The sequence below is a fragment of the Pteronotus mesoamericanus genome, unplaced genomic scaffold, assembly GCF_021234165.1.
Source record: "Pteronotus mesoamericanus isolate MK-2021 breed Mesoamerican mustached bat unplaced genomic scaffold, CSHL_Meso_final contig_35, whole genome shotgun sequence".
NCBI lineage: Eukaryota > Metazoa > Chordata > Mammalia > Chiroptera > Mormoopidae > Pteronotus > Pteronotus mesoamericanus.
The window spans coordinates 3128374-3200462 of record NW_026555139.1 but is presented as its reverse complement, the minus strand read 5'-3'; the positions used below and the strand labels follow the sequence as shown (position 1 = coordinate 3200462).

Sequence of the window (72089 nt, the reverse complement as noted above, 5' to 3'; positions counted from 1 at the left end):
GCCAGGTTGGGGCCCTTGCGGCCCAAGGCTCTGCCTTCCCAAACCAGTCCCAGCCACTGTAGCCTGGCCGAAGTGTGAATAGGGCTCACCTTCCTGGCTTGGCTGCCTGTGCCCTTGTCAGGCAGTAAGCTTAATCATTACCTTGGAAGAATGTCCCCACTACTTTGAGACACTGCTGTGGCTGTGGCCCTAGTGGCAGCCTGAGATCAGGCTGATTAGGGCTGGGCTTGGAGGCAGGCAGCCCAGAGCTGGCAATTAACAGTTTCTGGCTGGGAGGAGGAAGTCTGCCAAGGAGCCAGCCTAGGTTCCTCTTTACTGGGCAGGGCAGAAACAGTCACACGTGGACCTCAGGCTGGTGGAGTCTGGAGAGTTTGTGTCTGGAGGTGACAGTGTGCATGCAGGACCCAATTGGTGCATATATTGGATAGAAAGATGTACCTTTAAATCGCCAGCAGAAACAACTTTTGAAATGAATTCTAAGCTTCTCTTTTTCTGAATATAGGTGGATTAGAAATCTTTCAAGTCTGTGGCAGGTTTGGATTCTGACCAGACATTCTTAGCTCAGACCCATGTGACATGGGGACCTCTCTTTATTCCTGACATGTTTCTGGACATGTGATGTGGGAAATTACTATGATTCTTTGGGACAGAGGTTGCTATGCCAATAATTAACTGGTGACCTTGGAGAAACACAAAAATATTTGTGAGTCTCAGTAACTTGCAGAAAATAAATGAGAGGATTTTGTTAGATCGATGGTTCTTAAGGTATGTTCTGAGAACTGCGCCAAGAAACCCAGCCTCTAAAATTTGGCAGTTGTGGGCTTTCACTAATTCTTAATTTAATAATTTATGTAAGAGATTGAATGATGGCAAGTTTTAGCTTTCCTCCAAAGCATTTTCTGAAATCTACTTCTTTTCTCACTTGAGGTAAACAAAACAACTAAATTAGAAAAAAGAAAAAATAGACCAAATTCTAGTCATAAGGGGAAACTCAGGCATAATCAGTTTTTCTTTCTCTTTTTTTTGGTGAGGATGGATACACTACCATATAATAAATAGATATTTTTTCCTATTAAAATGATTCTAATTTAATCAAGATTTCATAGCATTCCATAAAGACTACCATTGTTTTTCATTTTCCTCTTTGAATGCATTTAAGAACCTCTGTGTTCATGTGACCTTTAAGGCCAAGTTAAAAAATGTATGATTTGAAATTTATTTCTCAGATTACTTGACTGTGTTTAACAGCAGACTGTTTATCAACTCCAAACTTCCCAATTTTCCTCAGATCCTGATACCTGAACCCCATCCCCCAGATATTGTTACCTGGTCTCTGGCCCACACTGTGCTGCACTGAACAGATGGAGCTGCTGGAGGGGGAGGGGATTGTGGGGGGTGGGTGGGAGGTGGGGGGTGGGGTTGGTCAGCAGCCCATGGTTCCATGTCCTGTAGGAACATGTTTTCTCTGGTTGGCCCCACAGTATCCCTTGCTTGGTCCTTGCTGACAGAAGCTGATCTTGTTTGTGTCTGATACCTTCAGGCTCTGAATACAGAAAGCCCTTCTAGGGTTTTGGTGGTGGGTTACGTTCAGCTTGCCCATTCTGGTTCTAGTGTCCCTTTACTAGTGGCTCTGGTTTAGGAATGAGAATATGACCTAATTCTGGTCAAATAGCCTGGAAGACGCACATGTTGATAATTGCTGGGAAAGTATCCCTCACCTTTAACAAGGGGCTGGAAGACATGTGTGTTTCTCCTTTTGGATCCACATGGGCAGCTAACCCCTGATGAGGGTGATGGGGTGGAGGCAAAGGGCATGACCAGCAAGTGGAGTCTGCCCTGTGAGATGAAGAGCAACACAGGGATGTAGTTATGGAGCTGCTTAACTTACCTGTTCATTATTGTTAAGCCAGTTTGCTTAGGTTTTATTACAGCTGAAAGCATTTCTCATGACAAGGTGGGCACTGTCTGAACTGAGTTCTCTCCACAGCCTTTTCCTCACAAAGCTCTTTCCTATGTACTGGGCTCATGTGGAAGGAGGCTGAGGGTTAAGGGCATTCTTACATCCCTGAGGGCACCCCTCCTGCTCTAGGGCTGGTCCCTAAGTGGAAGGAAGAGAGGTGTCTGGGGCTGGTGGTGGAAAGAGAGTAGGGCTTATTGCAAAAGCAAAACATGGAGGAATCCCAGAGAAGGCCCTTTTTGGAGGAAAGACTTGACTGAGACTATGCAAAGGCTATGATTGAGTTCATGACCCCTCTTACTAACATTCAACCGTTTGTGGAGTTCCGTGGGGAAAGAAGACATCTGGCTGGGCAAACAAGTTGCTTAGGCTGCTCAGAATTCAGGGAAAAGATCAGCAGGAATCAAGGACCAGAACCCTTAGAACAGAAGCTGACTGAGAAAGTGGTGAAGCTCCCAGATATGCAAGTCTGAACTTGTAGTCATTAATGGGCCCAAAGAAGAAGAGAATTTCTCTAGCATTTCAGAGAAAACAGTGGATGCCCAGAGAGTTTGTGAAAAGCTGAGAAGGGGGAAGGACAGAGGGAAGAAAAGAGAGCTGTGGATGGCTGTGTGGAACCTTTGTAAAAAGTACAAAAACACACTCTGCATGACAAAAAGGGAGTATCAGATTACAGCAGTGTAGGAAGTAGAATGCTAGGGTCTCTGTGGCTCTGGACAGGGGGGTGATGGGGCTATGACAGAGAGAAAGCACAATTTCAATTTCTATTGTATCCTAAGGAGTCAAACTTACACTAGTGAGTAGAAGTTATGGGGGAAACTGATAGCTCAAAGTAGGGGAAGGTATTCTAACAATTGTTTCCCCATTGATAAGATGGGCTGTGTGGGAGGTCATGAGCTCCTGGGAGCCTGTATGAATATGAGGGTAGGTGGGTGACACTGTGGGCAGTTCTCCAGCATTGATTGGGTGATTCAGACCCGGGAGTCTGTGATTATAGATAGATATGACTTCTGAAAGACTCCAGACAAGTGCTCTGAGAAGTGTCAAGGATACCACCTAGAAAACAAGGGAAGAGAGTTAGAGTTTCTTTCCTAGCTTGCCTCTTCTTCTGGCCCCTGCTTACAGACCCCAAAAATGGGCCAGGGAATGGAGGGGCAGGATTAGTTTGCAGTTAATGGCTCTGTGGCCTGAGACATTCCTTATGCCCTGTCAACCCTAACTTCCTTTTTTGTAAAATAGGTCTAAAGATGTCTTACTGAGTTAGAAGTACTGTTCAAAAGTACCTGTTGAGCAGATGCCAGTAAACACTATAAGTGAACAAAGAAAACTGGCCACATTGTAGCCAAGCCTCGGCAGGTTGTATTGCCACAGGACTCCACCCTCTGAGCCAGCAATACACCAAATGAGGACACAGTCTAGTCCTTAACTCAGGGGAAACCAGGGCAAAGGGAATGCCATTCTTTGGAATGACAGGGCTCACTCTGAGCTATATTTTCCATATTGTTTCACTTCATGGTATACCAACCAGAGTCTCTATGTGTTATAGATATAGGAAGGCAGATTGAGTTTGTAAACCTACAGTAATCCAAGCCATTTGGTAATAAAATGTACTGTCTCCAGGGCTGTGAAAACTAGTGATGATGCCAGTGACAATTATAATAAGTAGTGTTTGTTCAACATTGCATTCCAGGTGCCGTGCAAAGTGCTATATATACACCCTATTCTTAGCATTCACATTTACAGAGGAGGAAGCAGAATCATGTTAGTTTCAGTGCATTTGCTCAAACCCACACAAAACAGAAATGGGGCAATGATGAGTCCAGCAGCCTCAGCTTTGAACCCTCTGCTGTGCCCTCTGGTTTTACAGGTATCTCCATCAGAAAGCCGCCCAGTGACAGGAGACCATTCCAGTAGCTCTGGTGCGCACCATTTGGGGGTTGGGGGAGAACTTTAGGAAGAAACTGGGCATTGGTTTTCTCACAGCTCTTAGATCTGAGGAGGCAGTGGTAGACTTGGGGAAGCCCTCCACTATCTTCAACTGATGGCTGTCCAGGGAGTGCATGCCTCTAGAGGTGTGTTTCACCTGTCCCCTAGCCTTGCCTAGAGTTTCTGTGTGTAGCTATAAATGGATGCTTTACAGATACTCTCTGACATATGGGTTGACAGTAAATTGTGCACCATTATTAGGAGCACAACAATTCCAGATGGCCAGGATGGCTCCGGGGAGATGGAGAAGTCAGAGGAAGATGAAATGTGGGTATATGCTAATCTTCATCTGTTAGGGGTGAGGAAACTTGCATAAAATAGTAGGAAGCTCATGGACATAACTCAAAGCAAATGCTGGGCCCTAGAAACAAATCTTTGGAGCTGGTTTAAGACTTTAACCTCTTCAGTCCCCCTGTCACCTCACCTCACCCCTCATCTTAGTGTCTGCATGTACCAAGTTGAACTTAATCTTTCCGTTCAGTTTTTTTCCTTTTTCCCCTGAGTTTCACATTTTGGTTGCTGGCCTCATTATCACCCTAGTTACCAAAGCAAGAAACATCAAAATTTTGCCAATTCTGTTATAATTGCTTCTCATTTGCCTCTCTGGTCTGTGGCTCCTAGCCTTCTTTAAGTTCAGCTCTCATTATTTCTTACTCTGGTCAATCTCACAGCTGGGTCTCTCAGCCTCCAATTTCATCCTTCTCTAATCAACCCTCCATACTGTGCCCTCGTTGTTTCTGGAGACGGCATATTTTTAAAAGTTACAACCTGCTAAATAATTTCAAAGATTTTCCATTGCCTAAAGAATAAAATCTGAATTCCTTAGTCTAGAATCCCAGGCCTTCTGTAAGCTGTCCTGCTCCATCTCTCCATCTCTCTAGTCGCCTTCTCTTCCCTCTTCTTCTCCAGACTGTCTGGGCCCTCAGCCTCAGCCCCACCAGACACATGCTTGCATGCTGACTTTCTTCATGTTGTTCTCCATTTTGTTTTACTCTTTCCTCACCTTGTTTCATTCTTTTTCAACATCCTCTCCCCCTGAACACCATTATACTCATTATTTGAAGTCCAGGTGAGTAGTACCTCCTTGGCCAGTTGTTTTTGATCTCCACAGTCAGAGTTAATTATCTCTCCTCTTAACCCTCAGCACACATCACATTTTATGCATTTGAATTTTGTAAGTTAGTTTTGACCTTTCTCACCAGTAGGTGAGATTTATGGGCTCAAGGATGGTGCAGCTTAAGCAAATGAAGGAAGCTTGTCCATAAAGATGCTTTTTTAAATATTTAGTTCTTTGGGATTTATTTAGCCAAAGCAGAGGATGTAGGGAAAGCCACATACCCAGCAGAATAATGGGGTTCAGCAGATACATTTTCAGGCAAACTCATTTTTGCCTCTTGTCTCTCTTTCCTTCTTTGAATTCAGCATAATCCACACTTGCTCCCTCACAATGCTTGGGGTAGCCAGAATCTGTACAGGGCCTGTTCTATTTTACTGGCTTGTGTTAACAATTTCCCTGTGAGTATTTAGCTCCTAGGGAGGCAGAGCAGCCCAGGGTCTACCAAGACATTGGTCTGGGTTGGAATAGGGCAGGAGGGGATACTGAGCTATCTGAGTCTGTCCCCCTATACCTCAGATAAGGGCTTGGGCATCTGTCATTTTGCCAGTCTGTTCCAGCAAAGGAAATGGCACAATGCTCTTCAGGACAGGTTACCTGGAGGTGAATTCTAACTTGCTTTTAAAGGTCAGTGTAAGCTTGGACAGGCCTTACTTCTTGGGCATTGGTTTTTCTGTGCTTCTAATGTGGTAGTTGTACCCTTCAGATCCTTCTGAATCACTGAGGCTGTGGTCTTTATAACCTCAATATCCATTTCAATGACTCCACCTTGAAAGGGAAGACTGACAGGGTAAGGGATTGCCATGGCTGGAGGGGCCTGACACAGATACCGCTTGCTTTGCTGAGCAAGCCTATCAAACAGATGGCTCTGCTGGTGCAGCTTGGTCTCCTGAGATGAACTGGTGAGACACAGGTTTACAGTGTGTGGTCACAGGAGGTTTTAAACCCATGAACTTGGCCCTCTTGATGACCTCAGATTTCTGGAAATTGATCTGTAACATTTAGAAGATTAAATCCCAAATGCTCCCAAGAGTGGACTCCAACATGTGGAGGAGAAAATATTTTAGTCACAGGTGCTGGGTTGCCATGGACAGGGTACCCTGTGCTGTTGCCAGGAAGAAGAGGTTTCCTCAGCAATCGATCCAGAAGACCTTCTCTCTGAGGGTCCTGGCTGTGCTCTCTGAGAAAACCATACTTACTTCAGAATGTAAGGGCTGGTGTGAAATTAGGAGGGGAAGCCACAATTTCCCATTTTGTGTCAGTGCTTTAATGATAGTGTCTCTGCAAATTTTAATTTGGGGGTTTAAATTAATTTTCAAAAGATGTTTAAGTCTCTGTCAGCAAAGATGTGAATTTTGTTCATAAATTTTATTGTTATCCAAAGTCATTTGTAACTTTTCTAAGTGCTAAAATCATAGTTTATTTATTTAGTTCTCTTTATTCATCCACCTTCACTCAATTGCCATTTTATGCACAAAATAAGGTTTTCTGATATAACTGAAAAAAGCATTTATTTTTTAAAACACAGGGGCTTCCAGATGTGTGTAGCTATTTAACTAAAAGCATTTGGCTCCTCTCACTAATATGAAGCATGAGAATTTAAAAAGCAGTTTTTCTGTGTTCATAATGTGACAGTTAGACTGAGGACACAAAATAAAGACAGGCAGGGAATTCAAGTGAAAACTGGTAGATGAGTGAAACTGACTTTGCAGAACATGGAAGGTTTGAGCTTCTTACCTGCAGTGGCTTTTTCCTTTGAGTGCTGAATGCTTCACCCTGTAAGCCACTGAGGGGCTCAGCACCCAGGGACACCAAAAACCAAGGAGCAAGGGTCAGGCTTGGGGGTAAAAATGAGGAGGAAAAGTTAAAAGTCTATAAATAAAGCAACTGGACCCTCAAGTCCTTCCCTTACCCCATGGCATGTGGGGGCTCTGTTCTCCCTCTGCACCTTGCCCTTCTTCTGCTCCCTGATCAGTGGAGACCAAAGGTTAATTTTCCAGGTGAACTGAGTGTCAATGTGACAGGCTGTGGGAGACTAGGCAAAGCAGAGGACAGAAGGTAGGACTAAAGTCAGAGTCCTGCTGAATTGTGGACTCTATAGCTCTTTCCTCTGCTCTGACCCTAGAACAGCATCAGGCAGATCTGCATCCCTAGGCAGGCAGCTGGAGGACTCTTTGAGGGGAGTGTGAAAAACCCAGAGAAGACTGAACATGAATTTTTGAGGGACCAAAAAATCTGATGACCCTCTGGTGAGATCCACAAGTTCTAGTAATCTCCACATAACACTTCCAATTTTTTTTTTTGTACCTTGTTCTAGGTAATGCCTTGTTGAGACATCAGGTATTAAAGGAAAGGCTCCAATTTGACAGAGACAGCCCAAAACAGTGAGGAAAAAAGAACCCAGAGGGGAGGTACAGACAATGCAAGACACAGAGGAAACTTAAAAATGACAAACCCTGTATTAACTACCTTGAAAGATATACAAAATGGTGTTACATCTATAAAACAAGTACAGAATAGAATTTAAAAAATGTAATTAAAAATAGTAAGAGCATAAGAATCTTGAAATGAAAAACAAAACTTAAACATAATAAAGCAAACAAAATAAAAACAATAGGACAGTTAGAATCTAAAATCAAGTAGAACAAAAGCCAAAGAAAGGGAAGTAGATGAGAAAAGCTAAGGTACATCTACTAACTTACAGAAGTTTGAGAAAGACAGACACAGGAAGAAAAGATTTTGAATATATAACACAAGAATATTTCCCAGAATGGAAGAAAACAAGTCTCCAGTGTGATTATATTTTAGAAGGATGTGAAGAGAAGTAGGGATGGAAAGGTCAAAAGTTAATGCCAAGAGCTGCTCAGTCAAAAACTGCAACACGAATAAGATTGGCAATTGGGTGAAGGTGGGTGAATTAACAAAACTAAATGAATAAAATATGATAAAGTGAGTATCAGAAGAATTTTTTAGAAGAGTTAGCAATGTTTCCTTGGGGAAAGGAACTCGCAGGAGAAATTTATGAAACAAGACAGCTTTTTGTTGTATTTGTTGCTTTAAGACATTTATTACTTCTTGACTTTTAAGCTCAGTGCATATATTACTTTGACAAAAATAAAAATATATCTTGAAAAAGAATACAAAAGCAAAAATTAAGACAGTGTCCTTTTCCAGATGGAAATATAAGAGGTCTGTCCATAAAATATCCAGTCATATACTATAAAAAATAGACATTTATTGAAGAAGATACAAGATATAAGAAACATTGTACATAAGACAATAACACCTCAGTCCCCCTCAAAGTAGGGACCTTTGGTACTTACATAGTTCTCCCAATTGCTATCAACTGCCTTGTTATATTTTTTTGAGTTGTATCAATGGTCTGAAATCTTTCTCTTTTCAAGGGTCACTTTAGTTTTGGGAAAAGCAAGAAGTCATGGGGTATCAAATATGGCCTGTAGCAGGGCTGAGTGCCCTGGGTGATTTGATGTTTTGCCAAAAAACTCTACATGAGACGTGATGCATGAGCGGGAGCTTTGTCATGATGAAGCTGCCAATGATCAGTTGCCCACAGCTGTGGCCTTCTAAATCATCCAAATGGTTTCCATGAATGAATGTTCAAGCTTAACGCGAAATATGATGCAGATTCGTTGTACTACTTGCTCAGTCATTTTGAATACGACAGCCACACAGTACACACACTCATTCAACAGCATCTACTGTCCCCACTGACTAGTACAGTAAAGTGTCATTGTTTATGCATGCACATTCCAGCCCACTCTCTTTGGCTGCTGGGTTATATCGATTTCACACAAACCATTCTAGTTATATTAACAATGGTTGGACTTTTTCCATACAGACCTCGTATTAGAGCATATCATTCTAGATGTACAGTTGACACTTGAACAATATGGGTTTGAACTGCACAGGTCCACTTATACATGGAGTTTTTTCAATAAATATCATGCATATGTTCCAGGTTCCTGACTGGAGAAGGAAAGTGAAGCAACAGTGGCCAAAAACCCAGCTTCTGGGGCTCCTTGTTTCCTCATGGATAGCTAGGCCATCTTAAATGCTATTCTCTCTGTAGCTGCTAGTCTTCAGACTTCATGTCATGGCTACCAAAATTGGTGGACTGTTTTTCTTCAGCTACAGGAACCTGGAATATCATGTTGTATGCTTGATAAAGACAGGATTAGTAGGTTGTTCAGGGTTCAGCTACTTAATAGCTGTGTGAACCAAGGCAAGTTACTTAATCCCTCTGATCATTTGTAGGTCACTCATATGTTTTTAGTGGGTACAGATTTTAGTCTGTAACACTGAAGTATAAGAATTGCCACATTACTACAAAATAGATAATCTGCTCCAGTTTCTAATGAGTAAGATGGAGGAAAATACATTCGGTCCAACTGGAGGAACTTTTTCTTCACAGGGTTGAATAAGATTCTTACGGGATTTAAATGGCACAAATACTCAGAATGTTACCACAGACGGTGGGAGCACAAGCCAAACTGGTGCTGCACAGGGAATGCTGCTTTGTCAGGATCCAGAGTGCCCTGTGGACTCAAACTGGCTGCTTGGGTTGTGTGGGAGCTATGTCTAGTGTCAGAAGGTGTCTAAGGGCTTTCCTTACAACTAGCTCTCAAAATACTTAAGATTTAACAGTCAGTTCTTACAGGACAACTTGAGTTGACCAGAGCACAAAACTTCCCATGACCCAGCTGGTCTCCGTCTTGATTGAGGGTGTGAAAAAGGACCATTGGTGTATGAGCAAGTTCTGACCAGTAGGTCTTGTCCTACTGGTTTCCTGCTCAGAATCTCATCTCCCAAAAGTGGTCCTGCCTTCAGTTGTCTAATTCCTTCCAGTTCCAATGATGCTTTCCGAGTTTTTGCAGCAGCTGTGCCAGCCGCTTACATGGGCCTTGCACGGCATGCATCCAAGGATATTCTCTGTGTGGAGTTCTGAGTTGCCTGACTACCAATGTGCTTTGCACCCTAATTCCTGCAGAGCATGAAGACAGAAGCTCTGCTCTGTGCCTGTGTGCTAAAGCAGCTTGGGCTTTCTCTGACAGCTCTCTTGCTGCACAGCATTTGTATCTTCTGACTTCACTTAACTGCTTCCTGGGAAGAAACAGGGGGCTTGTTTTTTATTTTTATTAAATATAAGAACAAAAATCAATCAAATGAAATCCAGAGCACATCGGGGTAATGCACACATCAGGATGCACTGTGTTTTGCAAATGCAGGGAGTTGGAAAGGGCAGGTGAGATTATTGAGCATAAAAGAAAGAAGGGAGAAGGAGAGGTCTGTTTGTCCTTCCCCAACCATTTTCTTATGAAGTCAATCTCCTCCAGGATTGCTGTGCTGTTTATAGAGTCAAAACAGATTCCAGAGACCTTCACACCAATCTAAGGAGCTTAAGTAGAATAGATCCTAAAAGTAGAAATCACTTCCTTGTCTCACAAGAGTTTGTGCATACTTGGGAAAACTGCACTCGGATTTGGATCCATATAGAAGTAAGCACTACGGGTAGATTCCAGAGTCTGAAAACCTGAAGGAGAGTTCATCTTGAAATGTCAGGATAGAAAAAGCTATCCATGGAATTGAAATACAAAGCATCACATACTTAATATTCAGTCTTTAATCTATGAGTTATTTTCATTTATGGAAAACAAAGTGCAGATATCTTTGCAAAGCCCCTGGAATCTGATGAAATGTCATTTGAAATCATTCTGTGATTTTTCCATTATGAGAAGTTCAAGGGATTGGTAAGATTTATGACTGGCATTGTACAGATCACAGTAGAAGTTGTCTTTGCAGCCAGTTTTCCTTTATCTCTGATATTCATTTCAAATATGTGGCTTTGAAATGGGGAGGAGCCCGTTCCTGGGAGGGAAAAAACTCCAAAACAATGTAGCTCTTCTTGAAGACTGCCCATAGCAATAATGCCGGTGCAAGCTCAAATATGAAGCATGCTGATTCTAGAGCCAAGATTCTGGATTCTTGGCCCATCCCCTCAGTCCTCTAAAAGTGTCCTTGAACCCCCAGGCATCCTCATACGACCTTGGCAGTCAGCCCAGACATTTTACTGGCCATCTGCATCTTGTCTCTTTCTCTGTCTACCACCTTGAACATCTTTTCATTCTATTAGCTTTTCCCCAACTCACCTTCTATCCTGCCAGGAACCTTATTTGTACCTCTAATGTTGCCATTACCTCACTGTAACCATCATCACCATCATAGCTACTATTATTTCTAAGTACTTGCAAGGGACTAAACACAGGACTGAACAGTTTGAATTGTTTATGTGACTGTGTCCCCCTATCCCTTTTTCTCTGAGCTTCTGAGAGGCAGAGACCATGTTTGATATACCTCATTCCCCTTGATCTAGTGGCTAACACAATGCTGGATTTACAGTAGACATCTTATAAATACTTGTTAAAGGAAGTTGTAAGAATCAATTTTTGACCATGTCCTTCAAAAATCAAACTCATTTTTATTTAGTATTCTAATGAAATGGCTTTAGTCATCTGTCTTTTGCAAGAAGATCCTTTTCTCTTCCCAAGGTCCAACTTCTCATAATAAATACAGCACATCTGCAGGACACTTACTCAGGTCCAGAAGCTCAGCCCAACTTCTCTCTTCCCACTGGGGCTGAGATTGAAGGGCTCTATGGCTGGAACCACATGCTATTTCTTGTGAAGTGTAGTCATGATGATCTTGTTGCTGCTGCTGTGAAGCACCTGCCCCTGCCAAGTGTTTCTGTAAACCACATGAGATCTCTCTCACGTGGCTGAGGGATTAAACTAGGATAATCAAAATGCAATGTATGTATATCATATAAGTAGATGTCTAAGAATGTCATTAATAGGTATTACAAAATGCTGAACTCAAACTTCAATATCAGATTTATATACAGCTGCTTCTGTGCATCCCCAATACGTTGGTGGTTGGTATGGCCTTTTACTTCTTAACTAGAATCAACACTTTATCACTCCTCTTTCATCCCTAAGTAACTTTGCCTTTTTAAAAATTGAGTTTACTTTACAACAGCAATTTTCATTATTTTCTAGAGGAGGATTTGTTTCCATGGTGATGCTGGGCCAAGTGCAGGTAATTTAATTTGACCTACCTAAAGGATGTGTCTGATAGCCTGTCTTGGGACTGATGGGTCTTAAGCAGACATTATACCCCTCCCCATTCTCTATCTCCTTTCTGTGCTTCAGTGCAAAAGAAAGTTGGAGAAAGCAGAAGTGGATGAGGTGAATGAAATGAAGGAACTCATGTGGCTTTTTCCCCTCAATAGATCTCTTGACAAAATATATACATGATTGTTCCCAACAGCATGGAGGGAAGGAGGACGGGAGGGAGGGACAGAGAGACAGAGGGAAAGAGAGGGAGAGAGAGAGAGAGAGAGACTTCCCCATTTCTCTGCTCCCCTTAGAACACAGCTTCTGAGTGAGTGGTCTGCATTTGTTGTCTCTTTGGTATGTGGCATAAAGAGAAAGCTACCCCACCCCTATCACCTTTGGGTTGTAGAAACTGTATAATTATATGCTTGATATAGTCAATGCCCATTGACAAACTGAATACTTTGGCATCTAAGGTTGGGTTTTGTGAGTCACCTATAGCCAACCTTGGTATTTATTTATTTAGTACAATTTAGAATTTATAGAACGCCTATGGTCTGCTTGCCCTGCTAAGTATGGAAGATACAGAGATGGATGACATGCCTTGCTGTGTCCCACGAGTTTCTGGTTTGGGACCTCAGAACTGGGGCATATAGGCAAGGATTGTGACTTAGGGAATTCATTTTATAGAATCCTGTGTAGGATTCAGGGAGAGTAAGTTTAGACCTGTGTTCACATAGCCATCATAACCCTTCCTTAGCCAGTCATCAGCAACTAATTCAATAAGGAATTCAGGATTGGGCTTTAGGGTTAGACAGAATTTCTCCTTTTTAGCCCAAGGGCCCCCCTTCCTATCCAGAAACCTCCATGTAGTTCTTAGGCCCATGATCCATCCTTACTAAGAGGTTAGATGGCTTTTAAAAATTGTTTTAATTGAGGTACAACCAATATATAGTAACATGAAAGAGTTTAAGTTTTCAGTTTGGAGAATTTTGATAACCATATATACTGTGTAACCATCACCAAAAACATAATATAGATCATTTTCATTCTCTAAGAGAGGTTCCTCATACCCCTTTCCAATTAACCACCTAATAACTGTGTTCTTACTTTTGTCTCTCTGGATTAGTTTGGACTATTCCAAATTTAATATAAATAAAACTTTTTAGTCTGGCTTCTTAAAACTTTAAGATTTATCCATTTGGATTTTTATTTATATCATTATGTCAACTAATGGTCATTGGCATCAATTCAACACCAATGGAAATCCCCAATTTTGGGTGTGGTAAAGAAAGAAACTTTATTCATTGCAAACAGCTCAACTGTGATACAGCATGGCTGTTAGGAGACCCTGGGTCCAGGCCCTTCCATCTAGACAGCTCTGCTCTGCTTTTTGATAGTCTGGGCTAGCCTACTCTGCCCTGCACTAGTTTATTGTGCTCTGGTCTGCTCTGCTCTAGTGAGATATATTTAGTGTTTCAGCTCCAGCTTTCTAGCTAGGAACATGCAGTTACAGTCTTCAGTGGAAAGAGAAAGTGTTCTCTCAGAGCCAGAGGGAAGCTGACTTATATAGACAGGAATCTCTGACCCTGGTCTCTGATTTGTTTATCCTCTTGCAAATGAAGACTCCAAATCTTTGCAGTTTGGTTGGTCCAAAAGACACATTCTGTTTGGACAGAATGAGCTGCTCTGATTGGTTGGTGAAGAAGCTGATGGGGTTATACCTGCACAGTTCCAATTGAATGGGGAAAACCTAAGTTCTATTGACTGAAATAGGACTCCAGGAACTTCTTTATAAGGATTGGCTCAGATGGCAGAAACACAGTGCAGGCAGGCAGTTCAGTGCAGAGACAGGTGGTTCAATCCAGGCTTCTCCCTAAAGTGCAATTTTCATGAGAGGTCCTTGTGTAGGAATGGTTGCAAGGATTTTATTTTATTTTTTAAGTATAGTTTATTGATTGTGCTATTACAGTAGTCCCATTTTTTCCTCCCCTTTATCTCCTTCTTCCCTGCATCCCTCCCACCAGCATCCCTCCCCTCTGCCGACCCAGTTCATGTCCATGGGTCATCTATGTGAGTTCTTTGGCTTTTCCATTTCCTCTACTATTCTTAACCTCCCACTGTCTATTTTGTACCTACCATTTATGCTTCTTATTCCCTATACCTTTTCCCTCATTCTCCACCCTCCCCTCCCCACTGATAACCTTCTATGTGATCTCCATTTCTGTGATTCTGTCCCTGTTCTATTTGAGCCCAGTTAGCTAGCAGGATTCCTTCTTAGTAGGTATCTTATTTCTCAGGGACCACAAATTGTTCATTCTTTTTTATTATACCACAATTCCTTTATCTATTCAGCTACTATTTCCAGGTTGTTTTTGGAGAGAAAGAAGAAAAGAGAAAGCTGCTTTGAAAAACTCAAGTAAAGTTTTCTTTTGTAGACATAGGTTTTTATTTCTTGTGGTAAATACTAGGAGTAGAATGGCGAGTCATAGAGTAGATATATGTTTAACTTCATAAAAACTAACAAACAATTCTTTTTAGTGGGTTTGACAATCTACACTCCCATAAGCTGTGAAGGAGAGATGTGGCTGGTTCTGATTTTTAGCAACAGCAATGGGAATGAAATAGAATCAAATGTGTGTGTACAGGTTATTTCTTTTTAAATCCTCTCCCAAGGACATGTTTATTGATTTTAGAGAGGGGAGGAAGGAAAGAAGAGGGAGAGGGAGAGTGAGAGAAACATCAATGTGCGAGAAAAACATCAGTCAGTTGCCTCCTGTGCATGCCCCACCAGGTTTAAACCCTCAACCTAGGCATGTACCCTAACTAGGAATCAAACTAATGACCTTTCAGGTTACCAGATGATGCTTCCACCAAGTGAACCACACTGGTCAGGGCAATGTGTGTAGAGAGTTTTAACTCATGCATGTTTGATACCTTTCACACTCTCCTGAATACGCACAACATACCTGCTAGGAAGGTTGAGGGAGGTCTTGGGATGTTTACAGATCAGGACCCTGATGCTTCAGGAGTGTGAGTGCCTCACTCAATCAACTGGTGATGGGTGGCTGTTGCCAGCATATGTGCCAGCTTGGCTCTGGCTATATGTGATCTTTGCCCCCAGTTCCTGGCAGAGAGGACCTAAAACTCTTGGGAATTTCTGAGTGATGGGAGTGTCTTTTATTACTCATAAGGAACCCATTTAGACCATACCTGAGTTAATACAAATGAGGTAATTCTTTTTTTTAAATGAAAGTGGATTTTTATTTTATCAACAGCCATTCTTTAAACATGAGCATGCATATGTAATACTCTATGCACACATCACAGTTTTTAACATTAGTTAATAAAGGTTAAACACATAACATACATCCTCACAAAAAGGTCAAAATGCAAACTTAAAACTTTAAACAAAAGTCTTACTAATTTAAAAAAATTTTGTGTTGGGTACCATTTATACAACACAGTTAATTTAAACATTTTCATTTGGCTGAATATGAAAAAAGAGACAGTAGAAAATAAAGTCATTGAGGGTTTTTTAAATAGCAGAATAGGCAGTTTTGCCATGCAGGAGAAGCAATATTAAATAGTTTTTTTAAAAATCCACATTTAAAAATATTTGGTTCAAGTCACAGAATTTTTCTCTGTAGAGGCCCCAATGCAATGCACAATTAGCTGCCTTAGATGGCCAGTTTGAAAGGACAATGTCACTTCAGATTATGACTTTACTGTTTTTGGCACAGAAAAAAAATTCTTAAGAACAAGAACTTGATTTAAAAAGAGGGAAGAGGAACAGAGGAAAGGAATAAAAAGCAAGAGTAAATGAGAAAGTAATTGCAATCACTAAAAAACTGCATTCTTGGCCACTGCAGAATACTGTGTCTTCGGTCTACAACAGGTGATCATTCCAGAATTGTTATTGTAGCATGGATATAATTTGCTTTGAGATAGTCTCATCATTCAAATATTTTGTTGTGTACCTGAGAGCATTGAGAAGACCTTCTACACTATTACGAGGCTAGTCCTTTAGAACTTTGATACAACCCTTCATATCAATCTTTGAAGTTTTAGCAAATGCTCCAGTGGATGTACATGGTCATAGAGTATTATGACACCCAACATTACCCTCAAGCGGAATGACTTCTGTATTCCGGTGTTTCCAGCATGACTCTGCATACACTAGTCATTGTGCTTAGACAATCTGTTTTGCTTTTTATTGGTAAATTTTTATTCTCTGATACAAATTTCGTTGTGGTATCACTTAAGGCTTTCAGCATTGGGGTTACCTCAACAAAAAACAAAGACATTCGATTTGCCAATTCATTATTTACTTCACTTTCGCCTTCTGCTGGAACATTATTAATCCTCATCTGACTCAGTGTTCTATAGTAGCTGAAGTCATTCTGTATGGCAGGGTTTTTCATCTTGAGTTCATCAAACCAGATTGTGAAATGAAGGATTTCTGTGAACTGTTTAGAGAGAGCCTGCTCTCACTCTTAGTGCTGGATGGGAGAGTATGGAGTACTTGTCAAGGCTCCCAAAAGACCTCAAAATGCTGCTTCTAACCTCTTAGAAAATACATACAATTTCTTTAATTTGCCTGCTGGTAGGACAACAGCACCTCGTGCCTTCTCTTGTAACTTCTCACCAGCTGGATGCTGGACGGCCTCTTGTATTTCATGGCTGGCTCCTCTTTATGGCTGCAAGTCCTCCAAGATGCTTTCTGTACCTTTTAATACTACATTCACCTGATTATAAATTTCCTTCTTAGACTCTGTAGGCTGGTCATGTTCAGCCAGTGCTAGTGATTCTGTTCTAGTTCCTCTATCCTGTGCTCCAGCCTGCAGGCTCTCAGCTCCGCTCCTCCACTGTCCTGGAGCAGCGGAGGCAGCTCTTCAGTGGTGCTAGGAGAAGCCCCAGGCCTGGAGCAGGGAAGCAGTGGAGGCCATACCAGTAGGCCCTCCGCATCTGCCCCTGTGATGGAGCCATGATGAGCCAGGTGGCAGCAGCAACTGTGGCTCCCTGAATGAAGTAATTCTTAACAGGCCCCTAGATAGCTTCCAGATGGGGGCTGGTTGGCAGAGGAATCAAACAGAGGATTAGAGGATTAGGACTTTCAGCCCTACCTCCTGACTTCCTGAGAGGAGAGAGGGACTGGAGATTGACTTCAGTCACCAGTGACCACAATTTAATAAATTATGTTGCAGGGTAAGTGGAGGCAGTCTGGCTTCCTCACCCAGATGCCTGGGTAACTAGGGGGAGCGGCTTCTCACAACCTTGAAGGAGTTTGATAAAGCAGTTTCCTTATAGACTTGAGTCTGGGTGCGATAAATTGCCCCTTACCCATGAGTAGGCTCATATGCTCTGCTCGTGCTAGGTTACCTCACTTTTTGGCCTGAGGTTAGCTTTGTTCCTTCTAGTATTTAAGGAGGGAGGGAGGGGAGTGAGTGGTGCGCTGATGTAGACATGGGCTTGTGGCCTGTGTGACTCCTCCAAATAAAGGCATGTTGAGCATCTCCATGGCTCTACGCATTTTCTTCCATCTACTTGAGTCTCAAGTGGACCCTCACAGCCTGGGGAGGCTGCAAAACATATATCTACCTCAAAAAAAAAAAAAAAAGAAATTTAGATAAAAACTGTGAAACAGTAAGGCTATCTGAACTTCCAGTTGGTGAGCCCATCTAGGAGAAGGGAAGGTTACTTGACTAAAGAGGGCAAGGAAGCTCTGCACATCCCCTAACTTATACCTTGTCTTAGTCATTTCTTCTATTTGGCAGTTCATTTGTATTCTTTATAATAAAATTGAACTTGTAAGGCTCGTGACAATATGGTGGAGGAGTGAGTGGGAAGGAGCCGGGGCAGGGAAAGGGAAGGGAAGGGTCGAGTCAGGGAACATGTATAAAGGAACCATGAACAAAGCCAAAGTGGGAAAGGGTTAGGGGAGGGAGGTGGAGGGGGCAGGGGAAAGTGGTAGCAGGATGGTGGAGACAAATATATTTGAACAATAGAAAAAAAAAAAAAAAACCCTGTACTTGTAAGTAGAGTGCTTTCCTTAGTTTTGTAAATCTTTTTAGCAAATTTTTGGTCAGTTGGGCAGAAGTGAAGGTTGTTTGGGGCTCTATTAGCAGCTGACATCTGAATTGGGACAGAGCCCTTAACCTTTTGGGTCTGCTTTAGTACCAGGTAGTTAGCATCAGAATTGAATTGTGTGGTTGGATCTCTAGCTGGTGTTGGAGAATTGGGAAACTTGAGTTGGAATTATACATATGACAGCAGTAAAAATCATAGAGGCTGACCCTTAACTACCCTCCCCCATTGCCTTTCTGTTTTCTGTGGGCACATAATTTTAGGTTGTGCTCTAAATGGTGGCCCCTGCTAGTTGTATGACTGATGAATGACAAGAGAATCTTCCTCTGAGTCATGTGAGACAGCAGTTACATTTGTTTATTTTTTCCTTGCCTTAGGAGACATATCTTCCCCCCAAAAATATTGCTAAGAGTGATGTCAAAGAGTTTTCTGCCCTGGCCAGTATGGCTCAATTGGTTGGGCATCGTCCTGCAAACCAAAATGTCATGGGTTCCATTCCTGGTCAGGGCTTGTGCCTAGTTCCGGGTTCACTTCCTGGTTAGGGAGCTTAGGAAAGGCAATCAGTTGATGTTTCTCCCTCACATTGATATTTCCCTCCGTCTCTTTCTCCCTTTGTCTCCCTCTCTCTAAAATCAGTAAGCATGTCTTTGAGTGAGGATAAAAAAAAAAAGGGTTTACTGCCTGTGTTTTCTAATAGTTTTATGGTTTCAAGTATTACATTTGTGTCTTTGTTCTACTTTGAGTTTATTTTTGTATATGGTGAAGAAAGCAGTCTAGTTTCATTTTTTGCATCTATCTGTCCAGTTTCCCAACATCATTTATTGACGTGACTGTCTTTACTCCATTATATATTCTTGCATCCTTTGTCATAGACTAATTGACCATATAGTTGTGGGTTTATTTCTGGGCTCTCTATTTTCTTCCATTGATCTATATTTATGCTATTATTGTGCTGTTCTTAAAATTTTTTTTTTTATTGTTCAAATACATTTGTCTCCGTTTTCCCAACACTACTTTCTCCTGCCCCCCTACCCCACCTCCCTCCCTCAATACTTCCCTATTCAGCTTTGTCTATGGGTCTTTCATACATGCTCCTTGACCTGACGCCTCCGCTTCCTTTCCCTGTTACCCCCCTCTCTCCTTGCCTCACATTACTGTCAGTTTCTTTTTTCTTTCAATATCACTGGTTATATTTCCCTTGCATCTTTGTTTTGTTGATTAGGTTCCACTTATAGGTGAGATCATAAGGTATTTTTCCTTCACCTCCTGGCTTACTTCACTTACTATAATGCTCTCCAGTTCCATCCATGCTGTTCTTTCTTTCTTTCTGCTGTATAGTATTCCATTGTATAAATGTACCATAGTTTTTTGATCCATTCATTTACTGATGGGCACCTAAGCTGCTGCCAGCACTTAGCTATTGTAAATTGTGCTGCTATGAAAATTAGGGTGCATAGGTTCTTTTGAATTGGTGTTTTGGGATTCTTAGGGTATAATTCTAGCTGTGAAATGGCTGGGTCAAAGGTAGTTCCATTTTTAGCTTTTTGAGGAAATTCCAAACTATTTTCCACAGTGGCTGCACCAGTCTGCATTCCCACCAACAGTGTACTAGGGTACCCTTTTCTTCACAGCCTCGCTAGCATCCATTGTTTGTTGATTTGTTTATGATGGCCATTCTGACAAGTGTGAAGTGGTATCTCATTGTGGTTTTAATTTGCATTTCTCTGATGTCTAGTGATGATGAGCATTCTTTCATATATCTTCCTTAAAGAAGAGTCTGTTCAGGTCCTTTGCCCATTTTTTCTTTCTTTCTTTGTATTTATTTATTTATTTATTTATACATCATGTTTATTCTATTACAGTTGCCCCAATTTTTACCCCCCTACCGCCCTCCACCCATCTCACTCCAACCCCCTACTCCCACAGTCAATTCCCAGTCTGTTGTCCATGTCCATGGGTCATTCATACATGTTCTTTGTCTACTGCCTTCCCCTTTCCACCATTGTTCTCTTTCCCCATCCCCTCCGGTCACTTTCAGTCTGCTGCATGTTTCCATGCCTGTGGTTTATTTTGTTTGTTAGTTTATTTTGTTGAAGAGAGTCCACTTAGAGGTGAGATCATATGGTATTTGTCTTTCAACTGGCTTATTTCACTTAGTTTAATATCTTCCAGTTCTGTTGATGTTGTCACAAAAGGTAGGAGTTCCATCTCTCTCTTTCTCTCTTTCTTTCTTAAAGGCAGATTGATTTTATTTATTTTTTAAATGTCTAAGTTAATTATAAAATATTAAAAAAATTTGAAACCGTCATGAAGTCTCAGCAATTAAACTAACACGACATCAGCACAAAACTAATCAAGTAGATCAATGAAATATAATGAGCATTCTAAAAACAAATGTATTATCTGTCTAACAATATAATAGATGATTAAGTTGATATTTAAAGTCAATGGGTAAAATAAGGCTTATTCAACAAATAAGGTGTATGAACCACTATTATTTGAAATAAAACAAATATAGAACCCTATTGCACACATTATACAAGAAATATTCAGGTGAGTTAAAAATCAATATGGAGAATCTAAGGAGTTTTAGAAGAAAATAGAACTAATATTTTTCATGACCTGAAGTAAAATATTCAAACCCAGAAGCTATAAAGTAAATATTGACATTATGACTATATTGAACATTTAACTATATAGTAATATACATATAAAAAAAGTTAAAGGACCAGGAATAGATATAAAGGACCAGGAATAGAATAGAAAAGTATTTGCAACACATCTAAAACATGTTTTTTTAAAAAATTTATTTACTTTTTAAATACATTTGTCTCTGCCTCCCACCCACCACTTTCCCTTGCCCCCTCCCTCCTTCCCTCCCTCAGCTCTTCCCCTTTGGTTTTGTCCATGAGTCCTTGCTATATGTTCCTTGACTTTCCCTTTCCCTTCCCTTTCCCTGCCCGCCCCTCCCTCCTTCCCTCTTGTCTCTGTTGATTTCTTTTCCTTTCAGTGTTGCTGGTCATATTTTCCTTGCATCTTTGCATTGTTGGTTAGGTTCCTCTTACAGGTGAGATCATATGGTATTTGTCTTTCGCCCCCTGGCTTATTTCGCTTAGCATGATGCTCTCCAGTTCCATCCATGCTGTCGCAAAGTTTAGTACTTCTTTTTTTCTTTCTGCTGTGTAGTATTCCATTGTGTTATGTACCATTACTTTTTGATCCAATCATCTACTGATGGGCATTTAGGTTGCTTCCAACACTTGGCTATTGTAAATTGTGCTGCTATGAACATTGGGGTGCATAGGTTCTTTTGTATTGGCGTTTTGGTGTTCTCAGGGTATAGTCCCAGCAGGGGAATCGCTGGATCAAAAGACAGTTCCATTTTCAGCTTTCTGAGGAAATTCCACACTGCTTTCCACAGTGGCTGCACCAGTCTGCATTCCCACCAACAGTGCACTAGGATTCCCTTTTCTCCACAGCCTCGCCAGCACCTATTGTTTGTGGATCTGTTTATGACGGCCATTCTAACCGGTGTGAGGTGGTACCTCATGGTGCTTTTGATCTGCATTTCTCTGAAGGCTAGTGATCCTGAGCATCCTTTCAAATGCCTCTGGGCCCTCTGTATCTCCTCCTTGGAAAAGCATCTGCCCAGGTCCTTTGCCCATTTTTTGATTGGATCGTTTGTCTTCTTGGAGTAGAGTCGAGTGAGTTCTTTATATATCTTGGAGAACAAACCTCTATCTGATGTATCATTAGCAAATATATTTTCCCATAGGGTTGGCTCCCTTTTCATTTTGCTGATGTTTTCTTTTGCCGTGCAGAAGCTTCTTATTTTTATGAGGTCCCACTTGTTTATTCTTTCCTTTATGTCCCTTGCTTTAAGAGACATATCAGTGAAAAAATTGCTGCTTGGGATATCTGAGAGTTTCCTGCCAATGTTCTCCTCTAGGACTTTGATGGTGCTGCGACTTATATTTAAGTCTTTTATCCATCTTGAGTGTAGTTTTGTGTATGGTGTCAGCTGATGATCCAATTTCAATTTTTTGCATGTAGTCATCCAGCTCTCCCAACACCATTTGTTGAAGAGGCTATTATTGCTCCATTTTATGCTTCTGCCCCCTTTGTCGAATATTAGATGCCCATAGAGATCTGGGCTTATTTCTGGGCTTTCTATTCTGTTCCCCTGGTCTATGGGTCTGTTCTTGTGCCAGTACCAGATGGTTTTGAATATAGTGGCTTTGTAGTAGAGTTTGATGTCTGGTATTGTGATCCCTCCTACTTTGTGTTTCTTTCTCAAAATTGCTGCGGCTATTTGGGGTCGTTTATGGTTCTATATAAATTTTTGAAATGTCTGTTCTATTTCTGTGAAATATGTCATTGGTATCTTAATAGGGTTTGCGTTGAATCTATAAATTGCTTTGGGTGGTATGGACATTTTAAGGACATTAATTCTTCCAATCCATGAGCACGGTATATGCTTCCCTTTATTTGTGTCTTCCTTAATTTCTTTTTTCAATGTTGTATAGTTTTCTGCATACAGGTCTTTTGTGTCTTTGGTTAAATTTATGCCTAGATACTTTATCTTTTTTCTTGCTATATCGAATGGTATTTTTTTTCTGATTTCTCCTTCTTCTATTGCATTGCTGGTGTACAAAAACGCCTTTGATTTCTGAATGTTGACTTTGTATCCTGCTGTTTTGCCAAATTCACTTATTAGGTTGAGGAGTTTTTTGGTAGAGTCTACAGGGTTCTCTATGTACACTATCATGTCATCTGCAAACAATGATAGTTTTACTTCCTCCTTTCCTATTTGGATGCCTTGTATCTCTTTCTCTTGTCTGACCGCTGTGGCTAGGACTTCCAATACGATGTTGAAAAGAAGCGGTGAGAGTGGACATCCTTGTCGTGTTCCTGATCTTAGTGGGAAAGCTTTCAGTTTTTGCCCGTTGAGTATGATGTTGGCTGTAGGTTTTTCATATATGGCCTTTATTACGTTGAGGAATGCCCCATTTATTCCCATTTTGCTGAGTGTTTTCATCATAAATGGGTGCTGTACCTTATCAAATGCTTTTTCTGCGTCTATCGAGATGATCATGTGGTTTTTGTCTTTTCTTTTATTTATGTGATGTATCACGTTTACTGATTTGCGTATATCGAACCATCCCTGCATCCCTGGGATGAATCCCACTTGATTGTGGTAGATTATCTTTTGAATGTATTGCTGGATGCGGTTTGCCAATATTTTGTTGAGGATTTTAGCATCTATGTTCATCAGCAAAATTGGCCTGTAGTTTTCTTTCTTTGTAGGGTCTTTATCTGGTTTTGGGATCAGGGTGATGCTGGCCTCATAGAAGGAGTCTGGGAGTCTTCCCTCCTCTTGGATTTTTTGGAATAGTCTGAGAAGGACAGGGGTTAGCTCTTCCTTAAATGTTTTGTAAAATTCTCCTGGGAAACCGTCTGGCCCTGGGCTTTTGTGTGCTGGGAGTTTCTTGATTACTGCTTCAATTTCCCCAGCTGTTATCAGTCCGTTCAAGCTTTCTGTTTCTTCCTCCTTCAGTGTTGGAAGATTATACTTTTCTAAAAATTTGTCCATTTCATCAAGATTTTCAAATTTCTTGGCATATAATTGTTCATAATAGTTTCTGATGATCCTTTGTATTTCTGTGGTATCAGTTGTTATTTCTCCTCTTTCATTTCTGATATTATTAATTTGGGTCCTCTCCATTTTTTCCTTGATGAGTCTGCTTAAAGGCTTGTCAATTTTATTTATCTTTTGAAAGAACCAGCTTCTGGATTGGTTGATCCTCTGAATTGTTCTTTTTGTCTCTATGTCATTCAGTTCTGCTCTAATCTTGACTATTTCCTTCCTTCTCCTTGCTCTGGGATTTATTTGTTGTTGTTTCTCCAGTACTTGAAGTTGTAGTGTTAGGTCTTTTATTTGAAATGTTTCTATCTTTTTTAGGTAAGCCTGTATTGCTATGAACTTCCCTCTCAGGACTGCCTTTGCTGTGTCCCATAGGTTTTGGACAGTTGTCTCTTTATTTCCATTTGTTTCCAGAAAATTTTTGATTCCTTCTCTTATCTCATTATTGACCCATTCATTGTTTAATAGTGTACTGTTCAGTCTCCATGAGTTTGCAAGTAAAACATGGTTAATAGATTTACATTTTTATGCAAAAAAGTTCTACAAGCCTTTAATTAATAAATTCTTTTTTAAAAATAATAAAATAGGCAAAAATATACTAAAACAGGTTTAGTTTCAACAAATCATAAAGGAACAATTAAAATAACATCATTGTCACACTCAGATCACTGAGTATTAAAAATATTGGTAATATCAAGTATTCGTGACTCTGAAAGGAACTAGGTATTCATAGAAACTTTTTCTTCATCTTAAAGCAGTCCCTTTAGCATATTTTGCAGTGCTGGTTGGGTGGAGGTGTATTTTAGCCCTCCTTTGTTTGGGAAACTCCTTATTTTGCTTTCGATTTTAATTGAGAACCTTGCTGGGTAGAGCAGTCTTGGTTGAAGACCTTTACTTTTCATTATTTGGAATATTTCTTGCCAGTCCCTTCTAGCTTGCTGGGTTTCTGCTGAGAAGTCAGCTGCTAGCTGTATGGGGGCTCCCTTATATGTTACTACCTCTTTCTCCCTTGCTTACTTTAGGATTCTCTGTTTGTCTTTGATATTTGCCATTTTAATAATGATGTATCTTGGAGTGGGCCTCATTGGGTTCCTCTTGAATGGGACCCTCTGTGCTTCATCGACTTGTGTGACCTTTTCTTTCCTCCAATTAGGGAATTTTCCCTCATTACTTTTTTAAACAGATTCTCTATTCCTTCCTCATCCTCTCCTTCTGGTATCCCTATTATACGGATATTATTACGTTTCAGGTTGTCCTTCATTTCCCTCAATGCTTCTTCATGCTTTTAAGTCTTTTTTCATTTCTTTGCTCTTTATGGGAGCTTTTTTTCTACCTTGTCCTCCAGCTTGCTGATTCGGTCCTCAGCTTCATTGAGCTTGCTTTTGAATCCTCCTGCTGTGTCCTTCAATTCAGAAATTGTATTCTTCATTTCCTCTTGTCTCTTATTGATAGTGTTTACGTCCTTTTTCATGTTGATATCATTTGCAGTTAGTTCCTCATAGTTTCCCTGTAGTTTTTGTAATTCTCTCTGAGCTCACTGAGCTTGTTGAGCTTCCTTAAAACCGTTGTTTGGAAATCAATATCTGATGGTTTACTTGCCTCTATTTCATTTAGTTTTCTTTCTGGGAATTGCTCCTTTCCCTTTTAGTGGGGCATATTTCTTTGTCTTCCCATTATTTGTGAGACCCTTCTCTTTTGCTTCTGATTCTTAAGGTGATCTGTTTTGATCTCCTTACTTTGTTGCATGAACTTCTATGGTTGGAGACCCCTGTTTTTACTTTCTGGATCTGCCCCTGATGATGTCAGATGTTGACCCTGTCTGAACTTAGACAATGTGTTGGAGACTTCCAGTAATCTACTTTTTGTGGCTGTCTCCTTCAGCTGTTGTTAATCTATTCACTCTGCACTCAGCAGGCCCCCTTAGACAGCTCAGGGTGGGGTCCCTCCTGGGGGTGGGCTTATTGGGTCCTCTCATGCTGCTGCTGTGTGAGGGAGGAGTCTGCACTGTGATCCCTCCAGCTACTCTCTCCATTTTCTCCCCAGAGCCTCTGTCCCCAGTCTCTCCTCAAGTGTCACCATACATCTCTGAGCCTTTAGCTAGGGATCTACTGTCTGTTGCTACCACTCTGCACTGAGCAGGCAGCTTAGACAGCACAGGGCAGGGTGGAATCCCACCTGGGGGCAGGGCTATTGGGTTCTTTGACACTGGTGCTGCTCAGAGGGTGCGGTCTCTGCCTGAGCAATATGGCCACTGCTGCATGGGGGATGAGTCAGCACTGAGATCCCACAGGCTACTCTCTCAGTTCTCTCCCCAAAGCCTCCTTCCCCAGTCTCTTCTCAGGTGTCTCTAACCCACTCTGCCCCTGACTTTGCTGGAGACCAGCGTAAGTGGTTAAAAATAAAAATTTATGGCTTGGCCCTCTAGAGAGTTCTTTGCCTCTCCAGCTGCCTGTCTCTGGCAGATATCATCCCTGCCACTTTTTGCAGCTGGCTGTTTTCTGTGTACCTTTTGAGCTCTGGTGATGTGGGCTAGAGATCCTCACTTTTGTTTTAGACCCCACTATTCTCGGTGGGGGATCCAACTGGCCGGTTCAATATCCTTCTGGTGCTGCCACCCATGGGCGTCTGGCCCTCCTTCTCATGTCTGTACCACACTCCTTACCAGTTAGATTATGCTAAAGCCGATTCTTCCGTCTCCAAAGTTACAAGGCTCCTGTCTGGCTATTGTTCAGTTGTTTGTTCCAGGTGATTTCTCCACAATTTAATTGTAATTCCAGGTTGGTCCTGGGAGGAGGTCAGTGTGTCCCCACTCACTCCTCCACCATCTTGATTCTCTCCTTTGCCCATTTTTTTTTAAATTGGATTGCTTTTCTTCTTGGAGTGGAGTCATATGAGTTCTTTATATATTCTGGAGATCAAACCCCTGTCTGAGGTATCATTGGCAAATATATTTTCCCAGACAGTTGGTTCCCTTTTCATTTTGCTGATATTTTCTTTACCTGTGCAGAACCTTCTTATTTTGATGAAGTTCCATTTGTTCATTCTTTCCTTTAAGTCCCTTACTCTAGGGGACATATCTGTAAAAACATTACTGCATTGGATATCTGAGAGTTTCCTGCCTATAGTCTCCTCTAGGACTTTTATAGTGTTGTGACTTATATTTAAGTTTTTTATCAATCTTGAGTTTATTTTTGTGTATGGTGTAAGTTGGTGGTTGAATTTCAATTTTTTCATGTGGCTGTCTAGCTTTCCCAACACCATTTGTGGAAGAGGCTATTTTTACTCCATTTTATGCTTCTGCCCCATTTATCGAATATTAATTGACCATAGAGACATGGGTTTATTTCTGGGCTCTGTATTCTGTTCCATTGATCTATGTGTTTGTTCTTATGCCAGCACCAGAATGTTTTGATTACACTGGCCTTGTAATTTAGTTTGGTGCCACGTATTGTGATCCCTCTTACTTTGTTCTTCTTTCTCCAAATTGCTTTGGCTATTCAGGGTTGTTTATGGTTCCATATAAATTTTTGAAATGTGTGTTCTTTGTACGTGAAATCCATCACTGGCTTTTTAATAGGGATTGTGTTGAATCTATAAATTGCTTTGGGTAGTGTGGACATTTTGACGATGTTAATTCTTCCAATCTGTGAACATGGCATATGCTTCCATTTTGTTGTGTCATCCTTAATTTCTTCCTTCAGTGATGTATAGTTTTCTTTGTAAAGCTCTTTTTACCTCCTTGGTTTATTCCTAAGTATTTGATTTTTCTTGTTGCATAGGAGATGGGATTTTTTCCCTAGTTTCTCTTTCTGATATTTCATTGTTGTTATACAAAAATGCCTTTGATTTCTGAACATTGATTTTGTAACCTGCTGTTTTGCCACATTCATTTATTAGGTCATGTAGTTTTTTTTGTAGAGTCTATGAGGTTTTCTATGTACACTGCCCTGCCATCTGCAAACAGTGATAGTTTTACTTCCTCCTTTCCAATTTGTATACTTTTTATTTCTTTTTCTTGTCTGATCACTGTGACTAGGACTTCAAATACTATGTTGAATAGAAGTGGTGAAAGTGGGCCTTATTCCAGATCAGTGGGAAAGCTTTTAGTTTTTATCCATTGAGTATGATTGTGGCTGTTGGTTTTTCATATATGGCCTTTATTATGTTGAGGTATGCCCCCTTTATTCCCTCTTTGCTGAGTGTTTTTATGGTAAAAGAGTACCACATCTTATCAAATGCTTTTTCTGTATATATTGAGATGATCATGTGGTTTTTGTCTTTCCTTTTGTTTATGTGATGTATTATGTTTATTGATTTGCGTATATTGAACCATCATTGCATCCGTGGGATGAATCCCACTTGATCATGGTGCATCATCTTTTTAATGTATTGCTGGATGCGGTTTGCCAATATTTTGTTCAGGATTTTAGCATCTATGTTCATCAGCAAAATTGGTCTATAGTTTTCTTTCTTTGTAGGGTCTTTATCTGGTTTTGGGATCAGGGTGATGCTGGCCTCATAGAAAGAGTCTGGGAGTCTTCCCTCCTCTTGGATTTTTTGGAATAGTCTGAGAACGACAAGGGTTAGCTCTTCCTTAAATGTTTTGGAAAATTCTGTGAAACTGTCCAGTCCAGCGCTTTTGTGTGCAAGGAGTTTTTTGATTACTTTCAATTTCACCAGCTGTTATTGGTCTGTTCAGGCTTTCTGATTCTTCTTCATTCAGTGTTTGAAGGTTATACTTTTTTTAGAAATTTGTCCATTTCAAACTTGTCCAAGTTTTCAAATTTCTTGGCATATAATTATTCATAGTAGTTTCTGACAATCCTTTGTATTTCTGTGGTATCAGTTGTTATTTCTCCTCTTTCATTTCTGATAATATTTATTTGGGTCCTCTCCATTTTTTTCTTGATGAGTCTGCTTAAAGGTTTTTTGATTTTGTTTATCTTTCAAAGAACCAGCTCTTGGATTGGTTGATCCTTTGAATTGTTCTTTTTGTCTCTATGTCATTTAATTCTGCTCTGATCTTGATTATTTCCTTCCTTCTACTTGCTTTGGGCTTTGTTTTTTGTTGGTTCTCCAGTTCTTGAAGTTGTAGGCTTAGGTCATTTATTTGAAATGTTTCTATATTTTTTAGGTAGGCCCATGTTGCTATGAACTTCCCCCTCAGGACTGCCTTTGCTGTGTCTCATAGGTTTTGGATTGTTGTGTGTTCATTTTCATTTGTTTTCAGAAACTTTTTGATTTCTTCTTTTATCTCATTATTGACCCATTCATTGTTTAATAGTATGCTGGTTAGTCTCCATGAGTTTGCAAGTTTTTGAGGTTTCTCATTGGGGTCGATTTCCAGTTCAAAGCCCTTGTGCTCTGAGAAAATGCCTGTTATGATTTCAATTTTCCTGAATTTGCTGAGGCTTGTTTTGTGTCCAGCATATGGTCTATCTTTGAAAATGTTCTGTGTGCATTTGAAAGGAACATGTATTTAGCTTCTTTGGGAGAAAAGGTTCTATATATGTCTGTTAAGTTCATTTTATCTAATGCATATTTCAGTTCCACAATATGCTTGTTGATGTTTTGTTTGGAAGATCTATCCATTTTTTTACCGTGGGATGTTAAAATCCTCACCTATCAGTGTATAGCGTTTCTATTTCTTTCTTGGAGTCCTCCAAGATTTTTCCTTATATATTTGCATGCTCCGATGGTGGGTACATACATTTTTACAATGTTTATGTCTTCTTGATAGGTTCTTCCTTTGAGTATTATAAAGTGTTCTTCTGGGTCTCTTTTTATGGCCTTTGTTTTGAAATCTATTTTGTCTGATATAAGTATTGGTACCCCTGCTTTTTTTTCCTGTCAATTTGCTTGAAATGTTTTTTCCATTTCTTTACTTTCAGTCTGTGTAGGTCCTTTGTTCTGAGGTGGGTCTCTTGTAGGCAACATGTGTGGGTCATGTTTTCTTATCCATTCAGCTATCTTGTGTCTTTTGATTGGGACACATAGTCCATTTACACTGAAAGTTATTATTGATAGGTATTCATTTTTTTCCCCCTTTGTGCCTGTGTTCTTCCCTTTCTCACTCTTTTTCTTCATCTTCTTAAACCAGTCTCTTTAGCATATCTTGCAATGCTGGTTTGTTAGAGTGTATTCTTTTAGTCTTCTTTTGTCTGGGAAACTCCTTATTTCACCTTCCATTTTAATTGAGAACCTTGCTGGGTAGAGCAGTCTTGGCTGCAGGCCTTTGCTTTTCATTACTTGGAATATTTCTTGGCATTCCCTTCTGTCTTGTGGTATTTCTGTTGAGAAGTCAGCTTGTAGCTGTATCAGGGCTCCCTTGTATGTTACTACCTGTTTCTCCCTTGCTGCTTTTAGGATTATTTCTTTATCTTTGATATTTGCCATTTTAATGATGATGTGTCTTGGAGTGGGCCTCATTGGGTTCTTCTTGAATGGGGCCTTCTGTGCTTCCTGGACTTGTGAGACTTTTTCTCTCCTCCAATTAGGGAAGTTTTCTATCATTATTTTTTCAAACTGGTTCTCTATCCCTTGCTTCTATTTCTCTCCTCCCAATGTCTCTATTATCTGGATATTATTACATTTCAGGTTGTCCTGAATTTACCTAAATGCCTCTTCATTTATTTTGAGTGATTTTTTATTTCTTGCTCTTTCTGGGAGCTTTTTTCTATCTTGTCCTCCAGCTCACTGATTCGATCCTCTGCCTCATGAGCCTGCTTTTGATTTCTTCCTTCAACTGTGTTCTTCAATTTAGAAACTGTATTTCTCTTCTTGCTTCTTATTGATAACTTCTATGTCCTTCCTCCTGCTGATATAGTTTGTAGTAAGTTCCTCATAGTTTCCCTGTAGTTGTTGGTAATTCTCTGAGCCCACTGAGCTCACTGTTCTTCTTTAGAACAATTGTGTTGAACTCAATATCTGATAGTTTATTTGCTTATATTTAATTTAGTTCTCTTTGTGTGGGTTTCTCCTTTTGCTTCGATTAGGGGGTGGTTCTTTTCTTTCTCATTACTTGTGAGACTCTTCTTTTTTGCTTCTGTGTCTTAAATTGATCTGTCTTGATCTCCTGACTTTGTGGTGTGAACATTTATGGTAGGGGATTGCTCTTTTCTTTTTTATTTTTTTTCCTTTCTGGGTCATCCTCTGTTGTTGACAGCTGTTAACCCCATCTGACCTTAAGCATTCTTTTAGAGACTCCAATAATCTACTATCTGTGGCTGTGTCCTTCAGTTTTTAATTTAGTCACTTTGCTCTCAGAAGTCAGGCTTGTGCACCACTGCTGGGGCAGAGCATCCTGGAAGCAGGGCTATTGTGCCCTCTCACACTGCTGCAATTCAAGGAAGTGGCATGCCTGAGCAAGATGGCTGCTGCCATATAAGGGAAGAGTTAGCATTGGGTTCTATCTGGCTACTCCCTCAGTTCTCTCCCAAAAGCCTTTATCCCCAGCCTGTCCTTTAGCATCTCTAGACCATTTCATGCTCCCCTTGACCAAGGATCTGCTATATGTGATTGCCACTCTGTACTCAGTACCACTGCTGGGACAGAGCATCCTGTTGGTGGGGTTATTGTGTCCTCTCAGTACTGCTGTTTTGATTACTCTAGCCTTGTAATATAGTTTGATATCAGGTAGCATGGTACCTCCAACTTTTTCTTCTTTATCAAGATTGCTGTGGTTATTTGAGGTCTTTTGTAGTTCCATATAAATTTTAGGATTATTTGTTCTTGTTTTGTGAAAAATTCCATCGGTATTTTAATATGGATTGCATTAAATCTATAGATTGTTTTAGGTAGTATGGACATGGTGAACAAATTCAGGGAGTATGACGTACAAAGTGATAGTTATAAAAATAATACCAGGGACATAAAGTGTAGCATTAATAATATTGTAATAATTGTGTGTGATGTCAGATGGGTACTAGACTTATTGGGATGATTGTATTGTAAATTATATAAATGTCTAATCACTATATGTTGTGCACCTGAATTAATAGAATATTGTGTGTGAATTGTAATTGAAAAATAAATTAAAAAAAAATAAAACAAAAGAACCCACCCCCCTTCCCAAGAGTGTCATGATGTGAGTGTATGTCTCCATGAATTTTTCAGATACTATTTATCAAGCTTCTCCAGATAGGCTCTTACAAAGGCTGAATTCCAGAATATGTCACAAAGCCAAGCGGGGGAGCAGGTGACATAAATTATCAATGTGAATTGAGGGAGATGGCATGGAGAAGTCTTGTAAGACTTTAATGGAAAAGTGAATGACATCTATGAGCAAAACTAAAGGGCAATGAATTGGTACTTAGTAATGTTTCATGAGTTTTTTCTATTCTGTACATTTTAAAGGAAGGGGAAAAGTATTCATAAATTTCTCTTCATTATTTATACATATTAAAATATTCACTAATATTTTCAGATATGATGCTTTCCCAGAGTGTTTAGGACTTCCTCTCTCATACTGAATTGTTGAGCCTGGAAATTATTGCAGTTTAGGCTCTGAAGCTGGCATTTTCATGAGAATATCTAGGTAATAATACCAAACCAGCTGGGGAATTACTAGTGCATTGAGACTACATAGGTACATGAGTACACATTGAAAATAATGAACTTTAAGTTCCATAGACTTTTGCAATAAATGGCCCTCCATATCATCTGCTTTCACAACTTGTTGGCAGATAAGAAATTACACCCTGGAGAGGTAAAGTGCCTGTGTAAGTCCTGCTGGTCACTGATAGTAGTGGGAGGAGAATTCCATCTATTCGGGCTTTTGCTGTTGTGTGGGATGACGGTTGTGAGACAATGCCTTACCTCTGGAGAGAGTAAAGGAAGAGAGTATAATGCCATAGGAAAATAAAAGCTACAATTTATTGAGCATTTACTATATGTCAGTGCTTTGTCAGTGCTTTATGTGTATCTCCAGCCCTAAGAACAAAATGAAACTGAGCATGGAAAAGGAAAAGTCGGTTTCCCAAATTTGTCTTACAAGTGGCCATTGACCATGTGGACTGGGCTCTGACTATACAGCAGCCCAGTGTAGTAAACACTGCACTCCATCTGGTTCAGAGAGTCTCACTTTCTTTGTTGTCCAGATGATGTCTTGATCTGGGGTCTTCCTAGCCTCAGTATTACAGAATCCATCTGCAACTCTTAGGCTGTCAGTGCTCCTAAGGCTGGTCCCCAATAAACCAATGACCCTATCCTCATTATCCTTGAGGGGGATGCTTATACTAGTCTTGGATTATCTGAATTCATTTTCTGAAAATGGGACACCACATGCAAAATACTACCATTCTATGGATAACAACGCACAATTACACCTCTTATTCACTTTGAGTGTCTGCAGCTTTACCCTTGGTCTGGTCAATGGCTCTGTTTTCCAGTGGTTGGAGGAAGAGGTGCCACCTGTTTTATTGTATGCTCTGGACTTCCACAGAGTACCCGTGCCGTGCATGGGAACTATATAGTCTTGCAGACACAAGAAAGTCTGTAAGTCCAAGGCATTTAGCCTCAGTAGGGGACATCCATGGCCTCTGTGAGCTCTTGTTGCTGTTCTGAATCCTTCTGGCTCCCAGTCGCATCCCAGGGACCAGAAAAAATCTGGCTTTAACAGCTTGAATTTAAGTCTAAAAACCTGGAGAGGAAAACGGTAGATCCACAAGGGCTTGTTAGGAGCCAGCAAGTATTTAGTGAGGCTCATACATTTGGTTAAAAAGAGAAAGAAATATTCTGTACTATGTTGCTCAAGGGAGGCCACACCCAGTAAAATGGTATTACATCAATTTGTGTTATGGCTCTCAAGTTCTTCCTCTTCATCCCTATAGCCTTGATCCTCATCTAAAATGGTCTGTCCTCACCTATGACTTGCCTTGACTGCAGTATCAATCTCTATGCCCATAAGTGGCCAATAAGCCCTCTCACCCTCATGATTCCCCCAGATGGGGTGATGGAGGTATGAGGAAGACATTCTCCTCCCATTCTACAGGTGGACATACTGAAGCTTAGAAACAGTAAGTGGCTTACCTTTGAGGACACAAGGTGGTAGGGAGCCTGATAGAGGCCAGGTCTCAGACTTATCTAAGGTTTCTGTTATCTTACTCTGATGTCTCCTCTAACCTCAGCCCCTAAGTTCCTCCCTAGAGACCTGCTCTCCAGAAGACTAGGCAGGAACAGCTCCTTAACAGCCTTTGGGGATAATCTGTTCTTGGGGTAATTTCTAGAACTCTTCAACCCACTGCCTTCTGGATGTCTTTCCCCAGGTGTTCCACAGGTGTATCTGTCCTTCTGTGCCTATAAAAGATCATGTCATCTCCGTCTCCCACATCTGCTTCCTCTACTAGGGTCCCATCCCATCTTCTGTCCAACACCCCAACCAGAGGCCTGGTGGTGGGCTCATCTTCCTCTTTGAGCCACATGTTTTTGCATTCTCATTCATTAGTTCTTTAATTCATTCCCTTCTCTGCACGCTCATTGCTCATGCCTTGGCTTAGGCCCTGGTCATTTCTCATTGTGACAAACGGGATGGTCTCAGTTCCCCTGTGGCCAGTGTACCCTGCACCCCCTTTACCTAGGTGCTATGTAGTTCTTTCACTGGAAAAAACAGGGGCCTATTCTAGTAACTTAAACAGGAAAGGATGCATTGGAGGGATGTGAGTTGGTCCATGGGATTGAAGGGTGGGCTGATGAACCAGGACTGGAGCAGGCAGATGTGTAGGATTTCATTAAGAGAATATATTCACATTCCCCACTTTGCCTTTGTAAATCAAATGTCCATTACTGTTGTCAACTGTGTGACAGTGTGCAGATGCAAGGGAGTGGAGTCTGATGGAGGACTAGGCTTACCAGAGCTCTGAGTGAAGATTTTGGGAGTAAGGGGATTATATAGGCAGTGTCTTTGGGGGTAAAATAGGATCAGAGCTTGTAAGGCCATGCAAATAGTCATCAACGAGAAGAGATGAGGCAAGGAGAGAGAAGGAGGGAGAAAGAGGACAAAAAAGGAAGAAATGAAAATAAGTACAAATAGAAGGAAAGAAGGAAGGAGGGAAGAAGGGAGGAAAGAAGAGATTTGAGATAGTTGCAGTGGCTAGAACCTGGGAAATTCAGACAGGCTAAGTTAGTCAGGTTTGAAGCAGAGGGTGGGAGGTAACTCCTGGGAAATTCTTTGAGCTGTGTTAGTGGCCTCTGGAGCTTTGTATGGAATATTTGAGGCCAGTGTGAACAGAGAGTGATTCTCTAAGAACACTCACCCAGAGCCACTCTGAGCACAAAGACAAAAATGAGCCACAAACCTGTCTTCAATATCTGTAGGGTGGCAGGGGCCCTGAGACAAGCTACAAAATTTGAGAACAATCAGGACAGGAGATGATGCAAACAGCTAAGGCTATTGGGTGGTAGGTTGTTTCAGGTCCTCTCAAGGTGCCCTCACAGATGAGGATATTCAGACTAATAGAGATTGAGAGGTTTTATCAAAATCACAGCTAGAAAGTGACAAAGCTAGAAAGAGGCACCCCTGGGAATTGAACGCAGGTCTATCTGCTTCCAAAGGACATGTGTTTTCCTCCCTACTACATACATGAACTCTCTGAGCATTGATCCCATATTTGAGGCTCTGGGAGGCAAGGGGCCTGGAGCTTCTTGAGTAAAGGGCATTTGTGGTGGGCAGAGGTGCTACTACCTCACAATGACTTTCCACCTAGGCCAGGTGCACCTGAGACTCTCCTGCAGCTGGGTGGATAGCACAGGAGAACTTCTCCCCTTCCCGTCCCCCGTCCCCCTCCCCCATACACTGGCCTTTCAATGTCAGCAAGCTGCTGCCTCCCAGGTTCCCAGCACAATCCCAGCTGCTTATTGCTCCAGGGCCTTTGGGAATAAGTCTTGTGACCTGGCTGTTTTCTCAACCCAGCCTGGTTACAAGGGGCTGTTTTTTTCCACCACTGCTATTAACCCAAACCTTGCTGTGCAACATCTAATTTTGACCTTCAAACATCTTTGTTTTATTTTATTTCCAGGTTTGCCTTTGTTTGTTATACCTTTCAATATACCATCTGGAAATCCTATAACCATTCTGAAAGACAAAGGATGTTATTACTTGGAATTCTTTGCTGTCTCCTAATTGGTAGATTAAATACAAATGAGCCATTAGATCAACTGAAAATGCCAAGTTCAGATGGATCTGAGGTTTTCATTTATATATTTTCTAGATCTTGGCACAGAATTACAAATGAACATTTAAACATGAACATGGTCAGATAGAATACCAATCTCTTACAAATGATGATTCAAGCTTTGGTATGGTTTTGATGAGTTCTCTGATTTGACTGTTACTCTGATTAATAAGAGAATTGCTGGTTTTTCTTTCATTTTGGAAGGAGTCTGGGAAATGTCAGCCTCCCACATGCTCTTGAATATAAAAATGATACTTCATGCGGTGGCACAGATCACTGTCACTCACACTGCTAGAGAAGAACACTTCCTTATTGGTCTTTGCTCCATGAAGGAGTTCAGTAGCTCTGGGGATAAGAGCGAGGAGCAGTGACCCTCATGGTCATACACTGAAGGGGAGAGGGTAGTAATTTGGAGCAGAAAAATTTCTACTTGGAAGACAACTGTGAACTGCAGTAGGCAGGACTGTGACTGAGCTTTTGGACCCTGCGCCACACTGGTGGGATGGGAAACTCAGAGGTGAGCAGAAGGAAACGGCACCCTCAGCAGGTGGGAGGCTGAGGGTTGCCCCATGACCTGGTAGGGTTGCTTGTTCCACTGGCCCAAATGTAGCAGTGTCTCCACAGATGCTTAAGTCATTTGTATTTTATACTCATCTACATTTTATACCCGAGTCCACCCAGTGTGTGGGGTAAGTTCTGCCCAGTTGATTCTCCTGCTCTTGTTTCACAATCTCCTTACTTTAAGGGAGTAGCAAGAACTGAGCATAAATAATGGGTGTTTTGGGGGCACCATCCTGGCTGAGAAGATAGACCACGTTTCACACAGGTGAGGTCTTAGGTTTTATTTCCAGGCCAGGACTTTGGCTTATCACCCACTGATTTCATCTTTCCCTTCTTGGCTTATTAGCAGGGACCATGATATTTGTTGCCCTACATTGTGACTCCACAGCCTATAGCTAGTGCTCCAGGTTTTCAACTCCCTTTCATACCCCAGATCTTTCCCTCTTTCCCCTTATGGTAACTGTATTGCCTTTGCAAAGTGGCCTCTGCTGTTGTGCTCTCTCAAGGCACATTGAGAAACCAAAGTTTCTCATACAGACAAACTGGGCTGATGTGAATGGAATGAGGTCAGAGCTGAGATGCAGCTGTGTGGTAAGCATGTGTGTATGGGAAGGAGGATAGCAGCTTTAGGTAATGAAATAAACTTGACTTCTTGGGGAGGGGGTAGGGAGATGCTGGCAAGAGCCTAGTTACAGAGGCTCAGACATCACTGGGGACCCAGGGCTTATCTCTACAACCTTAGAAGAGATAAGGGGAACTGTGAGGATTTTTAATGATGGGAAGATGCTGGATCATCATGCTTATGTGAGATAAGGATAACTCTGACTTCAAAGCCTGCACCATGGTCATGTTTGTGCAGTTACAGGGTCCCACATAGACATAAATGTAGGTTTATTCATATATATACACACATACACACACACACACACACATGTATATATGTAAGTGTGGAGAGTAGTTTTGTCTCTTGAACTCTTGCTCTTCCAGCATCCAGGGAGGACCAGTAAATGTTGATTCCTGAAGAAGAGAATGGTACTGAGAAGAATGGTGGGCCTCTCTTGTGTTTCCAGACTGCTGAATGAAAACAAAAGTTACCATCCGATTAGCTATACCTTCATAATAAGGTGAATGAGTTGTGGGAGGGACAAAGACTAGCACTGTAGATAACCAGAGCTTTTTTCCAACCTGGGTTACAACCAAATCTGGGTTGTAAGGGGACTGAGTCTCCTGGGTGATTTGATGTTTTGCCAAAAACCTCTGCATGAGACATGATGCATAAGTGGGCACATAGTCATGATGAAGCTGCCAAGCACCAGCTGCCCATAGCTGCAGCCTTCTGAATCATCTGAATAGTTTCCATGGTGGCATGTTCAAGCTTAACACAAAATTTGATGCAGATTTGTTGCTCTGCTTACTCAATCCTTTTGAATGCAATGGCCACACAGTACACATGCTCACTCAATGGTGTCTAATACATCCACTGACTAGTATAGTGAAGTTGTCATTGGTCACACATGCGCGTTCCAGTTTACTCTCCTTGGCTGCCAATGTTATATCAATGTCACACAAATCATTCTTGTTATATTAACAGCAGCTGGACTTTTTTCCAGACTTTGTATATTGGGTAGATGAAAATGTTTTAGAAATGATACCATATATATAAATGTCAAGAATTGTTTATATTACTGAATATTATTACTGAGCCTACATGTATGTATATAGGAGCCTTATCTTCTACCCTAAAATGCAGTGATTCTTAATTTAAGTATGCACAACCAAAAGTTATTTGGGCCTGTTTGTCTTGGTGTTAAGGTTAAGTCTTTGCACTGTGAGGAATCAATAGAAATGCATTTTCAATTCCAAAAACATTTCAGATTAACATAAGACTTAATGGCTTTTGGAGGGCCAGCATATGAGGAAGACAACAATGATCTCACAAAAGGATGTATTCATTGCTATCCTGCCATCATGGCCTTCTCCCTCACTCCCTTTAACAGGACACAGTCCCTTTTCTGATCCTTCCCAAGAGCTCTGACCAGGTCCCTTTCAGGACCACTTCCTATCCCTTACAGCTGTCCTTTTGGTTACTGGCTGTGCACTACAAATAACTCAGAGTTCTGCTTCCATGCACACTCCCAAAGTGATATAGGGGAAAGGTTACGAATACTCTATGCCATTTTTTTGTCTTTGTGATATATACTAGAAAACCATTCAAACTGGATCTGAAGCTTCTTTGGACTGTATGTTCTGTAGATATCAAACAGTGTGGGAGTTGCACCTTAATAACCACTCAAAAAGGGTCCACTATGGATTATACAGGAACAGGAATTTCAGCTTCATTCAGTGATGAGGAAACAAAGGTTCATAGAGGTGATTTAAATTGTTCAAATCACAGAGCCCTAAAAGAGTGTGGTCTTAAACCCAGATCTTCTGATTCCAAGTTAAAAACTATGTCCACTAACTCTCAGAAAGCACAGACTGAGTTTCAGAGTTGATCTTTGGGTCATATGTGGTACAGCGAGAGTCACAACTCCACGGAGAATAAATGGAGTTTTGTTTTGCTGCACAAGCTGGTGGTGTCTCTAGCAGTAACATTGACTGAGGGATAATGAGGATGGATTGCAAGTGTCGGGGGAGCTGCCTTTGAGACTCAGACTGAGTGATCCTCATCTCACTTGTGCTCCTTGAGCCCACCCAGGGGAACACTACTGTCTACCCACCCAGGTGGAATCCCACTAAGACTTCTGGTTTCTCAGCCCTCAAGGTTGCTTTTCTTGATGGAATGCAAACAGTTCCCTGCCTGGAGCCCTGCCAAGACTTGGCAGGATTACATGTCACATTCAGTTCCAGATTAATACATGTTTGAACAGTTTTGCTGAAGATGAAGACTATTATTTATTTAATTTTATTTTCTAAAACCCTAAAAGAGCTTTAAGTACATGATTTTGGATTTCTGCACATAAGATACATGAGCAGGATTAGTTTTATTTTTATAATGGATATCCATAATAATATCATAAAAATAGCATTCTATATTTATTTAAAGTTTTCTTTTCTTTTTAAGCTTTCCCCCAAGAATTTGGGTTATAATTTAGGGATTTGTAGAAATTCAGTGTGAGAGGAGTGGAAGTAGCTTATCTGCTTTCTGAATCCTCTCTATGAAATTTTCATTAAGGGTACTCAAACTTGGACTCCCCCACTCACAGGTAACTTCCTATCTTACAGAGCAGCCTGTTTCCTCCTACAGCACTACCTGAATATCTGTACTGAATTGAATCAAGACACAAAGAACCTGGGTGACAGAGTTATTAGGTCTGGGAAAGACTCAGGCCAACTGTCTCATTTCATGAATATGAAAACTGAGCTCTGACTTTGATCACTTCTACAAACTTTGAGATCTATGATCTTGTCCAACCCATGTGTCCTAATTCCTAGTGCCTTTCCATGCATGTTAGCCCTGTCCAGGCTGACTAGTAGTGACATGGCTCTATTGCTTTGAAATATTAATGAAATCAATTTAAATTTATTAAATTATTAATTGATAAATTTATGAAAGGTATGTGATTACAACATTTTATTTCCTATATTTTTAAAGATTTTATTTATTTATTTACAGAGAAGGGGGAAGGGAGGAAGAGAGGGAGTGAAACAACAATGTGTGGCTGCCTCTTGTGCGCCCCCCACAGGGGACCTGGCCTGCAACCCAGGTATGTACCCTGACTGGGACTTGAACCATCAACCCTTTGGTTCTCAGGTTGGAACTCAATCCAATGAGCCACACCAGCCACAGCTGATTACAACTTTTTAATGTAATATTATAGGTGCTCAGGTCTGGGTGTACATTTTTGTAGGGGTTAAAAATACAGTTTTTCTTATTAAAAACTTAAATGCTGGAAGAAGTTTCAAATTATTATAGAGAGAATACAGATCAGAAATGTATTTCTGTGATGATTTTTCATGATGCTTTTGGGTCATCACTTAGAGCAAGGTAGCCATCACACTATGCAGCAGGAGTTCTCTGACTGTGGTCCCTGGACTGACATTATCAGCATCACCTGTAACCTGTTACAAAAGTAGCTCTGCCCTACTGATTTGGAAGCTCAGGGATGGAGTCCCTGCAACCTGTGTTTTTGCAAGACCTCCAGGGTATTTTCATACCTGTGTAAGTTTGAGACCTTGTACTGTGCAGAATATTATTGTCTTCCTGGTCTGTGTGACTGTGCAATAGTTAATTTTATGTGTTCACTTGGCTAGGCCATGGTGCCCATTCTATTGGTCAAACAGCTTAGATGACTCTGTGAAGGCAAATTTATTTTAGTTTTTAAATAAGTAGACTTTGGGTAAAACAGATTACCTTTCATAATATACATAGGCCTAGTCCAGTGAGTTGAAAAGTTTAAGAGAAGACTCTGATTTCTACTGGGGAGAAAGCAATTCTGCCTCCAGACTTGCCTGCAACTCAAGGCCTAAACATCAACTCCTGGTGGAATTTCCAGTCTTCCAGCCTGCCGTTCAAAGTTCAGACTTGCCAGCTCCCACAGTTATGTGAGCCAGTTCCTTAAAATGTATCTCCCTTTCTCTGTCTCTGTCTCTGTCTGTCCATCCTATTGATTCTGTTTCTCTGGACAACTCTAATACAAACAGTATCAGAATCTAATCTCTGTAATCTTTCTTATGTAGCCCAGCTTTAGCCATGCAATCTTTCTTAGTATCAGAGAGGTATACTTGATTTACTGAATTTATGAACTAGTCTTTATATAGACATATACTTTCATTTCTTTTGAGTAAAATAACTAGAAATGGAATTGCTGGATCATATGATAAGCATATGGGTAAAATTAAAAAAATTTTTAATCTTTATTGTATTTTTTTCCATTACTATTTAGTCCCCTTATCCCCTCTGCCCCAGTAATCACCACACTGTTGTCCATGTCCATGAGTCCTTTTTCCTATTTGTTCAATCCCTATGCCCCCTAACCTTCCCTCACCCACACATAGCTTTCATCCTGCCCTCCATCTATGAGTCTGTCCTCATATTCCTTGTTAGTGAAGTTTGTTCATTAGATTCCACACATAAGTGAAACTGTATGGTATTTGTCTTTCTCTGACTCATTTCTTTCACTTAGCATAATGTTCTCCAGGTCCACCCATACTGTTACAAAGGATAAAACTTTCTTCTTTTTTTATAGCCAAAAAGTATTCCATTACGTCCTGTAGTTGTTTTATCCACTCACCTACTGATGGACACTTGGGCTGTTTTCATATCTTGGCAATTGTAAATAATGCTGCAATAACAAAGGGGTGCTTATGTTCTTTTCAATTAGTGTTTTGGGTTCCTGCGGATATATTCCCAGAAATGGGATAGTTGCACCAAAAGGCAAATCTATTTTTAATTTTTTGAGGTAACTCTATACTGTTTTCCACAGTGGCTACACCAATCTACAGTTCCAACAACAGTGCAAACGGGATCCCCTTTCTCCACATCCTTGCCAGCACTTGTTTGTTGGCCACTTTGACAGGTGTGAGGTGATATCTGATTGTGGTTTGAGTTTGCATTTCTCTGATGATTAGTGATGCTGAACATCTTTTCATATGTCTACTGGTCACCTGTATGTCCTCTTTGGATAAGTGTCTATTCAGGTCCTTTGCCCATTTTTTAACTGAGTTGTTGGTATATGCTTAACTTTTTAGGAACTGCCAAAATGTTTCTAGTATGATTGTATCATTTTATAATACATCCCCTCTAGCAGTGTATGAAAGTTTAGTTCTTCCACACCCTCTCACACTCACAATGATTAAGTTTTCTATTTCAGTGATTTGAATAGGTGTGTAGTGGTGTCTCCTTATGGTTTTAATTTGCAGTTCCAAAATGACTAATGACGTTGAACATCTTTTTATGTGCTTATTTATCACCTGTATATTGTCTTTGGGGATGTGTCTTTCAAATCTTTTGCCCATTTAAAAAAATTGGAGTTCAGGGTGATTGCGGCAGAGGAGAGTAATGGGGGGAAAATGGGGACAACTGTAATTGAACAACAATAAAACATATTCTAAAATTAAAAAAACAAACAAAAAATTGGTTTGTTTGTTTTCTTATTATTGAGGTTTGAGAGTTTTTTTTAAGAGTTTTTATATTAGATATATAATTTGAAAATATTTTTCCCACTCTGTGGCCTGTCTATTCATCCTCATTATAGTGTCTTTTGAAAAAGGTGAATTTTAATTTTGATGAAGTCTAGTTTATAATTTGATTCTTTTGGTGAATTTGCTTTTGGTGTCATATTTAAGAAATTTTTGCCTACTCAAAGGTCACAAATGGTTTCTCCTCTTTTCTTCCAGAAGTTTCTTAGTTTTATTTTGAGTTAATTTTGGTAGATGGTGCAAAGTATTAGTTAAAATTTATTTTTATTAATATGCATATCAGATTGTTTCACCATCATTAATAAATAAAATATTTTTTGACACTGAATTGCCTTTGCACCTTTGTCAAATCTCGGCTCTTCTATGTGGGTCTTTTTTGGACTCTTCATTCTCTTCCATTTATTTATTTGTATATTTTTGTCTAAATATCACATTATTTTGATTACTGAAGTTTTATAATAATTCTTGAAATCAGTGTTAATTCTTTAACTTGTTATTCTTTTTCAAATATTTATTTATTTATTTATTTATTTAGTTTATATCATCTGTGTGGCAATTTTATTTTATTTTATTTTATTTTTTTTAAATTTATTTACTTTTTAATTACATTTGTCTCTGCCTCCCCCCCACCTCTTTCCCTTTCCCCCTTCCACCTTCCCTCCCTCAGCTCTTCCCCTTTGGTTTTGTCCATGAGTCTTTGTTATATGTTCCTTGACTTTCCCCTTCCCTTCCCTTTCCCTACCCCCCCTTCCTTCTTGTCTCTGTTGATTTCTTTTCCTTTCAGTGTTGCTGGTCATATTTTCCTTGCATCTTTGCATTGTTGGTTAGGTTCCGCTTATAGGTGAGATCACATGGTATTTGTCTTTCGCCCCCTGGCTTATTTCGCTTAGCATGATGCTCTCCAGTTCCATCCATGCTGTCGCAAAGTTTAGTACTTCTTTTTTTCTTTCTGCTGCATAGTATTCCATTGTGTATATGTACCATTATTTTTTGATCCAATCATCTACTGATGGGCATTTAGGTTGCTTCCAACACTTGGCTATTGTAAATTGTGCTGCTATGAACATTGGGGTGCATAGGTTCTTTTGTATTGGCGTTTTTGTGTTCTCAGGGTATAGTCCCAGCAGGGGAATCGCTGGATCAAAAGGCAGTTCCATTTTCAGCTTTCTGAGGAAATTCCACACTGCTTTCCATAGTGGCTACACCAGTCTGCATTCCCACCAACAGTGTACTAGGGTTCCCATTTCTCCACAGCCTCGCCAGCACCTGTTGTTTGTGGATCTGTTTATGACGGCCATTCTGACCGGTGTGAGGTGGTACCTCATGGTGCTTTTGATCTGCATTTCTCTGATGGCTAGTGATGCTGAGCATCCTTTCAAATGCCTCTGGGCCCTCTGTATCTCCTCCTTAGAAAAGCATCTGCCCAGGTCCTTTGCCCATTTTTTGATTGGATCGTTTCTCTTCTTGGAGTAGAGTCGAGTGAGTTCTTTATATATCTTGGAGAACAAACCTCTATCTGATGTATCATTAGCAAATATATTTTCCCATAGGGTTGGCTCCCTTTTCATTTTGCTGATGTTTTCTTTAGCCCTGCAGAAGCTTCTTATTTTTATGAGGTCCCACTTGTTTATTCTTTCCTTTATGTCCCTTGCTTTAGGAGACATATCAGTGAAAAAATTGCTGCTTGGGATATCTGAGAGTTTCCTGCCAATGTTCTCCTCTAGGACTTTGATGGTGTTGCGACTTATATTTAAGTCTTTTATCCATCTTGAATTTATTTTTGTGTATGGTGTCAGCTGATGATCCAATTTCAATTTTTTGCATGTAGCCATCCAGCTCTCCCAACACCATTTGTTGAAGAGGCTATTATTGCTCCATTTTATGCTTCTGCCCCCTTTGTCGAATATTAGATGCCCATAGAGACCTGGGCTTATTTCTGGGCTTTCTATTCTGTTCCCCTGGTCTATGGGTCTGTTCTTGTGCCAGTACCAGATTGTTTTGAGTATAGTGGCTTTGTAGTAGAGTTTGATGTCCGGTATTGTGATCCCTCGTACTTTGTGTTTCTTTCTCAAAATTGCTGCGGCTAATCGGGGTCGTTTATGGTTCCATACAAATTTTTGAAATGTCTGTTCTATTTCTGTGAAATACGTCATTGGTATCTTAATAGGGATTGCGTTGAATCTATAAATTGCTTTGGGTAGTATGGACATTTTGAGGACATTAATTCTTCCAATCCATGAGCACGGTATATGCTTCCCTTTATTTGTGTCTTCCTTAATTTCTTTTTTCAATGTTGTACAGTTTTCTGCATACAGGTCTTTTGTGTCTTTGGTTAAATTTATCCCTAGGTACTTTATCTTTTTTCGTGCTATATCAAATGGTATATTTTTTCTGATTTCTTCTTCTTCTATTGCATTGCTGGTGTACAAAAACGCCTTTGATTTCTGAATGTTGACTTTGTATCCTGCTGTTTTGCCAAATTCACTTATTAGGTTGAGGAGTTTTTTGGTAGAGTCTACAGGGTTCTCTATGTACACTATCATGTCATCTGCAAACAATGATAGTTTTACTTCCTCCTTTCCTATTTGGATGCCTTTTATCTCTTTCTCTTGTCTGACCAGTGTGGCTAGGACTTCCAATACAATGTTGAAAAGAAGCCGTGAGAGTGCACATCCTTGTCGTGTTCCCGATCTTAGTGGGAAAGCTTTCAGTTTTTGCCCGTTGAGTATGATATTAGCTGTAGGTTTTTCATATATGGCCTTTATTACGTTGAGGAATGCCCCATTTATTCCCATTTTGCTGAGTGTTTTCATCATAAATGGGTGATGTACCTTGTCAAATGCTTTTTCTGCATCTATTGAGATGATCATGTGGTTTTTGTCTTTTCTTTTATTTATGTGATGTATCACGTTTACTGATTTGCGTATATCGAACCATCCCTGCATCCCTGGGATGAATCCCACTTGATCGTGGTGGATAATCTTTTGAACGTATTGCTGGATGCGGTTTGCCAATATTTTGTTCAGGATTTTAGCATCTATGTTCATCAGCAAAATTGGCCTGTAGTTTTCTTTCTTTGTAGGGTCTTTATCTGGTTTTGGGATCAGGGTGATGCTGGCCTCATAGAAGGAGTCTGGCAGTCTTCCCTCCTCTTGGATTTTTTGGAATAGTCTGAGAAGGACAGGAGTTAGCTCTTCCTTAAATGTTTTGTAAAATTCTCCTGGGAAACCGTCTGGCCCTGGGCTTTTGTGTGCTGGGAGTTCCTTGATGACTGCTTCAATTTCCCCAACTGTAATCGGTCTGTTCAAGCTTTCTGTTTCTTCCTCCTTCAGTGTTGGAAGATTATACTTTTCTAAAAATTTGTCCATTTCGTCAAGATTTTCAAATTTCTTGGCATATAATTGTTCATAATAGTTTCTGATGATCCTTTGTATTTCTGTGGTATCAGTTGTTATTTCTCCTCTTTCATTTCTGATATTATTTATTTGGGTCCTCTCCCTTTTTTTCTTGATGAGTCTGCTTAAAGGTTTGTCCACTTTATGAATCTTTTCAAAGAACCAGCTTCTGGATTGGTTGATCCTCTGAATTGTTCTTTTTGTCTCTATGTCATTCAGTTCTGCTCTAATCTTGACTATTTCCTTCCTTCTCCTTGCTCTGGGATTTATTTGTTGTTGTTTCTCCAGTTCTTCAAGTTGTAGTGTTAGGTCTTTTATTTGAAATGTTTCTATCTTTTTAAGGTAAGCCTGTATTGCTATGAACTTCCCTCTCAGGACCGCCTTTGCTGTGTCCCATAGGTTTTGGAAAGTTGTCTGTTCATTTTCATTTGTTTCCAGAAATTTTTTGATTTCTTCTCTTATCTCATTATTGACCCATTCATTGTTTAATAGTGTACTGTTCAGTCTCCATGAGTTTCCAAGTTTTTGAAGTTTCTCTTTGAGTTTGATTTCGAGTTTCAAGGCCTTGTGGTCTGAGAAAAAGTTTGGTATTATTTCAATTTTCCTGAATTTGCTGAGGCTTGCTTTGTGTCCTATCATGTGGTCTATCTTTGAAAAACTGCCATGAGCATTTGAAAAGAATGTGTATTTTTCTTCTTTGGGATGTAAGATTCTATATATGTCAGTTAAGTCTCTTTGATTCAGTGTTTCATTCAGCGCCACGATATGTTTATTAATGTTTTGTTTGGAAGATCTGTCCATTTTTGACAGTGGGGTGTTGAAATCCCCTACTATCAGTGTGTTGCTATCTATATCTTTTTTGAAGTCATCCAACAATTTCCTTATAAACTTGGGGGCTCCTATATTGGGAGCATATAAGTTTACAATGTTGATGTCTTCTTGATAGATTCTTCCTTTAAGTATGATAAAGTGCCCCTCTGGGTCTCTCTTTATGGCCTTTGCTTTGAAATCTACTTTGTCTGATACAAGTATGGCAACGCCAGCCTTTTTTTCATGTCCATTTGCTTGGAATATTATTTTCCATCCCTTTACTTTCAATTTGTGTAGGTCTTTTGCTCTGAGGTGGGTCTCTTGTAGGCAGCATATGTGTGGGTCATGTTTTCTTATCCATTCAGCTACCCTGTGTCTTTTGATTGGGGCATTTAATCCATTCACATTGAGAGATATTACTGATAGAAACTTACTCATCTTTTCTCTTTGTACTTGTGTTCCTCTCTGTCTCATTCTTTTCCTTCATCTGCTTAAACCAGTCCCCTTAGCATATCTTGGAGTGCTGGTTTGGTAGAGATGTATTCTTTTAGCTTTCTTTTGTCTGGGAAACTCCGTATTTCTCCTTCTATTTTAATGGAGAGCCTAGCTGGGTAGAGCAGCCTTGGCTGTAGGCCCTTGCTTTTCATGGCTTGGAATATTTGTTGCCATTCCCTTCTGGCTTGTAGTGTTTCTGTTGAGAAGTCAGCTCCTAGGCGTATCGGGGCCCCCTTGTATGTTACTTTCTCCTTCTCCCTTGCTGCCTTGAGGATTCTCTCTTTGTCTTTGACATTTGCCATTTTAATGATGATGTGTCTTGGAGTGGACCTCCTTGGGTCCTTCTTGAGTGGGTTCCTCTGTGCCTCCTGGATCCATGAGAGCCTTTCTCTCCTCAAATTAGGGAAATTTTCCATCATTACTTTTTCGAGGAGGTTCTCTATTTCTTGCTCCTCTTCTTCTCCTTCTGGTATCCCTATTATACGGATATTATTGCGTTTCAGGTTGTCCTGCATTTCCCTAAATGCTTCTTCATTCTTTTTGAGCCGTTTTTCCATTTCTTGTTCTTTCTGGGAGCTTTTCTCTACCTTGTCCTCCATCTCACTGATTCGAATCTTGGCTTCATCCAGCCTGCTTTGGATTCCTTCTACTGTGTTCTTCAATTCAAAAATGGTATTCTTCATATCCTCTTGTGTCTTCTTGATAGTTTCTATGTCCTTTTCCAGGCTGATATAATTTGCTGTAAGATCATGATAGTTTCTCTGCAGTTTCTCATAGTTATCTTTGAGCCTCTGAGCTCATTGAGCTTCCTTAGAACCATTGTTTTGAATTCAATATCTGATAGTTCCCTTGCCTGTATTTCATTTAGCTCTCTCTGTGGAGAGTCCCCTTTTCCACTCATTTTGGGGGAACTTCTTTTTGTTCCCATTTTTGTGAGAGTCTCTTAAGTATTTTTGTCCTTTACTTTTCTTTCTGGGCTTGCCTCTGATGATATCATTTGTTGACCCTATAGAGCCTTGGGTTGTTTGTTTGAGCCTTCCAGGAGTCTAATGCCTGTGTCTGACTCCTGCTTGGAGCAGCTCTGTGACCCCTTCGGTCAGGGCTGGGCTATATTTTGGGATCTCTCTGCGCTCTCATGCGGGCTCCTTGAGCGCGTTCCCAGCGCGGCAGGTCCCCCGCCTGCCTGGGCTCGCATGTGCTTGCCCCAGACCAGGGGACTTATTCGCGACCTCCCGTACTCATCTGGCCTCCCTGGCACGCGAGCTTTGTGGCACTGGTCAGTTTAGGGTCTTCTATTGTGTGTTTTCCCTGCTTTTGGCTCTTTGGGTGTGTTGCTTGCCCTCACCAAATGGGGACTACGGAAATGGGAGGAAATCAGCTCTAGGACTCTCCAGTTAATCCTGTTTCTGGTCTCTCCTCCAGGGACTCTGGGCAGCTCTACTTATTTTGTGGGCTGCTCCGCAATCGCGGCGGGCAGGTCAATTTATGCCTGCCCTTGCCCCTCTGTGCACTCCCTCGCAGGCCGTATGGGTGCCAGTCTGTGTGAGGCCTTGCCGGCAGGTGCAAGCATTCGCCAGCCCTCGTGGGTCACACACACGCTCGCCAACCCTCGCCGGTCACTCGGCGCAAGTGTGCACGCCTTCTCTGGGTGTTTTGGGGTGTCTATGTTTGCTTTTCAGCTTTTGGCTCTTTGGGGGTGTGGCCTCTTCCCACGCAATGGAGACTAAGGCAAGGAGAAGGAGTCGGGACTCCCTGGTTCCTCCTCCCGTTCTTTCCCCAATGCCTCCGTTTCTAGTCTCCCCTCAGGGGCCTCTGGGCAGTTCTGTGACCCCTTCGGCCGAGGATCCAACCCCTGTGTGGACTGCGTTTCAATCGCAGGCAGTCTGGTTCATGCGCGCCCCGCTTCTGCCTCTTTGGGGTCGCGCCTTTCCAGCCCACAATGGAGACTACTGAACGGGGAGGGAGTCGGGACTCCCCGGTTCCTCCTCCCGTTCTTTCCCCAATGCCTCCGTCTCCAGCCTCTCCTCAAGGCTCTCCCAGCCAGTCTGCACTCAGCCCCGTAGCTCACAGGTGTACAAGCTGTGTGCGGAGCGCACAAAAGGCAGGTTAATTGATTCCCTTATGCCTGAGCGAGATGGTAGCTGGCGAGTGGGAAGTGCGTTATCACCCGGGCTCCACAGGCCGCAGTCTCAGTTCTCTTCACAAAGTTTTCCTCACCAGTCTTTTCCCAGGCACCAGCCCACCCTGCTGCCTCCTCTACCCAGCGATCAAGCAGGGTGGCTGCCGCTGCAACTTTTGCGTTTGCCCTTTAAATGTCTTTTTGCATCCCCAGCCACCTGTCTCTGGCAGAGAGCGCCCCTAAGCTTTTTGGGGTTGCGTTTTGTCTGTATTTTCTCGGCTTTAGCTGCTGTAGTTTAGGGGTTCCTGTTTATGATTCAGACCCCGTTCTTCTCGGGGGACGCTAACTGGCCGTTTCAATGTCCCTCTGGTGCCAGTGCCCGTGCGCACCCAGACCACCCTCTCGAGCCTCCACCGCAATTCTCACCCGTTGGGATGTGTGAGAGTCGAATCCACTGTCTGCGGCACCAAGGCTCCTCTCCCACTATCGCTCCACTGCTTTCCAGGTGATTACTCCATTATTTAGTTGCAATTCCAGTTTGGTTTTGGGAGGAGGTCAGCGTGACTCCCTTTCACTCCTCCGCCATCTTTCATCCTCAAATAATGCTTTCATTCATTGTATGGACAGCTCACCTTTAGTGCTTACATTTTGTTTGAATTGTCAAGCTTTATCTGAATAGATCTGTGTAATACATGATATCTTGCAGAGCACCAGGTTGTTTGAAGGCTTAGATTCTGTACTTTCATATAAACTCCTAAATTTCTACAGATTTCTAATTTCACCTAAGAGGTGTTTAATTTCATCATTCTTCTGCTCCAACATGGTGAACAACCATTCCTGCTGCTCAAATTCAGTTAGAGACCCTTTCATTAGTAGCAATGTGGTGATTTGCAGCTTCTTTCTTTGCATCTCCTCTCTATTAAATGCATTTTGCTTCTTTAGTGACTGATACTTGACTTTGATACTGATAAGTTGACATTCCATTGCTGCCCTTCGATTTTCTACCTCTGCAAACAGAGTTGCCTTTATCATTGGGGTCCAAAGCTTGTTGGACTGCTTGGTCTAATTGCACTTGAAGGTCTTGTTTTACTAGATGTGCTTTCTCTAAGGCATTATAATAAGAAACTGCTTCTTTCTCTCACTCCTCTTTTTCTTCTGTAAGCCAGTCGACCTGGCACATTAAATTAGAATTAAGAAGTTCTAGTTGTTCTTGTCTGTACTGCAGTTAATTCACTTCTTCTTTGAGCGTGGTCTTCATACTCTCCATTTCTGTAAGTTCAATTTGAAGAGCTAGCATCTCTGAAGACATGGCTTCATGTACACTTTCAGACATTATCCACATTTCCTCTCATTTATGAGGCAGGAGTTCCTTCTGATCTACTTTGTGCTTCAGCTGCTTTTCATTAAGCCTAGTTTTATCTAATTCTGCTTTCAGTTTCTCTTAAATTATTTTTTAGTTCATTCACTTCCTGTCCGTGGGTTCTGATCAGTTGTTCTAATTTCTCCAGGTGCATTTTCTGATCTTGTTTTATAGCTTCACATTCAGAGTCCAAACTTTCTAACATTCGACTCTTGAGCTCAACTTCTCTCTGAAGAGTATATTTTTCTTGTTCATAATTCTCAGTTATGGTCATTATTTCATTACACCATTTGTCTAATTATGTCTGCAATTCATTTTGGCTCTTCAGTAGTTGTAAACCATACTGTGCAGCTTTTAATGGTTCTTCTTCAACCTCTTTGAGCTTGCATCGAAGATCTATGATTATATCTGCCTCCATAATTTTTTCTGTTTTTAGTCCACTGTCTCAATCCTTTTGCCTGTTGCCGCTGGCGATGGCTCATGGTGCAAGCTCACTGCATCCAGGTTCAGGAGGGTAACTCAACTTAGCACAGACATCAGCCCATTCACTCAGAAGCTCTGGGGTATGTGCCAGGGCTTTTTGGTCATCTTAAAAAAAATACCTGTGGCTTTTAATTTTATTGACTTTTCTCTCTTGTTTTTCTCTTTTCTACTCATGGATTTATGCCCTGATCTTTATTATTTCCTTTCTTCTGCTTATTTCAGTTTTAATTTGCTCTCTTATTCTAGTTAAGGTGGAAACTGAGATAATAGATTTGAGCTTTTTCTTTCTGTCTAACCTAGTTTAGTGTTATAAATTTCCATTCAAGCATTGCTTTACCTGTACCCCACCCATTTTGATGTATTGTGTTTTGGCACTCAACTCACTGTTTTCTTCACATTATGGGTCATTCTCACTGGCTGTTTACATGTGGGTCTTTTTTTTTTTTATTGCATGACATGCATTATTGCTTTTTTCTTGTTGTGTGCTGGACATTTTTGTTTTCCTGCATATATTTTTCAGCTTTGTCTGGGACACAATTAAATTACTTAAGAGCAGTTTGATTCTTGCAGGTCATGCCTTTAAACTTCCTTAGGGAGAATTGGAGCTGTGTTTAGTCTAGAAGTAATCATTCTCCACTCTGAAGCAAGTCTGTGCCTAATACCTCATGGTTTGTGAGGTGTTCAGTTTGGCTGGGGGAAGAGACAGTGTTCCAGGCCTATGTGGAAGCTGGGCATTTTTTCCTATGATCCTGTTAGGGCATTCTTTCTGGGCTGTGGTAGTTCCTCACATGCTTGGGCTAATCAGCACTCTGTTGCATACTTTGTAGTTTTCTGGAGTTGTCTCTCTGTGTATCCTTCAGTCTCTTCAGGTCCTCTGTATCTACCTCAGTTTCTTTGGACTCTCAGCTTTGTGTCCTCAACTTGTGGATTCTGTGAGCTGTGCCAGAGCCCTGCTCTGTGCTGAGTTCTGGAGACTCTCTGGGCAATGATGTGGAAGATTATAGGGATTATTTGTTTCCTGAATCACTGTCTTTTGAGTCTTGGAAACTGTTATTGCAGATTCTGCCAGTTTTTGCCCCTGGTTCTTTCAGGTGGGAGGTGAAAACTGGTCCCTGTCACTCCATCTTGGCCATTTGAACCTCTCAATTTTACAGGTCAGAATTATTATTACTCCCACTTTACAAATAAGGAAATAGCTGCAAGGTTCTCTTAAATAACTTCCTAAGGCCTTCCTCTAGGAATCAGCAGTGTGGGAAGGGAACCTAGCTCAGGGTGTGCTCCCCATTCCTGGCTCCTGGAAGATGGTATAGGCAATGTCTGCTAGAGGGCAGCAGAGGTCCAATATTGTTTGGATAAACGTGGTGGCTTTTCTTCCAGTGGCTTCTTTCACTTGGTCCTTGTTCTTGGCTTCCATCCTGGCACAGTCTTTGTGTCCATTCCAAGTTTTATTGCCTCACACCTTTGCTTCTTGGATGGTGGGCTGACACAGAGTCCCAGCAACACTGTCCTGAGGGCAGCAAGTTGCAGAGCCTGGTCACGGGCAGCTGAGAGACAGCTGTGTGAGGCCAACCACAGATGATATCCCATGTGGAAAAGTTGATTTCTCTTCTCTTTCTAGTGAAACTTACACAAAATTATATAGCATTTAAAAACATGCTTACAGACTTACATAAACTAACACCTGATCACAGCTTCAATTGGGCTTGGAGGTCTAAAACCTCTCTAGCTTCCCGGGCTCCACAATCATGGAGATGACAAGGCAGAACAATTTCTCTGCTTATTTTTTTAAAAAAGTTTGCCTTCCTAGTCATCAATAGAATATATTAAAACAATTACATGCCATTCTTCAAGTAGGCTGCTAGAAGAACTAATATCAATAGGTTACTCTTGTTGAAAAGTCTGAAACTAAATAATCTATTCACTGAGAGCAGAAGCATCCTTTCTGACATCTTGGAAGAGTCTCCTTCCTCTGGGCACAAATGCAGGCCCTAGAGGGACAAGGGGACACAGAATTCACAAGAAATATGAACAGAATGTAGTTGCATGAGGACTAAGAGGCTCCCATACATGGGCAGTTTTACCTTTGTGTACCATGGAGTCCACACAGCTCAGAATCAGTGCCAATATGCATTTCTATTAAAGTTTAATGAATTTTAGATGCATATATTCATGATTTCAAGGTTTTTCAACATTTTTTCATTTATTTATTCACCAATGTAAAATATATTTATAGACCCAGTGCTGGTATAATGATGCACAAGAACAGACATAGTCACTGTGTTTGTAGAGCTTGACATCAAGAAGGAAGATCAATGCACAGAATGCAGGGGTCCTGAAGCCAGAAGACCTAACAGGGTTCTGAGGTCAAAAAAAGGCTTCCTGAAGAAATGAGCTCTAAGCCTGCAGACAGGAAGAGCAGGGCCCCTGTTGGGAAGCAGGGAGGAGCCTAGAGAGAGCAGACACCTACAGAGGTTGTGCAGGAAGGAAAGTGGACAGTCTTGTAAGCCAGCAGTGCCTAAGTCCCTGTGAGCTGTAGCTGAGGGGCTTAGCTCAGGGTTTCAAAGGAAGTAGAACTGCACTAGGTGTTATGAGTAAAGAGAGATCGAATAGGAGAAATAGGGGGCTTTTTCAACCATGAGAAAGACTAGGGGAATGGAGGTCAAAAGACTCCCCCAGGATTCCAGAACAGAAATTGAAAAGAAGTCATCACCAGTGACCCCACAGCCTGGAATACCAAAGCAGGTGTTCTCAGGAGGACATCTGCAGACCTGAAGACTGACTGTCTACAGATGTCACCTGCTTGCAATATTCCGAGGGTGATTCTTAGAAGAAGTACTGGGAGGCCAGAGAGAGCACTGTGAATGACTGCAGCTGCAGGACAGAGAAAAATGCTGTTTCTCCTCTTCTATGCTCCAGCACCCAGTACCAGTGCTCACAGACTGAGTCAAAACTGAACCCAGGTGGGACAGTGACTCAATGGCTCCAGGTATATTCCTGAGAAGCAGCGGAAAATATAGTAGAAACAAGGACAAGCTGATGACAATATACAATCCAGAAAAATTGATTTTGGAAAAGGAACTTGGTTTGTATCCTGACTCTGGCTGCGTGCCTATATCCAGGCCTCAGTTTTCTCCTGGGTATAATGTGTATCATAAAACAATAGATAAGGTAACACACTAAAATTCTTAGTATACAGGTATCAATGATTTGTGGTTTTATTATTATTGCTAATGATGTTTTTGGTATTATATATTGAAAGCAACTAAAGGATTTTCAAAACAGAGCTGAAATATGTTCATCTTTTTAAAAAGTTGCAGTAACTTTAGGGTGTTACTGGGAATGATAGCCACACATGCAAGCTAATTGGCTCTGTGGCCAAGACCACAGATGGGGCTCAGAGCACATCCCACTGGGCCATTCAACTCCCACATTCTTATCAAGTTATTGCGGATCTCAGCACTCCAATAGGCCATGTGCATGATGCATGCGGGATGGGTGGGACAAGTTTCCTCCCTTTTGGCCCATTAAGAAAGCACCTTTCTTTAGGGGCCACTGTTACTGAAATTCTGTCTAGTGGAGTTCATAGAGTATAGTTTTCTTAGTCTCTGAACTGAGCTTACTTCTTTCTTCATCTGGGGAGTGGCATGGATCTACAGAGTGGCCTCTGAACAGCATTTGCACTCTTACTCTGGGGGAGATATGAAATTCTGAGAGGATCTTTCCCATGGAAACAGCTTATGAACAAGGGTGGGAATGAGACAGATATCTGAACAGGGTGTATGTGCAGTTGGGGCTGAGACAGATAATCAGAGGTCCAAGGACAAGATTCACAGGGCCAAGAGGTAAGCTTCACTTGGAAAACTGAAAGAAAGAAATCAGCACACAGAGGCCTAACTACACAGAAACTTAAGGTCAAGACAACTAAAGGATCCAGACTCAATCTGGAGTGTGGCTGCTGGTGGGCTTCCACGTCTGGGGGTTCTGAGCCTGCAGGAGTAAGGTCCAGAGTTGCTTCCTCACTATGTGAATGGTGCTGTTCTGAACACTGCTCTGTTACAACCATTTAGTCCCCACATCAACTTTAAGAAACAGGTGTTATTATTATGACCTCCAGCTACAAATGAAAAAACTGAAGGTCAGAGAGAATACAGCACCTGCCTCAGGTCACACAGACCATCAATTGTGTGGCTGAGTCTCTGGTAGCCTGGCGCTGGAAGACATGTCCAGTACCAGGGTCCTCTGCAGATGCATTTGTACCCTTCCTCATCCACATGGCTTAAAGCTCATCCAGAGGGTACCTGGGAGATTGTTCAGTGCTCTTCAAAGACCCATCTGCAGGTTTTGTGGGCCTTCAAACCACTCATTAGTCATAAAAGATAGTCAAACTGGAGAAGTGGGGAAGTGTTATGTAGGCTAGAAGTACTCAGTACTGTGTGAGTGTGTGGATGCATGTGCATGTTTGGGTAAACTCAGGGAAAGGCAAGTTCCAATTATGTCAAAGTCTAGAAACTAAAAATGCAAACACATTGCATATCTTCTGACAAAATGAATTATTTTTGTTAATTCACTTATTCTTTATTATTTTAATGGAGGTAATGTTGCCCCTGAGGAAATAAGTTTAGAAATGAAGCCTCTGTGTTTTCTAATTTTATTAGCATTTAGTAACTGGGAAACTACTGCTCACATATACAACCTCAGACACACAACACACACTCACAGATTCCAAATCGGACTTTCAAACTTGCAAAGGACCTGACAGAGCTTCCCTCTTAAGGAGCTCAAATGTGTTTTCCTGAATTGTCCATGTGTTAGGCTGAACTCCTGGCTCTAAGGCTTTGTTTCCTCATCTGAAAACCTACTTATTCTCAGTGGTGTTCTGAAGATTAAGGGAAGGAGCTCACATGGAGAACATTCATCAGGCTTGGCATGTCCCTCACAGACCACAGGTGTTACCTCACATTATGCTCTCCAAGTCTCCATCCCAGTGCCCAACAATGTGCCTGTCACTCGCTTAGGACAGTATAAGCTGCTGATAAAGGGTGAGAGCCCTGACAACATAAGATATTATTCTTTTTACAGAGATGACAGGTGACCCAAGGATTTAGAAAAAGGACTCAGTGTGACCACCAGGCTCTTTCTTTTGATGTCCCTCTTCCTGGTCTTCTTGCCACCTCTCTGCTGGCTGGAACTGCATGCTCAGAGGTGAGATGGCAGAATCTATCAGGATTAATATTGGCTCCCTTTCTTCTTTCCTCTCTATCCCAGACTCCAATCTTAGCTGTAATGTCCTGACCTGGCAAGGGTCCCACAGGTGGGAAGAAAGAACAGAGTGGGCCAACCTGTCCAATCACACAGGGGCTGCCATGTGAGATGGGGGAGGGCTTGCCATCCTTTTGCTCCCTCAGCCTCTTGTGCCCTGGGATCCAAAATTCCAGTGTTCCCTTTAATTTTCCTTGTCCATGGATAACCCAATCCAGTGTATGTATAGGCACCTTTATAGTTTTTCCCCATTTACAAGGGGTCCATGTCTTCTGCTATGTTTCATTTCAGGATTTCTATTCCAAGGAAAGATCTATTTGTCCTGAATTTATAACTTTATTCCATAATGTTGCCAGGGACATCTCAGAAGATGAACAAAGGGATACGCAGAACCCCATTACCTCCTCCCCATCCCAGCCACAGGGAAAAAAAATAGCTCAGAGAGAGGTTAGCCAGACCAGTCAGACTTTCACTACATCCTTCTGTTCCCTGAAATCTAGCCAATACCTGGTACTGGGACTTGAGTTTCTGTGATATGAGCAAAAGCCCTGACCCCTCCAAAGACTATAGACAGAGCAGTTTTCCTTGGACTGTTCATGTGGTAGGTACTGGATGACTCCAGCTGAACATGACAAAGTCTGATCACAGAATTTTGTTTTCCACTCTGCTGCTGAGTTAATAAAATGGTATTGTAAAGAGACAGGGATGAAGGTAACTGTTGTCCAGAGTCACCAATTTCAGGAACCAGAGGATTTCTACTGCATTCCACTGCCTGTCTGGGTATCAGAAGTCCTCTGTCTCAGGGGACTTCTCAGTTAGCAAAAAATCATTTCTGCAAGCACTTCAATGTGTGACATGCACACAGCTGGGACTGGATGGACCTCATTCAGCAGTAGTAGAAGGAACAGCTTCTTCGGTCTTTCAACAAAGGTGATATGCAGGGCAACTCAGAAGATGACTGTCCAGTCAGTGGCTCCCTGGTGCTAGAGGAAGTTTCTTTCAATGTAGACTACTTCTCTGTGGTCTTCAGTCCCCAAGTTCCTTATTTCTCCTAGTCCAGGTATGATGCCTACTCAATCCTCTCAGACCAGGTCCACTTTTTTTCCCCCTCTAATCTATGCTATGGCATTGTTCCTGATTCTCCTTCCAGCAAGACAGATTGAAGGAAGAGTGGTAAACAAAAAATGGTGAGAAATAAGTACACAAAAATAACATTTCTATTATCGTTACTCTTCTTTGTAGACTGAAGATGCCCATGTGTGTTAGTTGGGCTGGCAAACACCTCATGGGAGGTGGCATTTGCAGCCATCTCCTGGCACACATGTGAGTCAGTGCAATTACTGCTTCCCCACAGCTCAGCTAACTTTCCTGTTTTTCCCGTTGTGTTTATAAACCAACTTGGGCCCGTGATACCTATTTAAAAACCTCATGAAGAATTCCCACAATCCATCTGTAACCACCACTGCAGAGTTAATAATGTCCTCAGAAGGCAGTGTGGTGAAGTGGGGATTGTATCACCTGAGAGCACTGGGTTGCCTCAGCTTCCCCACAGCACACTCTTGCAGCCATGCAAACTGTATGCCCTCTTTGACACTCAGTATCTTTCTTTGTGAAGTATTGATAGTATAGTCTTGCCCTGCTGTACTCACAAGGTTGTTTTAGGAATCCAATCATTGTTAAGAGAAAATTCTTCATAAACTGAACCATGCTGGACCACTTGCCCTTTTCATTGACGATTGCCTGCAACTAACTCTCTTGACCACCTGACCATTTGGAGGTGGGGTGGAAGAGTGAGGAGATTGTGGAGAGCATTCCCCACTATGGTCCTGGGGGTGCCCTGTGCTGGAGGCTTGCTCTGAACCGAGGCTGAGTTCAGAATGCAGTCTAATTTGCTGAACAATTTGCAGTCCTGCTTAGCAAAGTAACCCTCAGGGGAGTGCAGAGTGTGACTCACACTCCATTTCCTGTGAAAGGAGAATGTTTGGAGAGTCATTCCAGTGCTGCAGCCTGGAGGCACACAGTCCAGACACTTGGCTTCCTTTCTTTCCCCAGCATTCCTCAAGACCTTTCTTTTTATCCCCTTTCATTCCCAATGCACCAACCATATAACTCAGAGTGAGTGATCAAGAGTTGGCCAGAATAAAGACTCTTCTGTGTCCAGGCAACCCAGTGGCAGGCCTGTCCAGACTCAGGGTCTTTCTTACAGACATGGAAACATCAAAATCAAAAGAGCTTGGGCAGAACATCTAGTTTAATGGGGTCTGTTTGTAAATGGGTAAACTGTGCTCAAGAGAGGAATGGGTGGGAAGAGAATGGACATTTCTTGGTAACTTCTTATGTGCAAACCCTGTGTGAGGCTCACTTAATCTCCACAGCAGTCCTAGGGAAGGAAAGCATTGCCATTTTACAGATGAGGAAAATGGATCACAAAGAGGAAAAATAGTTGCCCAAGACCACACAGTTGGCTTCAAGATGAGACCAGATTTGTTCACTCATGGATTTATTCTTTGGGAAAATATTTAGCAAGGACATGATAAACAGCAGACATAAACATTGTGTCTGTCTCTCTGGGCTTCCTGTCAGTGAGGAAAGATAGATTCCCTCATACAAAGCCACCCCCTCACCTCCCAGATAGGAAGTGCTCAAGGAAGTGTTGTTGCCTCTCCAGGTCCCACTATTCATCTTCTCCCCTCATGCCTGGTTCTTCTGATTCTGACCTTAAATCATCCTCCTCAACCTGTCTCCTCAATCCAGAGCTAGAGCTGGCACTGCTCCCATAGCCTCTGGCAGTCTGACAACATAATGTGAAGTTTTGGCCACAGAACTGCTGTCCCATGGGGCCACAGAAACACTTGTGGCTGCCTGGTAATGCCTACAGCTACTGTGGGCTCAGGGAAGGAAGCCTGTTGAAGACCCAATCATATATATGTAGAAGCATCACTGATCCTTCCAGAATATCTCTGCTGCTATGGTCTTCCTGGCCTGATTAACTTCCTTGCCTGTGTACAGGGATCTGTATTTTTTATAATTTTATTATCTCAGGGCAGAAAGAAATGCAGTACCAAGGTTTCTCAGGAGGCTTCTGGGTCTGTGAAGGTCATTGCTGTGACTGGAATGAGCAGGACATTGCCAAATTCTATAAGTTTGAACTGGAGCATGGACCCACCTAGGAGCTGTGCCCCAAACAAAATGTGCTTTTCACTTACAACTACTCAATGAAGGAAACTATACCATGGTACCATATATGTCTTGTAAACCTATATTGGATATGTTGAAACAAAGACTCTGTAGAGTTGAAAGAGACTTGAGAAGGATGAACTTAAGGTACCAGGCTAACAGGGTATGCTTTGGGCTGGGGAAGCTCTCCTCTTTATATCCCAGAGAGACAACTGCTTTTTGTGATCATGTGCTCATTCATTCACTCATTTGTTCACTTACTACTATTGGTTGAACCCTGGATAAAGTTACAACCTGGAAATAAAGAGCAAAACCAGACATGGTCCTGACCTTGGGAACTTTATTTTCTGATAAGATTCAGACAACAGGTAAGTGAAGAAGGTAGTAGAAGGCTGGCAGGTGTTACTAGGCCATGCAAGGACTTCTGGGCCATGGGACAGGGATTTGTTTCTTCAATTCAAAAGTAATGAGAAATTTTTGAAGGGATTTTAGAGGGTGAATGATACAATCGTATTTACATTTTTTAAAGTGACTGAATTAAAGGAGGATGGGAAGGGAGGCCTGGAGAATATTTCAGTGGTCCTGGCAAAGAGGCTGGCAGCTGGGATTAAGGTGGTGAGGGTGGAGATGAAGAGAGTGGACAGACATGAGCAATGTTTGGATTAAAAACACAAAATTGCCCCTGCTAGAGGGTCTTTCCAACCAACTGCTAGTAGTCAACTAACAAAAGTGAATACCAGTCCTGGGGTCATCCATTCCAACCTCCTCAGTGTAAAAAAGTATAGATCTAAAGGTCTGAGGGCAAGGAGATTTACATGAAATACACAGAAAATTAGATGCAGAGCCCAGTGCAAACTCATGAGAACATACTGCGGTCTCACAACACCAGCCAGGTATTGACTAGGCACCATCAGGGGTTAGAGGGTTTGCTCCAGGATAAAGGAGATGGCCCAAGTCTCCAGGGGCATTGAAGACCTGGGGCTCTGATAATGAATGGATCTGGAGGGGTAAGAAATAGTATAGAAGGGGGACAGGGCATGAGGGGATGTCCATTCAGGCTCTTTTGTACTTTCATTATACTCACAACATAAAACATATTTCAGCCAAGGATTGAGAAGGCAGCAGGGTAGAGAATCTGAGAACAACAGGTCTTTGATGTCTTTGGGGGCAGGGCAGATAATGAGATGCAGAAATGAGCTCGGGGGGCCATTTGCAGTCCACCCTACCCCCCTTCCTGGCCTTGAGAGCAGACGCAAAGGTCAGGAGTCTCCTTCCCCAAGAGTACGGTTCCATCTGTACAGCTCCTTAGAGGCTGGACCTCTCATATGGGCTCTCCTAGCAGCCCCTCCCCCATGCTCTTCCTCTTTTGAGCACCAGCTTCAATGCCTCCATTGTGGCAACAGCTGCACCACTGGGAGCCCTGGTTCACTCTTTCCCCTCCTCCTTTCTTTCTGCAGGCCCCTGGGAGAAGCTTGGCCTGTGAACAGAGAGTTTAGCTGCTTCTTTCTATGCTCTGTACCCCTAGGCCCTGATTGCACTTTCTGGTTCTCCCTTCCCATTCTGGGCAGGTGGCTGCCAATGGCCTTGTTTCCTGTCCTGCCTTTTTGAGAGGATGCCATGAGCGAGTCAGGAAATCTCTTCCTTCAGCAGGTGGACACTAGAGGCCAGCAATATCTATCTTCTCCTCCTCTGTAAAGGCTTCCTACCTGTGTAGATCTCAGCTTTTTTTCAGGATCCACATTGGGAGATGATAATCCCTGAAGAAGAGTGCTATGCTTTTGATCACAGCATTTGGAACCAAAGGTAGAGGTGGGTGGAGGATGGCTCAGGAGGAAAGAGCAAGGGAAAGAGTAATGGGGTATAGACTGAGAGGGCCCAGGGCCCCACCCCCACCCCAAGTCTAGCTTGGGGGCTATGAAATAGAAGCACAGGGATTGAGAGTTATTTTGCTTATCAATAACAGAAGGCTAGCTAGGGAGATGAGCATGACTTTGACCTCTTCTGTAACTGGGAGGTAGCTCCCCTGGTTATAGCACCTGCGGGAGAGCTTGGAGATAGTTCACTCCACACCTGGGGGCCACGCCTGCCTGGGCTAAGTATGGCACCCAAGAAAGACAGAGAATACAGGAGTGTTAGCAGGTGTAGCCAATTGTGGGAAGAGCTATAAATGGGGTTATGGAGGAGGTTCCAGACTGGGATTTAAACAAAATGGTGGGCTGCCAGGAGGGGCCAAGGCAGGGCGGGGACAATGCAAGACTATGCGGAAAGGAAAAGGGGTTAAAGGACTCTCTCTGGTGGGCTGTTAGGAGGTGTCATGTGGTTTTCAGTTAAGAAGTGGACATCATGGCGACACAGCTGATGTTGCTGGGAACTGTGGGAGGCCTGCCCAGCTGAGCATGGATTACTGGGAGGAACCAAGAGTCTAGCTGAGCTTTTGACTTTTAATTCTTTTTCTGAGATTTGGTACCCCTGACTGGCCTGGTTTGGCAAGGGGAGGCAGGACTATGTATGTGTTTGTAGGGACTTTGAGATTTAATGGCGACATTCCACCATTACTCTAAACCTGTATAACTTTTGAATAAATAATTTCTTCCCTTTTTACCAAACTCGCATTGAGAGCCACAGTTCGTATTGGTGGTGAGCAAAGATGAACCTAGAACAGAAAGACCCCAGAAAAGGGGTCTTGTTTTGGTAACAGTATCTTGGCTCCCAAATGGGTTGTTTCTGTAACAAGAGAAAGAGAGAGAGAGAGAGAGAGAGAGAGAGAGAGAGCATTGAAAAAAAAATTTCTAAGTGGGCTACAACAATCCTGGTAAAATATAACTGTTGAGTCATCTGGTTTGAATGGATAAGCCATTCACTTTTGTATGGAACATAAACAAGTCCTGTATTTTCTGCCCTTGATTTCCTTATCTTCTAACAGCCTCAGGTCTTTAAGGCTCTGTGGGCTGAGGATTTTACAAAATCTGGGAACAGATTCTTAAATGAATGACAGGACCCACACAGGGTATATTCAGCACAGGTTTTCCCACCCTGAACTCCCTGACTTTCAATACAATGCCATTAAATATAAGCTTGTGTTATAGATGGCAGAGCAGGATTAGAACAATTAAAAAATGACAGCTTTATGAAGAACTGGGCACTTGAGCTGGACAAGGGTTCCCTCCAGCCCTGGCAGCCCTATAAGTCCACACAGCTGGCCCCCCCAGACAGGCTGAACCAGTGCATGGCTCACTGTGCTGGAAACAGGGTTCGGTTTTTGTTCCCTGCTCTTAGCTACCCAGGAAGTCTGTGAGGTAGTAGGCGCGTAGAGGAGGGTTGGGGATCTCACGGGGGAGTCCAGAGCCCGAGGCTACAGTGTACAATGGAGCAGAGCTGTACTTTCCCTGCCTCTCCCATTGGATATGGGAATGAGCTCTTGGAGAGGTGTAAAGCAGGAGCTTGAGTGGGCCAAATCCATCTCTTGTAAAACCCCTACCTCCATGAGGCTTCTCCTCACTATTTGGTGACAGGGTACTTTCCTGTGAGCAGACAGCTCCTTGGGAAGGCACCACCATGATGAGACATTAGGGATGCCAGCCCTCTGCAGTATCATGTGGTGCCCTCACTCACTGTGAAGAGAGCCTAATGCACAAGGACACCTCTGACTTTTCATGCCTCTGGTCCTGGGGTCCTAGTGGAGCTGTGGGGAGCCAGGGAGCACATCCAGTCCTATGAATGGGGAACCTCAGCTAAAGTAGAGACTGGGGAAGCTTTATCCTACCTTATATCGGTCTGTCTTCAGACAGGAGTCCTTGAAAGGGCCTTGTGCTGCCCAGGAGTAATCTTCCAGGAGGTTTTTTTGCCCCTCCATCCTCCCTTTTATGATCTCCAGTGAAAAGGTCAGTGACGAAGCCCCACAAACTCAATATTCACATAAGAGCAGTTAGTGAAGAGCCATGGATAGCTGGAGGTCCTGGCCCCACCCCAGCACCTGACTCTGAAGAAGGTTTTAACATAGGGTACAGGGTTGGGTAATGGGATTGAATGTGTACTTGATAACCCTTTGTAGGCACACAGAAGCAGAGTGCACTGTACCCTGAACTGGACACCTTGGAGGCTGTCCTTCACTGCAGACTCAGTGTGAGGCCAGACAGAAGGCAGGAGCAGAGAAGGTCTGCTAGCCCAAGCAGAATGGCCAAATACTTGGTGCTATTTTAGGATCTCTAGGAAGGCCTGATGGCCACAAAAAATTCCCTTCTGCCCCAGGTCCACAGACACCTATAATTTCATTGTAGCAGTTGCTTTTCTTTAACTTAAAGTATCACCTCTAAGGCAGGTCCTATTAAGGGCCATTCTCTCCTCCTTGTTTGTTAGTTGACCTGTGACTTCTTCTTCTCCTTCTCCTTCTCCTTCCCCTTCCCCTTCCCCTTCCCCTTCCCCTTCCCCTTCCCCTTCCCCTTCCCCTTCCCCTCCTCCTCCTCCTCCTCCTCCTCCTCCTCCTCCTCCTCCTCCTTCTTCTTCTTCTTCTTCTTCTTCTTCTTCTTCTTCTTCTTCTTCTTCTTCTTCTTCTTCTTCTTCTTCTTCTTCTTCTTCTTCTTCTTCTTCTTCTTCTTCTTCTTCTTCTTCTTCTTCTTCTTCTTCTTCTTCTTCTTCTTCTTCTTCTTTTCAGATATAGGGAGCTCAGACCTAAATGTGCATGGGGGATACTAGGCTCCTTTAAAGTTCAAGGACTGACTCTAGACTGATAATCATGGTAATTCCATTTTTGTGGCTAGTAATTGATTGGTTTACTAACAAGCATAAGTATAATCCTGGTAATTGAGGTGTGAAGAAAAGTTTACTTGGAGTGCTCTCAGAAGGGAGAGAACTCCCATTTCTGCTTGTTGTATCTGCATGTGTTGCCTAGGACTATGGTGGCTGTTTTGTGATCATGATGCAACAAATTTAAGGATTAAGGCAACTGGCTTGGAAAGTTGATATGACCTGAATTGTTCATGACACCTTTGAGCCAATCTTGCAGGCTCTATACTTCAGACTTATTGTTATGTAAAGTAATAAATTTTCACATTATTTAAACAACTGTGGTTAGATTTTGTGTTTTGGGCTACTTAAAACAGCTACACAGATATAGTTTCTTTTTAGTTGTGTACCAGATAATCTTGGTGCTCAGCTTAGAACTCCTCAGATTTCTTATTGTTTCTCTCTTCCAGTGACCACCCACACCCTCACTCTAACGTGATGTCAGCACCCAGGGCTCTTCCTTGGAGGATGCTTGGGCAACTGGAGCTGCTTTAACACTGGAGAGCAGAAAGTGCCCGGGAGATTTTGTCCCAGTGTTCATGGGAGGCAGCACTATTGGTGTGATATCACACCTCAGCTCCCCCAAACTCCTCAGCTTCCCTGAGTACATCCTTAGTAGTTCACGTGTGTGTAGGATCCTCCTCTTGGTGTCTGCTTCTGGGGAACCCAACTAAGCCAAGATGCAGCTCATTATGGGAGAGTCAGCCTCATTACTGGCCATGATAGTGCAGGTGGGATGCAGGGCCATGTCAAGGAACATGCTCTTCCAGAACTTCCCCTGCTGTTGCAGTCTCTGACCATCATGCCTGGTGCTTAAGGTTGCCCCCTGGAGGGATTCTGACTGACCTGCCCACCCCTGTGTTGCATGTGTACCAGGCTGGGCACAACTGTATTCTTCCTGCTCAGGGTCACCATTCTCCAGGTCCCTAAGATGCATTCCAGTACACTGTGTGGGGTATTGTGGCAGCATCCCACCACTGGGGAAACATATTCCTCCTCATTTTGGTTTCAGGGTTTCTCATTGCCAAGAGCCTTTATTAAAACTTCTCTTTGTCTAGATTTCTACCCTCCTCTTTATCCACTCTATTGTATTGACCCTTAGAATCTAGAGATCCTTCAGGGGAGGTAGCATGTGCTCCTTCCTGCACAAAGTCTTCTTGGAGCCTCCTAAGCATGGATCTCTCACTCTGTTGGGTTCACCTAGCGTCTACAAGTGCCCTTCATTTATGGTCTTATTATGCTGTGCCCTGCATTGCAGTGGACTGGGGTGTGTGTCTTACTTCATTAAGTTGGGAGCTCCCATGGGTCTGTGGGTCTTTCAGTCACCCAGGGTTTATGGAGAACTTACTGTGTGCCAGAATTGAACAAGCCACAGCTTCCAAGAAGAATGGGATGAAGTTGCCCAAGAGTGGGTGAATAGATCCAGAGTTTCATCAACAAGTAGGATCAATGGAGAGGTGTATCCAGTGGGTAGGAGCCAGTGTGGAACAGTAGGTGTACAAGGCTGGGGGACTCCTTAGCAGGTGAAGAATGTTGATTCTGTGTGAGAGCAGTGGGTCCAGTTCAGGGACGCATGCACAGAAGATGCTTGATAACTTGTTGCTGAGTTACTGAGGCCCAACTTTGGAGCTTACCCTATATCACCTACAGGCTCTGTTATTGATCTTTACCTCTGCAAAGCTCAAATCCCTCTGTGAGCCCTGACCGCATTTCCCTGCCTGTGTGGGTAGCATGAACTCAGCCTTCTCCACACTGAATGTGCTTTTAGCTTTCCTTGAGGGATGTGAAGGAGTAGGGTTGTGGTTCATCAAGGATGGGGCCCTACTCAATCCTCTTGGTATCCCAGAATGCCCAAGGTTGTCCTGGGCTCATAGTCATTATTCAGCTTATTTTTGCTGACTGATTGGCTAATGCCAAGACTGCCTGCCAACAATATACAAATCAAAGCACACATTAAAACAAAACAAAACCCAAAACAAAACAAAACAAAAAAACAAGCTCTATTATGCCACCTGCTTCAGAGGTCTTTCTTCTGGCTCCTAGTGGTCCCACTTCTTTGCTTTGTGATGTTCCTTTGCCACTGATCTTACCCTATCTCTCGAAGCCAGTGAATTCCAAATGCATCTACCAAAGAGCACAGCACTCTTTTCTTTTGATGATAAGCTCTCTGTAAGATGGCTTGTTCTTTCTTTGTGAGGAACTGGATACTACCTTTACTACTGGGTAACCCCTGAATCTGGGCTCCAATACAGAGGCCTTGTCCCCTGAATCCCCTGCCTTAGACCAGGACTTGGCATGTTCACGTAGCCATTTCAGGGCTGGGGACAGCCTCATCCTCCCCATATCTGTGTGGGGTTATCTCCCAGTGTGCAGAGACTTGGTGAAGTCACCATCATTTTCTCTTTATTTCCTGCTGGGTGCTCAAGGCCCTTTATACAAACAAAGACAGGTGGCATGCAAGGAGGTCCTATTCCCAGGAGCCTTGGTGTCAGGGAACCAGGCCCAGCCTAGGGTCTGACATCTGCACAAGAAGGCACAGGTTGTTAAAGTGAGGCCATTTGGTGGGACTTGACACTTATTCCCTTCTTCTGCTCCTCCTGGGACTGCTCGACCAGTAAAGACAGGCCATGCATCCTCACTGTGGGGCAGAGGGCATGGCTTTTACTGGAAATGCTGAAAGCCAGAGTCTTAGCAGCAGATGAATCCAATATCAGAGCAACCTTGACCAAGAATTGTTGGGTGGGTTCCCCAGTTTCCAAATCCAAAAGTGAGAAAATTGGACAGGGAACTCTGGTCTAGTTATGTGCTGTGAAGGAGCACTATGTGGGGTGCTCCTGGATCTGAGGGTTACTGTCAGGAGCCAGCTGAGGAGGGAGCGGGGTTCTGAATCCTGCAGAGCCCATCCCAAGGTTGTCATGGATGGGGGGAATAAACATGAATCATCGCAAACAGCTCTCTGTTTTCCAGGAGAGGGGACATGTCTCTTTCCTCTAGTGAAAGTGGCCCCAAGCTCCCATGTCCAAAGCCTTTTATTGAGAACCATATGTGCAGGGGTATACAACAAAGCTCATCAATCAATATCAAAAGGCTATGTTTACAGAAAAGAAATAGAGATCATAGATAACAATTGGAGGAACACAAGAGATCTGTCTCAGGTCAGGGTCTATGAATAATGTCAATCTTCCCAGTATGAGCCAGTTGTCATAGCTTTTGAGGGAAGAACAAATCATGCTTAGAGGAACTTACTTCTAGGCCTGACTGTTTCCAGGAACTGCCCGATCCAGTTTAGGGCTGTACCTGCCTTTAGTATTGTTTCAAGCCTGAGCCAGGCTGGCAGGGCAGAGCCACCAAGAGATAAGGAGACTTCTTTCATATAGAATGAAGACACCAGCCATGTCCAAGCCAAGCTGAGAGGTGTGGGCCTTTATGCCCTTTCTCCATGTCCCCCAAGTCCTTCTCCCCCTGTCAACACCAGCCGATGTCTGTCTTAAGTTGTTTCTGCTCATGAGAGAACTTACCCGTCATCAACAACTGACCCTCACAGGGCCAAGCAGGGTGATGTGAGGGAGTCAGGGGCTGTGCCCCTGTCAAGGGGACAGGTTTCGTCTCCTCAGTGTCCTGTTTTTCTAATGCCTCCTTGATTATTTCCAGCCTTGGGACCCTCTCACCTGTCGGTGAGGTTACAGTTCTTGAAACCAGACAGGGCATTTCCCAACAGTTATGTGCTGATATGTAATAAAACAACCCAAACTTTAGTAGCTTAAATCAACAACATTTAATTTTCTCATGAATCTGAAATGTGGGCTCAACTCAGTGAGTAGAGCTCATCTCTGATCCACTTAGCAATGTCTGGGGCAGCTGGTCAGCCCAGGCTGTAATTATTGAGGGCTTATTCCTTCACACCCACATGTGGCTTTTTCATGTGGTTGCCTAGCTTCCTAAGATAGTGTCAGATGTCAAGTGCCAGCATCCTGATAGAGAGGGAGAAGGAGAGTGAGAGAGAGAAAGATGATAGAGATAGTGATAGAAATAGTGATAGAGATAGCGATATAGAAAGATAGAAATAGTAAGCTAGAACCTTTTATGATCTTGCAAGTTACAATACAGTCTGATGAATTCTATTTTTTCAGAGGAGCAAGTCACTAAGACTGCCCATATTCAAGGGGAAGGAGAACTTCCACTTCTTGATGGGAAGAATGTTGAAGAAATTGTGGATTTGTAGACATGATTTGATGCCACCAAACTTTCCAAGCCCCTTCCACCTCTAAAGAGGCCATGGATGTGACACGATATGTGACAGCACCGTGAGGACCAGGATCCCCACTGGCCATAACCCCTCTCTGACAGTCCTGCCTCCTAAATTTCCTTCTCTCTCCCAACTGAATCTATGCACTAGACTAAACAGCAAATCATAGCCATCTAGAGATGGCAGCATAACTTAGCATCTCTTTTTTGGTAACAAGCAGGAAACTTGTTCAGTACATAAAGATCTGAATTGGGGAGTATCTAAAAGGCTCATTTATAGAAATTTCCAGTTGACAAAGTGTTGGACATCTGACTTTTTATTTTTCTCTGAAGACTCCCCAGAATGCCTGTAGTTCAAATGTAAGTTACCTCCCTAGTGAATCCCTAGGTGGCTTGTCCAGCTCAGCCAAAAGTCACACTTGGCTGAGACCTCTTACCTGGCCTAGGCTCTGGGACCCAGTATCTCCGTATTGTTGATGTGTGTGTCTTTCATTCTTTTTTTTTTTTTTTTATCTTCACCCAAAGGCTTTTTAAAAAAAATTTCTTTTAGAAAAAAGATGGTGGAGGAGTGAATGGGAGTCACGCTAACTTCCCAAGAGCAAACTGGAATTGTGACTAAATAGTGGAGAAATCAACTGGAAAACAATGGAAAAAGAGGGGGAGGAGCCTTGGAGCTGCAGACAGATAGTGGATTCAACTCTCACACATCCCAATGGGTGAGAAGTACGATGGAGGCTCAAGAGGGTGGGTTGGGCGCCCATGGGCACCAACACCAGAGGGACATTGAAACAGCCATTTGGATCCCCCTGAGAAGAACAGAGTCTGAACCATAAACAGGGACCCCTAGACTACAGCAGCTAAAACCAGGAAATGCACAGACAAAATGCAACCCTGAAAAGCTTAGGGGCACTCTCTGCCAGAGACAGGTGGCTGGAGATGCAGAGAGACATTTAAAGGGCCAATGCAAAAATTGCAGTGGCAGCCGCCCTCCTTGATCTCTGGGCAGAGGCGGCAGGAAAGTGAGCTGGTGCTTGAGAAAAGATTGGCGAGGAAAACTTTGTGAAGAGAACAGAGACAGTGGTCAGTAGAACCCCAGTCATAACTCACCTCCCACTCTGCAGCTACCACCTCGCCCAGGCAGAAGAGAATCAAGTAACCTGCCTTTTGTGCGCTCCGCGCACAGTTTGTGGGTATGTGGACTAGGGGCTGAGTGAAGACTGGCTGGAAGGAATAGAGGATCCCTGGCCAAAGGGGACACACAGCTGCATAGAGACTCTTGAGGAGAGACTGGAGTTGGAGGGGTTGGGGAAAAAAACTGGAGGATTATCTGAGATCCCCTGAGCAGAGTCCCTCCCCATTCCGTAGTCTCCATTTATGCAGGCAGACCGTGCTCCCAAAGAGGCAGAAGCGGTGTGGGAGCCAGAAGGCTCGCAATTATTGTCTGCAGAAGTAGTGGATCCCTAGCCGAAGGGGTCACAGAGCTGCCCAAAGTAGAAGTCAGACACACAGTAGATTCCTGGAAGGCTCAAACAAATGACCCAAAGTCAGATAGGGTCAATAACTGACATCATCAGAGGCAGACTCAGAAAGAAAGATAAATAAATAAATAAATAAATAAATAAATAAATAAATAAAAGACCTGCCTGCTACCATAGAAGTTTAATCCACAAAGTCGGGAAATCTACATGGATCAATTGAAGCAGAAGCAAAAATAAATAAATAAATAAATAAATAAATAAATAAACTCACAAAAATGGGGAGGAAAAGAAGTTTCCCCCAAATAAGTGGAAAAGGGGACTCCCCACAAAGAGAGCTAAATGAAATAGAGGCAAGGGAACTATCAGATATTGAATTCAAAACAATGGCTCTAAGGAAGCTCAATGAGCTCAGCCAGCTCAAAGAGAACTATGAGAAACTGCAGAGAAACTATCAGGATCTTACAGCAAACTATAGCAACCTGGAAAAGGACATAGAAACTATCAAGAAGATACAAGAGGATATGAAGAATACCATTTCTGAATTGAAGAACACAGTAGAAGGAATCAAAAGTGGGCTAGATGAAGCTGAGGATCAAATCAATGACATGGAGGATAAGGTAGAAAAAAGCTCCCAGAAAGAACAAGACATGGAAAAATGACTCAAGAAGAATGAAGAGGCATTTAGGGAAATGCTGGACAACCTGAAATGCAATAATATCTGCATAATAAGGATACCAGAAGGAGAAGAAGAGGAGCAAGGGATAGAGAACCTCCTCGAAAAAGTAATGATGGAAAATTTCCCCAATTTGAGGAGAGAAAAGGTCTCATGGATCCAGGTGACACAGAGGGCCTGAATCAAGAGGGACCCAAGGAAGTCCACTCCAAGACACATCATCATTAAAATGGCAACTAGCAAAGACAAAGAGAGAATCCTCCAGGCAGCAAGGGAGAAGGAGAAAGTTACATACAAGGGAGCCCTGTATGGCTAGGAGCTGACTTCTCAACAGAAACACTACAGGCCATAGGGAACGGCAAGAAATATTCCAAGTCATGAAAAGCAAAGGCCTACAATGAAGGCTGCTCTACCCAGCAAGGCTCTCAATTAAAATAGAAGGTGAAATAAGGAGTTTCCCAGACAAAGGAAGGCTAAAAGAATACATCTCTACCAAACCAGCACTACAAGATATACTAAAGGGACTGGTTTAAGAAGATGAAGGAAAAGAGTGAGAAAGAGAAAAACACAGGTACAAAGAGAAAAAATGAATCGATTTCTACCAGTAATAACTCTGAATGTAAACTGACTAAATGCCTCAGTCAAAAGACACAGGATAGCCGAATGGATAAGAAACCATGACCCACACATATGCTGCCCACAAGAGGCCCATCTCAGAACAAAAGAACTACACAGATGAAAGTATAGGGATGGAAAAAAAATATGCCAAGCTGGCTTATTTCACTTAGCATAATGCTCTCTAGTTCCATCCATGCTGTTGCGAAGTTTAGTAGTTCTTTTATTCTTTCTGCTGCATAGTATTCCACTGTGTAAATGTACCATAGTTTTTTGATCCAATCATCTACTGATGGGCATTTAGGTTACTTTCAACACTTGGCTATTGTACATTGTGCTGCTATGAATATTGGGGTGCATAGGTTCCTTTGAATTGGTGTTTTGGGATTCTTAGGGTATAGTCCCAAC

At 42.1% G+C, this 72089-nt stretch overlaps 1 pseudogene; it reads right to left on the bottom strand.

Annotated features, from left to right (window-relative positions):
• Positions 1-16103: 16103 nt before the first annotated feature.
• LOC129073199 (protein Spindly-like) lies at positions 16104-51387 on the bottom strand (annotated as a pseudogene).
• Positions 51388-72089: the final 20702 nt, after the last annotated feature.